Source organism: Humulus lupulus, chromosome 5 (assembly GCF_963169125.1).
Source record: "Humulus lupulus chromosome 5, drHumLupu1.1, whole genome shotgun sequence".
Lineage (NCBI taxonomy): Eukaryota > Viridiplantae > Streptophyta > Magnoliopsida > Rosales > Cannabaceae > Humulus > Humulus lupulus.
Window position 1 is genome coordinate 197,239,129 of NC_084797.1, and position 63,724 is coordinate 197,302,852.

The following is a 63,724-nucleotide window of genomic DNA, read 5'->3' on the forward strand; positions in this document are numbered from 1 at the left end:
GTGGGATTTATCTCATAAAGTTCGTTGAATTACTGATGGCGGGGAAATCAGTTTTTGAAATTGGACCAGATAATGCATTTTCTATGCGGAAGAAAATGGCAATAGAATTGTGGATTCATGGTAACGTCAAGCACATGAATGAAGGATATGAAACTCCCACTAATGATGTATGCATACATTAATTATAGAAATGCACCATTGGTTTTAATTTCAAAGATTATAGATTTTAGAGTTTTTCATTTTGCTAAAACTTAGAGCTTTGTAATTTCAAAATGTAAATAAACAAAACAAAAAATTCTTATAGTAATTCAATGGAAATTTTTGCCTATTTATCTTTCATTGAAAAGTATAATTGCTGTATAATAGTTGTTTCTGAAAAAATATTATTATCTATTATAATTAAAGTATAATGTTTGAAATTTAAACCACTAAGCTTTAAATGTTGAACCACACGGCTAAATGGCATCAAATTTTGAAGCACAAGGCTAAATGACATCAAATTTAATCCAAGATTTATAACTTTTTATCAATTAAGCTCCTTTTGTAATCCAAGTATCTTTTAACCCCAATGTTTTTCATTTAAACCCCTAAGCTTTAAGTTTAAACCACTTTTGCCTAAAAATGTTGAAACACAAGGCTAAATGACTTCAAATTTTGAACCATAATTTATAAAAAAAAAAATTCCATTAAGCTCTAATTATAATTCAAGTCTATATTAAACCACAATGTCTTAAATTTAAACCATTAAGCTTTAAATTGAAACCCTTAAGCTTTAAATTTAAACCACTTGCCTAAATATTTAAACCACAAGCCTTAAATGACTTAAACTATGAACCATTAATCTTAAATAGCAATTAAAATTTAATCCACAAGGTTTAAGTTTTATTCCTTTAGGCTTAAATCATAATAATAATAATCTAATTAACAATTTCATTTAAAGTTTAAATCCTTAGCCTTTAAATTTAAGTAAATAGGCTTAAATTTTAATCCAAGTTTCTTTATTTGTCAAAAATTTAGAGCTCATGTTCTGATTGGCAATGAAAAAAAAAATTATATTAATAGAAGTTATATGCTCTGTGCGCCGCGGCCCTAATAAAATAGTGCCGCGGCGCGCAGAGAAACCAAAATCCAATCTGTCTTTTTTTCCCTGGGCGCCGCGGCTCTGATGTTTCATAGTGTCTGTGCGCCGCGGCGCAACCAAAGCCAGTTTTCCATATACATTTGAATATCTCATTTGTCTATTATTTCAAAACATCTTATTTTAAAATTCTCTTCTTTTCTTCTATACTTTTGATCATTTATCCCTACAAATTTTGAACCGATTTTAAAAAAAATTATCCATTAAGTACTATTTTTAAATTAAGTCTTTTTTAAGTTCAATGTTTTAAATTTAATCCAATAAGCTTCAAATTTTATCCCCTTGCCAAAAAATTTAAACCACAATTAATAAATTTTTATTCATTAAGCTCTATTTTTAATACAAGTCTCTTTAAACCACAATGTTTTAAATTTAAACCCCTAAGCTTTAAATTTAAACCGGTTGCCTAAAAATTTAAACCCCAAGGCTTCATGGCATCAAATTTTGAGCCATAATTTATAAATTTTATCCATTAAGCCCTATTTATAATCCAAGTCTCTTTAAACCCCTAAGTATTAAACTTAAACCGTTAATCTTTAAATTGAAGCCACTTGGTTAAGAATTTAAGCCACAAACCAAATGGAATAAAATTTTGAACCCCTAGGCTAAATGACATCAAATTTTCAACCACATACATAAATGACATAAAATATTGAACCAAAATTTATGAATTTTTATCCATTCACCTCTCATTTATAATCCTACTCTCTTTAAACCACAATATTTTCAATTTAAACCACTAAGTTTTAAATTTAAACCCCTAAGCTTTAAATTTAAACCACTTGCTTAAAATTTTAAACCACAATATAAATGGCATCAAATTTTGAACCCTAATGCTAAAATGCATCACGAATTTTGATCCACAAGGCTAATTGGCATCAAATTTAAACCAAAATTTATAAATTTTTATCCATTAAGATATATTTATAATCCAAGTCTCTTTAAACCACTAAGTATTAAACTTAAACCGTTAATCTTTAAATTGAAGCCACTTGCTTAAGAATTTAAGCCACAAACCAAATGGAATAAAATTTTGAACCCCTAGGCTAAATGACATCAAATTTTCAACCACATAGCTAAATGACATAAACTTTTGAACCAAAATTTATGAATTTTTATCCATTCACCTCTCATTTATAATTCTAGTCTCTTTAAACCACAATATTTTCAATTTAAACCACTAAGTTTTAAATTTAAACCCCTAAGCTTTAAATTTAAACCACTTGCTTAAAATTTTAAACCACAATATAAATGGCATCAAATTTTGATCCCTAATGCTAAATGGCATCACGAATTTTGATCCACAAGGCTAATTGGCATCAAATTTAAACCAAAATTTATAAATTTTAATCCATTAAGTTCTATTTATAATCCAAATCTCTTTAAACCACTAAGTATTAAACTTAAACCGTTAATCTTTAAATTGAAGCCACTTGCTTAAGACTTTATGCCACAAACCAAATGGAATAAAATTTTGAACCCCTAGGCTAAATGACATCAAATTTTCAACCACATACATAAATGACATAAACTTTTGAACCAAAATTTATGAATTTTTATCCATTCACCTCTATTTATATTCCAAGTCTCTTTAAACCACAATATTTTCAATTTAAACCCCTATGCATTAAATTTAAACCCCTAAGCTTTAAATTTAAACCACTTGCTTAAAATTTTAAACCACAATATAAATGGCAGCAAATTTTGATCCCTAATGCTAAATGGCATCACGAATTTTGATCCACAAGGCTAATTGGCATCAAATTTAAACCAAAATTTATAAATTTTAATCCATTAAGTTCTATTTATAATCCAAGTCTCTTTAAACTACTAAGTATTAAACTTAAACCGTTAATCTTTAAATTGAAGCCACTTGCTTAAGAATTTAAGCCACAAACCAAATGGAATAAAATTTTGAACCCCTAGGCTAAATGACATCAAATTTTCAACCACATAGCTAAATGACATAAACTTTTGAACCAAAATTTATGAATTTTTATCCATTCACCTCTCATTAATAATCCTAGTCTCTTTAAACCACAATATTTTCAATTTAAACCACTAAGTTTTAAATTTAAACCCCTAAGCTTTAAATTTAAACCACTTGCTTAAAATTTTAAACCACAATATAAATGGCATCAAATTTTGATCCCTAATGCTAAATGGCATCACGAATTTTGATCCACAAGGCTAATTGGCATCAAATTTAAACCAAAATTTATAAATTTTTATCCATTAAGATATATTTATAATCCAAGTCTCTTTATCCAACAATGTTTTTAATGTAAACCCCTAAGCTTTAAATTTGAACAACTTTTCTAAAAATTTAAACTACAATCCAAATCAAATCAAATATTGAACCCCAACACTAAATGACATCAAATTTAAACCTCAATCTATAAATTGTTATCAAATAAGCTCTTTTTATAATTATATGTGTGTTGATCTAAAATATTGGTTTATGTTATAAAACTGTTTACTTGATCAAACTCCTTTTATATTGTGTGAGCATTGTTAAGTTATTCTCTATAAAGAAAAGAGAGCCGCGGCTCGCTAAAATTGCAATTAGTTTGTTGTCGCTGAGCACCGCGGCGCCAAATTGTAATAAAAGTTTACCTTCGCTGGGAGCCGTGGCACTACATTTGCAATAACTATCCTTGTCTGCGCGCCGCGGCTCAATAATAGAGTGCCGCGGCGCGACCCCGAGCCCTCTACTTTTTATATACTTTTCTAGATCTCATTTATTCATTATTTCAAAACATCAAATTCCGTTTTAGGGTTCAATCATCTTTTCCGGGTTTACAACTTTTGTGTACCATCTTGGAAGAAGATTTTCAAGTATATGTATTATAATTCTTATATTAAATCTTGTATGAAGAAGATTCTTTGTTTACAAAAAATCTATGTTATGATGTTAGTTATTTTAGGGGTGTTTTGTTGTTAGTAGAGGAACTTTTATATTTGTTTAAGTTGTTGTTTGTTTCTTAGTTTTTGTTGATTACTGCATTTTATGTTTAAGTTTTTGGGCATTGCATTGTTGGAAATCAAGTATTGAAGGTTGTTTTATTAGTGTGCCCACCAAGTGTTTGTGAAATTGACTCAATGATGTTCTATGTCATAATTTCATTATTTTTGGTCTCGTAATTATTTTTGGCCTAGATAGAAAAGGTTTAAAATGCAACGTTGTGGCATAAGGAAACGAAAAGAGACAAACATGTATTGAATGAGAAGAAGACATTTGAGTTTTCTAGATTATTTAAACCAAAGAAAAAAAAATTAAAAAAATTGTTTGATTGAATCGTATAAAACAACATATATGATATGAGACTGTGAGTATTATTTGAGGTTGCTATAGAATCTCTGTCACTGATAAATTAAAAATATTTTACATGAATGTATTCTTTAAACCAAAGAAAACATTGCTTCTTTGATTTCTAAGGTTCGAAGCATTGAAACTAATAAAAAAATAAAAAAAATGTTCATATATTATAATGAATAATAATAAACAGTCTTTTAGTGTAGAAGCTAAGAACCCATTTCCTGTATAAAGCTGCAATAGAGAAATTAAAAACATTAGTATTTCAAAGATCAATCATGATACATAAGAATTCGTAATATATGGTCAAATTTTCAAGAATCATTCTAGCAATCTACTTTCTTTACTTCCAAATTACATTTTATGATATTTTCTAAGCAGAAGATGATAATTGTAAATTATATGAAACATAATTATGTTTAGGAGAATTATATGTTGTGAGCTCATTGATTGCTTGTAGAATTATATGTATTGGAGAATTATATGTTCTGAGCATACGATCTGTCTCCACTTTATAATTACACATTAAAGCCCATTGCTTGCTTTTTTATGTCTTGGAGAATTATATGTTGTGAGCTTATTGCTTGCTTTTTTGATCACCCCTAATTTTTTTTAGCCAATTCAATATTATATATATATATGAGTTATTATAAATATAAATATATGCCTATTTGATGATTATACAATGTTTTGACATCATTGTTTTTAGTATTGTATTTTTTAGGTAATTTTGAAGAAATATTTTTTGTGTCTTATCTTGTGAAATGGCTCCTAAAAAGAAATCAAAGGTATCTACTGAAGCTTCTACATCTAGGGATAAAAATCCAAAGTTTAACTCAGATAAGTTTGTTAGTGAAGAAGCTGAGAAGAGATTTGATAGTATGCGAGCAAAGAAAGTATTGGGTGAACGAGGCATGGAATTCGATTCTAGGCTAAAGCATGATCCAATTTACAATAGTATTCTTGTTAATATTGAGCAGAGGGGGTGGAAGACTTTAGTTCAAGTACCTTATGGAGGAATAAAACAATTGGTAATAGAATTTTATGCTAATCTTCCAGAGTGCCGCAAAAATAAATGTTTTGTTCGTGGAAAATGGGTGCCTTTCGATATTAATACTATAAATGGTATTTTCAAGTTGGTTACCTTAGATCCTGAGGAGGATGAGTATGTAAAATTTATAGAAGGACAAATTGATTTTGGTGCAGTGATAAATCGCTTGTGTAAACCAGGCTCTCAATGGGTTATGTCTAATGAGAAACCTCGACATTTGATGAAAGCAGATATGACAAAAGAAGCCACTGCTTGGACTTATTTTGTGTGTGCAAATCTTCTTCCAGTTTCTTATGTATCCTCTATTACTGTTGAGCGTGTACTACTTATTTATGCCATTATGGAGGGGTACACAATTGACATTGGCAAAGTGATCAATAGTAGCCTCAAACGTTTTGGACGGGGAGGCACAACAGGAGGTTTGGGACATGCATCCACTGTTACAACGTTGTGTCAAAAAGCTGACACTCCATCATGGACAGATGACCTCTATGTTAGGGCTCTTCCTACTATTACTGCTGTTATGGTGAATGCATATGGTGAACAAACTTTTAAACGGTTAGCAAGAGCTAATTTAGCAGGTGCCATACCAGAGGAGAATGAGGAAGAAGAGATTGAACCTATGGCAGAGGATGCACATGTTCGTATCACTCCCCCTACAGATCCTTATATGCAGTTCTTAGCTCAACAAAACTCTCATATCATTCAACAAAATGATTTTATATATCGGCAAAATTTGCATTTGATGCATTACTATGCCCAACGTAGTCAATATGATGCGGATCACACTACCCATATCAACTCTTTGCTTGGGCGCTGGGACCAAAATCAACAAGATCCTATCTTCTTTCAGCAGCCACCACTTTTCCCACCATTTGATTCCCAGCCACCATATCCTCAACATCCACCGCAGCCCCCATACTAGTTTATTGGTCAGCTCGTTGATTTGTTTTATTTACTTTTTATAACTAACGTAGGTCTCTCACTTTAGATGCCTAGGAGGGCAGAAGCTAATGTAATGACCTGAATTTAATATTTATGATATGAACAATTTATGCTTGTTCTTAAATATCCTTTTTAACTGTCTAGTAACGGTTGGTCCAAAATTCTCTTTCTATTTTTATCAGTTGCCAAAAACATCAATTCCCAGAGACCCCTGAGATTTTTCCCATTCACATGTTGTGTTATTATTTTACTTCTCTTGTTAGGCCAATTCATTTTCAACTTTCTTTTTCTCTTATCTAGTAGTACTACTATACCCTTTTATTTCAAGATTAATTAGAGTTTTGAGATACCTACATAAACTTAATATGAATCCCAATACCAAGAGTATAGACTTATCGGTACTAATGATCCACTCTGTAATGAATAACAAGTTATATTCAAAACCAAATCCATGGTTAATTTTTTCAAGTCAAGAGTTTTGAGCATGTCTTTACCATGTTTGTTGTGGCTTGAATAATCCCAATCTGTTAAGTGAATAAAAAAGCAATTCCACAAGCCATTAAAAAATATACTAGCATGGGAGTTGAATCTGATTGCCAAAACCTTCACAAGCAAAGATTGAAAGACCAAATGTATCAGTAAACAAGACAAATCCTCTACAACAACCCCAGCAGTTGTGGGACACATTCTTGGCCAGAGTGCAGTGATTATCAGCATCCAAACCTGACCAGATTGGGCCAAAGGCATCATAGGATTATCATGAAGACAAAACCAACATCAAGTATATACCAATATATAGCTCCCAATATGATGTAGTTCACTGCTTTAACAATTATAAAACAAAACAATTAAAGTTATAATTTACCATATTTGATGGAGTTGTCAATACCCAAGATAACCTAATTTGTATAATCATTTGTACAAAGGCAAGTTGATCAGAAACTCTTGCAGCATATGTAGTAGGAGCAGCAAAAATTTTGAGTTGAAATGATTAATTTAAGAAAAAACAAAAACAAATTATACTGAATGTATGGTTTTATCTGATTTCATTTATATATGAAACAGAGAAGAAAGATTAAAAACCCTGACATTCTCAGTGACCAAATTCTCTACAGACCAAAAAGATATAATTGCAATAAAACCATACATTTATGCTTGTTCTTAAATATCCTTATACATTTATGCATGGTTGGAAGCATCATGTCATGGGGTTAGTATTCTTAGCAGATTTTTGAGTAATCTACGAATTGAGCATTTTTAAAGCTGTCAAGTGGCTAATGAGATATTTAAAGAGTTGTTCTACTACAAGTTTAATATTGGTCCCCAAACTGATGCATCAAGTGTGATTGGCTTTGTTGAATCTGACTATGCAGCAGATTTAGACTAAAGAAGAATTTAATCTGGTTTTGTATTTCATTAAATGGTTGCACTATTGGTTAGAAAGCTAATCTTTTCAATCTACTGTTGCTTTATCAGATATTTTTTGGGCCAACTTGGCCTGATGTTCTTAGCTTGGTAGTTTCTGTGTAGAGCAATAAAAGGTTGGATAACTCTTGCTTGATTGGCATGTGTTTGTTGGATGTTTTGGAAAGCTAGAAATGAAGTGTTGTGCGTGGAAAGAAGGATGACAGCAGAGAAGATAATGGCTTCTGCTAGAGCTTATTTTGATTATTGGAATACTGCCCAACACAAGATTGAGATGGATCTGTTTGGTAGTCTCAGTGAATCTCATAAATTGGTGCAATCAATTAAACCAGGACAAGGAAGAATCAAAATCACTGTTGATGCTGATTTGTTTGATTTTGTTGGCTGTTTCGGTATAGGTTGGATAGCAAGGAATGAAGATGGTGAGTTGATTGAGGGTGCTAAAGAAGTGTTCAAAGGAGTTTAATCTCCCCTTATTGCTGAAGTCATTTGGCTAAAGGAAGTTTTTCACATGAAGATGATGAGCTCATCTTCTTCACATGAAGATTCATTTGAAAACGACTTCATTTGAAAACGACAAGCATTAGTTAATTGTATGAATGCAATTGTGGTCATTTTTACATGATTTGTTTTATTTACTTTTTATAACTAACCTAGGCCTCTCACTTTAGATGCCTAGGAGGGCAGAACCTAATGTAATGACCTGAATTTAATATTTATGATATGAACTGGAATAGCCAGAGAAGCTCATTTGTCCAATATGTGTGGTGTTCTCTCATGACAAAACAGCTAAATTCTGCTCCAAGTTAGGTCTGATATGCTGGAGTATGTTGAAAAATGCCATGCCTGCAACCCCAGATTTCAAGTTTCCTAATACAAGTTAGCTGTTAGCATCCCAAAAGCTCAAGTGGTTGTACCAGAAACTAAGTTATATATTTATGTTATGTAGATTTTATTCATCCTCTTGAATCTGCTTTCACTTCAGCTTTATATAAATTCAGAATAAAGGTTTCAAATCAATTTCAGAATAGAAAATTTCTTCACGCTTGATAATTACTAAAAAATGAAAGAAAGAAAGAAAAATAATTTGAAGTGAATTTGAACTGTTTTGTTATTTACCAGCATACAATACCATGCTTCGATTTTAGATTCAAAAAGGTAAAAAAGCAGTTAAACCCTAAAACCACAAACCAAATGGCATAAAATTTTGAACCACAAGGCTAAATGGTATATAATTTTCATTCATTAACCTCTTTTAATAATCCAAGTTTCTTTAAACCACAATGATTTAAGTTTAAACCAGTGAGCTTTAAATTTAAACCGCTAAGATTTAAATTTAAACCACTTGCCTAAAGATTTAAACCATAAACCAATTGGCATCAAATTTTGAACCACAAGGCTGAATGGCATCAAATTTAAATCACAATTTATAAATTTTTATCCATTAAGCTCTATTTATAATCCAAATCTCTTTAAACCACAACCTTTTAAATGTAAACCCCTAAACTTTAAATTTAAACCCCTAACTTTAGATTTAAACCTATTGGTTAAAAATTTTGAACTACAAGGCTAAATGCATCAAATTTTGAATTACAAGGCTAAATGGAATCAAATTTTGAACCATAATTTATAAATTTTTATCCATTAAGCTATATTTACAATCCAAGTCTCTGTAACCAAAATGTTTTAAATTTAAACCCCAAACCAAATGGCATCAAATTTTGAACCCCAAAGCTAAATGGCATCACATTTAAACCACAATTTGATAAATTTTTATCCATTAAGCCTTAATTATAAATTAATACCACTTAATCCACAATATTTTAAATTTAAACAACTAAGATTTAAATGTATACCACAAGGCTTAAAATTTAAACCACTTGCCTGAAAATTTAAACCACAAGACTTGGATGGCTTAAAACATGAGCCTAATGGTTTAAAATTTAGGCAACAATTTACAATTTTTTTATCCTTTTAAGCTTAAATTGTAAACCTTGTATCTTTAAACCCCTAGGTTTGAAATTTAAACAAAAGGCTTGAAATTTGAACTACTTGCCTTAAAATTTAAACCCCTAATCTTAAATGGCATCCAAATTTAATTCTCAAAGTTTAAGTTATAATCATTTAGCCTTATATCATAAACATTGTCTTTTTAACCATTATGTTTAAAATTTAAACCAACACCCTCTAAATTTAAAATTCTACCCTTAAAATTTAAAACATATATTTTTTTTGGTTAAAAATTTAGACCCCAAGTTGTGATTGGCAAAAAAAATTTGAACCACAAGGCTAAATATCATCAAATTTTGATCCACAAAGCTAAATATCATCAATTTTTTATCCATAATTTATGAATTTTTATCCATTCAGCTCTATTCATAATCAAAGCCTCTTTTACCCTCAATGTTATGAATTTTAAACCATTAAGCTTTAAATTTAAACCACTAAGGTTTAAATTTAAACCGCTTGCCTAAATCTTTAAACCACAATCTAAAAGGCATCAAATTTTGATCAACAAGGCTGAATGGTATATAATTTTTATTCATTAACCTTTCTTAATAATCCAAGTTTCTTTAAACCACAATAGTTTAAGTTTAAACCAGTGAGCTTTAAAGTTAAACTCCTAAGCTTTAAATTTAAACCATTTTCCTAGAAATTTAAACCAGAAAGCAATTGGCATCAAATTTTGAACCACAAGGCTAAATGACACCAAATTTAAATCACAATTTATAAATTTTTATCCATTAAGCTCTATTTATAATCCAAGTCTCTTTAAACCACAACCTTTTAAATTTAAACACTAAACTTTAAATTTAAACCCCTATCTTTAGATTTAAACCAATTGCTTAAAAAAATTGAACCACAAGTCTAAATGCATCAAATTTTGATTTACAAGGCTAAATAGTATCAATTTTTGAACCATTATTTATAAATTTTTATCCATTAAGCTCTATTTATAATCCAAGTTTCTTTAAACCAAAATGTTTTAAATTTAAACCCCTAATTTTTAAATTTAAACGACTCCCGTAAAAATTTAAACCACAAACCAAATGGCATCAAATTTTGTATCCCAAGGCTAAATGGCATCACATTTAAACCACAATTTGATAATTTTTTATCCATCAAGCCTTAGTTATAAATTAAGACCACTTAATCCACAATATTTTTAATTTAAACCACTAAGATTTAAATGTATACCACAAGGCTTAAAATTTAAACCACTTGCCTGAAAATTTAAACCACAAGACTTGGATAGCTTAAAACATGAGCCTAATGGTTTAAAATTTAGGCAACAATTTACAATTTTTTTATGCTTTTAAGCTTAAATTATAAACCTTGTATCTTTAAACCCCTAGGTTTGAAATTTAAATCACGAGGCTTGAAATTTGAACCACTTGCCTTAAAATTTAAACCCCTAATCTTAAATGGCATTCAAATTTAATCCTCAAAGTTTAAGTTATAATCATTTAGTCTTATATCATAAACATTGTCTTTTTAACCATTATGTTTAAAATTTAAACCAACACCCTCTAAATTTAAAACATATTGTTTTATTGGTTAAAAATTTAGACCCCAAGTTGTGATTGGAAAAAAAAAAAACTATATATTTTGTTATATGTGTTCACTGTGCGCCGCGGCCCATATATTTTCAAGCCGCGGCGCACAGCTACATAAAATTGCTTTATTTTTAACCCACCGGCGCGCCGCGGCTCTAGCCTTCCTTTTTATGCGCGGCGCGGTGCGATGATTAGATCAAAAACCTGCAGCACATTCTTCACATGCCCAAAGTGTGTTGTATTATAACCCCTTACGTATTTGTATTATTATTATATTTTCAGTGTTTTCACAAACCCAAGTTCAGTGTTTTCCCAAATCATTCTTAGATCTAAACTCATTATCTTCTTCTCCATTTTCAACATTTCATTTATAGCTTTGGTTTGACCCTCCCTTTATGAGGACAACCATTCTTTTTTTTATCGTCCATATACGAAGCTATTAGAGGATTTTGAGTTGAAGTTGAGCTTCTAACAAGGTATTTTCAATGTTTTCTTGCAAATTTATTCTGTGTTTTTTTTTTGCAATCTTAACTGAAAATTAAAATTTAACAATGTTAACAGATGCAAGTAACTGTAAAATATATTATGTTTTCTTTTCGTTGTATATATATATATATGTATTCATTGTTTCACTTAACTTATCCATGCATCCAATAATGATTATTTTAATGCTTTGATTTTAGTTCATTATCATGCATTGTATCTGTTTGACAAAATACTTCAACTGAAATCCAATTGTATAGTATTAAGAATAAGGATTTTATTACTCTTTTGTTGAATTGATTTTCATGCCTTGTAAGTGTTTGACAAAATGTCTTAACTAAATTGCAGTTTGTATAATCCTGAGAATATGCGATTTTGATTAAATATTATTATATTTATAGGACATTAAATTCCATGATTAAATGTATGAAAATTTCTTCAATATTATGTGTTTTGTTTGTTCTTTTTTTATATATATATATATATATATATATTTTAAAGCTGGAAGTGTTATTTTAAAAACATGTTGTTTATATCTTTTGCTTGTTTTTTATGTAAGATATGGCAAAGAAAGCCCGTATCACGAAGAAGAATAGGAAATCAGGTTATTATCATAAAAAATTGAATGTTTTCAAGGTAATTTTACATTGTTTATATATGTTTCTTTTTTTGCTTTAAAAAATAAAAGAAGATAATGTTTTCGATTTAATTATTTGTTTTCTATTTTTTTTTATTTTTATGTGCAGAATTTAAGTCCAAATAAGCTGATTTTTGCTAAGAATCAAATGAAAGTTAATTTTCAAGATCATCAACTCAATTTCCGTTGTATCGAGAATTCTCTAACTGATGCTCAATTTGAAAAGTTAAAGGATTCATGCTTGGGATTTCTCTTAGATATTAATAGTAACCTAAAAGTTTTTTCCATGATTGTTCATTCTCTAATTCTTCATGAGGAGGGTAGCTCTAGTAGACAAGACATCCGAATGAACTTTGGAGGGAAAAGAGCAAAGTTTGGAATTGAAGAATTTTCTCTAATAACTGGTCTAAATTGTTCCCAGCTTCCTACTGATGTTGATCATAGTGTTCAACCCAATAGATTAATAGAAAGTACTTCTCTGGGAAATCATCAATCTCAAGAAATGACTTGAAAAACCTTCTCATGTCTTCAAAAATAGATGACGAAGATGCCGTTAAGATAGCTAAAGTACATATTGTGCAAAACATTTTATAAAGTAAAAGAGGTGACAGGTTTGTTGATGATTTTGTTTTGAAATTGGTTGATGATGAACAAAAGTTTGAGAATTATCCATGGGGTCGTCGTTCGTTCAATGAAACTATTGGGAGTATTTCAAGTGTTTTGGATTTGCAAAAAAACAATTATGAGTTGTGTGGCTTCCCTATGGCTTTCCAAGTGTGGGGTTATGAGGTTATTCCATCATTGGGATCTTTGTTTGGCGCTCGTGTAAGTTCAAAAATCCCTAGAATCTTAAATTGGAAGTCAACTAAAGTGAACAATCTCCGATCAATTTGGTCTAAAGTTTTCCAAAAATCAAAAGTACGTATTCATATATATATTTATATTTTTAGTATTGTTCTTCAATTAATTTCAATTGTTGTACTGTTAACAATTTTGTTTTGTTCATTGATTTTCTTATTTTTATGTATATAGGTTGATTATGTTTGTTTGTCTCCATCAAGTGCGGAAAAAGAGTCATTACACCTTAATGGTATGTGTACTGACACAGTAATTCTTGAAAGAGGAATATACATGGATGCAAACAATCCCCCCTCAATGATGAGTAACAAGACAAAAAGTAGCTCAATTGATGAAGAAATTATTTCAATATTGAAGGTATATTTATATTATCTACTATTTTTTCATAATTTAATAATGTATGTTCTTTTTTTTTCATTTTTGTTTAGGACTTGCGGTTTATATTTTAGTATATTTTGTTATCTTTTTTTTCTTTTCTAATTTGTTCTATCACCTATGATTTTTTTCCTAGGAGCTCAAAGAGGAGATCATTGAAATAAAAAAAGATATTGTTGAAATTAAAAGTGGAATTGGTCAGATTAATATATGCATGGCACAAATTGATGAGAGAACGAAAGATACAGATGCCATGAAGAAACAAATAGAAGATTATGAACAACTAATTAAGAAATTTGTGAAACAAAATGATTTAAAGAAATGCATACATGAAGAAGGAGAACAAGTGAGAGAGAAGCAAAAAACGTTTGAAATATGTGCAAGATTCCAAAGTTTCAGAGAAAACTAGAAAGTTATCTGCTCAAGAGGATTTGCAAGCATGCATAAATGATTTGTTAAGTGGTAAAATACTTCTAAGTAGTCATGAATGTGTTCCTCAACCAAAGGTACAAATTTAAAATATTATCTATTTTTCAATAAATTTTTGTGTTAATTATCATGTTCTTAACTTTCATCTTTTATTATTTGTAGGAATGCATGAATTTTGCAAGCAATGCCCCTATTGAACAAAGAGAAAATTATAATAAGAGGAGCATACATGGCAAGCAACCACCAAATATTTCTAAAATTTTAGAGAAAATAAAAAAACCTTCTACACTGTTGAGATCAACTGGCGAGATTGTTCCTAGCAATCCAAAATGCATTCCTCCTTCTTTGTCAATTGTAAAAAGTGCCCCACAAGTATAAACTTTGAATTTGATGATACTTGCATAAACATGTATTAATTTTTTTTTTTTTAATTGTAGTTGCTGATTTTTTTTATATGTAGGTTGTCAATGAAAAATTCTATCAAAAGGAAGAAAATATTGCAAAGAACTTTAGAGGAACAGAAGAACAAAAAGAAGTAAAAGAAGTGAAGCAAATGAAAAGTGATCATGATGATTCAAGTGCAATCATGGCTTTCCCACCATCCATGACAACTATTGTGGAACTAAGTGAATTGCTTTGTTCTTCTGTGAACTCTACAGAAGCAAAGAATACTTGTCGTTTCTTAGGCAGATTTCCATTTGAGAGTGAATATGAAGTTATGCCTGTTCCAGAAGCAATTTCGTTCTTCTTGGAGTGGTACACTCATGGTATGAATAAGAAAAGGTAAATGAATTGTGTTTGTGTTTTCTTTTCAATTTTTTTTATTATTTTATATATATATATATTTTTATAAATGTTTGTTGATTTTGTAGAAGTAAATCATCTCCATATGCTGCATTTCATGCCAAATTAAAATCACATTTATCATTGGGAGGAATAGAAATTGACAACAAAAAGTGGTTCTTTGATTTGTGTGGTGCAGAAGGTCTCATCAATAACGATGTAAGATTTTATACTATCTAGCATTTATTATTATATTGTGCATACTTTAGATTGTTTTCATTTTCAATTTTGTTATGTTATAATTGGATTATATATTTTATGTTTTTTTTATATATATTTTTTTTGCAGCATATTGATATATCTTTTTACTATTTGCGAAAGAAGGCATTGTCTCATACTTGTTATCCTTCATTTCGGAAATGTACTACAACAAGTTGTGTTTTTTATCACTACATGACCCTAATTAGTTGTGATGAAGCTCATTTAAGGAAGATGATTTCAGATGTAAAAAAAAATGATCAACATAAAAGGATAAAGCATCCATGTCCCAAAATGAAGGCTATTATTGATTTCATTCTGGGAAAAATATTGAAATTTGGAAAGTCATGGTTTGAAGTTGACTTTGTTTTCATGCCATTTCTTATTCCACAAGGAAGGGGGATTTATTTAGATCATTGGAGCTTAGGAGTTTTACATATAGATAAAAATATTATCTATATCTATGACTCATTTAATAGTCCCAATAACGAAGATGTTGAAACACACGTGAAGAAATATTGCAGAATTCTTCCATTCATTTTGGACTATTTGGGCTTCCATGAAAAACGTAAACATTATGCACCTATGTGCGAGGATTTTAGGTTCTCATGGGTTGAAACTCATTTTCAGAATAACACGTGAGTTTGTTAAGATTCAATTACTTTGTATGCTGAGTTTTTCTTTTCTCCTCAATTTTTTCTGTTGAATTTTGTTTTTACCAATTTGCAGGTTTGATTGTGGTATTTACGTGATAAAAATGGCTGAGCTGTTAATGATGGGGATGTCTCCATTCAAAATTGGTCCAAACAATGTTGTAGATATGAGAAGGAAGATGGCCTTAGAATTTTGGGATCATGGGTACAAGAGAAAGCACGGTCATGGAACTCCAGCAGAGAACTTGTGTCATGTATGATCACAACAACAAAATATGATTCTCAATACTTTTTGTTTTAAGAATGTTTTTATTGCTCACTGACCCTCGAAATCAAGAGTTGTGGAACTATGAGTTTTTGTGCTTGATATCATAAATTTACCATATGAGTTTAGCAATGAGAATTACTTCCCAAGTGGTACTAATCTTTACCATATGAGTTATAATTCAAGTCTCTTTAAACCACGATGTTTTAAATTTAAACTACTAAGTTTTATAATTAAACCCCTAACCTTTAAATGTAAACCGTTTGTCTAAAAATTTAAATAGCAATTATTTTTCTTGGACAAGAAACATTGTAAACTCCTAACCTTTAAATTTAAACCACTTTCCTATAATTTTAAACAACAATCTAGATGGCATCAAACTTTGAACCACAAGACTAAATGGCATCAAATTTTGAACCACAATGCTAAATGGCATCAAGTTTTGAAAAATAAAATATAAATTTTTATCTGTTAAGCTTTACTTATAAATCAAGTCTCTTTAAACCACAATGTTTTAAATTTTGAACCACAATGCTAAATGGATTCAAATTTTGATTCATAATTTATAAAGTTATATCCATTAAGATATATTTATAATCGAAGTATCTTTAAACCACAACGTTTTAAATTTAATCCAATAAGCTTTAACTTTAAACCCCTAAACTTTAAAATTAAACCTCTTATTTAAAAATTTAAACCCCAGACCATATGGCATCAAATTTTGAACCACATGGCTAAATGGAATCAAATTTTGAACCATAATTTATAAATTTTTATCCATTAAGCTATATTTATATTCTCAGTCTCTTTAAACCACTAAGCTTTAAATTTAAAACACTAAACTTTAAAATTAAACATCTTTAATCGCGATTTTAAAAAATTTATCCATTAAGCTCTATTTATAATACAAGTCTATTTAAATCACTAAGCTTTAATTTTAAACCATTTTGCTTTAAAGTTAAACCACTTACCTAAGAATGTAAACCTCAAACCAAATGGCATCAAATATTGAACAACTAGGGTAAATGGTATCTAATTTTGATCTCAAAATTAAAAGTTTTATCCATTAAGCTATTTTTATAATCCAAGTGTCTTTAAACAACTGAGTTTTAAATTTAAACCGTTAAGCTTTAAATTTAAACCCCTTACCAAAAAATTTAAACCACTAAGCTTTAAATTTAAACCACTAAGGTTTAAATGTAAACCACTTTCATAAAACTTTAAACCACAATGCAAATGGCTTCAAATTTTGAACCACATGGCTAAATGGAATTAAATTTTGAACCACAAGGCTAAATTGTATCAAATTTTTATCCATTAAGCTCTATATATAATCCAAATCTATTTAACAAACTATATTTTAAATTTAAACCCCTAAGCTAAAAATTTAAACCACTAAACTTTAAATTTAAACCACTAAGGATTAAATGTAAGCCACTTTCATAAAACTTTAAACCACAATGCAAATGGCTTCAAATTTTGAACCACATGGCTAAATGGAATCAAATTTTGAACCACAACTCTAAATGGAATCAAATTTTGAACCACAATTTATAAATTTTGAACCCCTAAGCTAAATGACATCAAATTTTGAACCCCAAGGATAAATATTATAATATTTTGATCCAAAATTTAAGTATTTTTATCCATTCAGCTCTATTTATAATCCAAGTCTCTTTTACCCTCAATGTTTTAAATTTAAACCACTAACCTTTAAATTTAAACCACTAAAGTTTAAATTTAAACCACTTGCCTTAAACTTTAAACCCCAAGGCTAAATGGTGTCAAATTTTTATCTATTAAGCTCTTCTTATAATCAAACTCTATTTAACCAATTATTTTTAAATTTAAACCTAATTTCTTTTTTCGTCAAGAATTTTAGACCAGAAATTGTTAGTGGCCAAAAAAAAAAAATTATACATTATATTTTTTGGTGTGACTGTACGCCGCGACCCATATCAATTAGAACCGCGGCGCCCAGTTACAAATAATTGATATTTTTTGTTTCATTCTGAGCGCCGCGGCTCTAATGTTTAAAGGTTTTGTGCGCCGCGGCGAGGAAAATGTCACCAAATTATAACCGTGATTTTAAAAAATTTATCTATTAAGCTCTATTTATAATCCAAGTCTATTTAAACCACTAAGCTTTAATTTTAAAACGTTTTTCTTTAAAGTTAAACCACTTACCTAAGAATGTAAACCTCAAACCAAATGGCATCAAATATTAAACAACTAGGGTAAATGGTATCTAATTTTGATCTCAAAATTAAAAGATTTATCCATTAAGCTATTTTTATAATCCATGCGTCTTTAAACAACTAAGTTTTAAATTTAAACCGTTAAGCTTTAAATTTAAACCCCTTACCTAAGAATTTAAACCACTAAGCTTTAAATTAAAACCACTAAGGTTTAAATGTAAACCACTTTCATAAAACTTTAAACCACAATGCAAATGGCTTCAAATTTTGAACCACATGGATAAATGGAATCAAATTTTGAACCACAAGGCTAAATGGTATCAAATTTTTATCCATTAAGCTCTATTTATAATCCAACTCTATTTAACAAACTATGTTTTAAATTTAAACCCCTAAGCTATAAAATTTAAACCACTAAGCTTTAAATTTAAACCACTAAGGTTGAAATGTAAACCACTTTCATAAAACTTTAAACCACAATGCAAATGGCTTCAAATTTTGAACCACATGGCTAAATGGAATCAAATTTTGAACCACAACTCTAAATGGAATCAAATTTTGAACCACAATTTATAAATTTTGAACCCCTGAGCTAAATGACATCAAATTTTGAACCCCAAGGATAAATATTATAATATTTTGATCCAAAATTTTATGTATTTTTATCCATTCAGCTCTATTTATAATCCAAGTCTCTTTTACCCTCAATGTTTTAAATTTAAACCACAAAGCTTTAAATTTAAACCACTTGCCTTAAACTTTAAACCCCAAGGCTAAATGGTGTCAAATTTTTATCTATTAAGCTCTTCTTATAATCAAACTCTATTTAACCAATTATTTTTACATTTAAACCTAATTTCTTTTTTCGTCAAAAATTTTAGACCAGAAGTTGTTAGTGGCAAAAAAAAAAATTATATATTATATTTTTTGGTGTGACTGTGCGCCGCGGCCCATATCAATTAGAGCCGCGGCGCCCAGTGACAAATAATTGCTATTTTTTGTTTCATTCTGAGCGCCGCGGCTCTAATGTCTAAAGGTTCTGTGCGCCGCGGCAGGGAAAATGGCACCAAATTTTAATCGCGATTTTAAAAAATTTATCTATTAAGCTCTATTTATAATACAAGTCTATTTAAACCACTAAGCTTTAATTTTAAAGCGTTTTGCTTTAAAGTTAAACCACTTACCTAAGAATGTAAACCTCAAACCAAATGGCATCAAATATTGAACAACTAGGGTAAATGGTATCTAATTTTGATCTCAAAATTAAAAGTTTTATCCATTAAGCTATTTTTATAATCCAAGTGTCTTTAAACAACTAAGTTTTAAATTTAAACCGTTAAGCTTTAAATTTAAACCCCTTACCTAAGAATTTAAACCACTGAGGTTTAAATGTAAACCACTTTCATAAAACTTTAAACCACAATGCAAATGGCTTCAAATTTTGAACCACATGGCTTAATGGAATTAAATTTTGAACCACAAGGCTAAATGGTATCAAATTTTTATCCATTAAGCTCTATTTATAATCCAACTCTATTTAACAAACTATGTTTTAAATTTAAACCCCTAAGCTAAAAATTTAAACCACTAAGCTTTAAATTTAAACCACTAAGGTTGAAATGTAAACCACTTTCAAAAAACATTAAACCACAATGCAAATGGCTTCAAATTTTGAACCACATGGCTAAATGGAATCAAATTTTGAACCACAACTCTAAATGGAATCAAATTTTGAACCACAATTTATAAATTTTGAACCCCTAAGCTAAATGACATCAAATTTTGAACCCCAAGGATAAATATTATAATATTTTGATCCAAAATTTATGTATTTTTATCCATTCAGCTCTATTTATAATCCAAGTCTCTTTTACCCTCAATGTTTTAAATTTAAACTACTAAGCTTTAAATTTAAACCACTTGCCTTAAACTTTAAACTCCAAGGCTAAATGGTGTCAAATTTTTATCTATTAAGCTCTTCTTATAATCAAACTCTATTTAACCAATTATTTTTAAATTTAAACCTAATTTCTTTTTTCGTCAAAAATTTTAGACCAGAAGTTGTTAGTGGCAAAAAAAAAAAATTATACATTATATTTTTTGGTGTGACTGTACGCCGCGACCCATATCAATTAGAACCGCGGCGCCCAGTTACAAATAATTGATATTTTTTGTTTCATTCTGAGCGCCGCGGCTCTAATGTTTAAAGGTTCTGTGCGCCGCGGCGAGGAAAATGTCACCAAATTATAACCGTGATTTTAAAAAATTTATCTATTAAGCTCTATTTATAATCCAAGTCTATTTAAACCACTAAGCTTTAATTTTAAAACGTTTTGCTTTAAAGTTAAACCACTTACCTAAGAATGTAAACCTCAAACCAAATGGCATCAAATATTGAACAACTAGGGTAAATGGTATCTAATTTTGATCTCAAAATTAAAAGTTTTATCCATTAAGCTATTTTTATAATCCAAGTGTCTTTAAACAACTAAGTTTTAAATTTAAACCGTTAAGCTTTAAATTTAAACCCCTTACCTAAGAATTTAAACCACTAAGCTTTAAATTTAAACCACTAAGGTTTAAATGTAAACCACTTTCATAAAACTTTAAACCACAATGCAAATGGCTTCAAATTTTGAACCACATGGCTAAATGGAATCAAATTTTGAACCACAAGGCTAAATGGTATCAAATTTTTATCCATTAAGCTCTATTTATAATCCAACTCTATTTAACAAACTATGTTTTAAATTTAAAACCCTAAGCTAAAAATTTAAATCACTAAGCTTTAAATTTAAACCACTAAGGTTGAAATGTAAACCACTTTCATAAAACTTTAAACCACAATGCAAATGGCTTCAAATTTTGAACCACATAGATAAATGGAATCAAATTTTGAACCACAACTCTAAATGGAATCAAATTTTGAACCACAATTTATAAATTTTGAACCCCTAAGCTAAATGACATCAAATTTTGAACCCCAAGGATAAATATTATAATATTTTGATCCAAAATTTATGTATTTTTATCCATTCAGCTCTATTTATAATCCAAGTCTCTTTTACCCTCAATGTTTTAAATTTAAACCACTAAGCTTTAAATTTAAACCACTTGCCTTAAACTTTAAACTCCAAGGCTAAATGGTGTCAAATTTTTATCTATTAAGCTCTTCTTATAATCAAACTCTATTTAACCAATTATTTTTAAATTTAAACCTAATTTCTTTTTTCGTCAAAAATTTTAGACCAGAAGTTGTTAGTGGCAAAAAAAAAAAATTATACATTATATTTTTTGGTGTGACTGTACGCCGCGACCCATATCAATTAGAACCGCGGCGCCCAGTTACAAATAATTGATATTTTTTGTTTCATTCTGAGCGCCGCGGCTCTAATGTTTAAAGGTTCTCTGCGCCGCGGCGAGGAAAATGTCACCAAATTATAACCGTGATTTTAAAAAATTTATCTATTAAGCTCTATTTATAATCCAAGTCTATTTAAACCACTAAGCTTTAATTTTAAAACGTTTTGCTTTAAAGTTAAACCACTTACCTAAGAATGTAAACCTCAAACCAAATGGCATCAAATATTGAACAACTAGGGTAAATGGTATCTAATTTTGATCTCAAAATTAAAAGTTTTATCCATTAAGCTATTTTTATAATCCAAGTGTCTTTAAACAACTAAGTTTTAAATTTAAACCGTTAAGCTTTAAATTTAAACCCCTTACCTAAGAATTTAAACCACTAAGCTTTAAATTTAAACCACTAAGGTTTAAATGTAAACCACTTTCATAAAACTTTAAACCACAATGCAAATGGCTTCAAATTTTGAACCACATGGCTAAATGGAATCAAATTTTGAACCACAAGGCTAAATGGTATCAAATTTTTATCCATTAAGCTCTATTTATAATCCAACTCTATTTAACAAACTATGTTTTAAATTTAAAACCCTAAGCTAAAAATTTAAATCACTAAGCTTTAAATTTAAACCACTAAGGTTGAAATGTAAACCACTTTCATAAAACTTTAAACCACAATGCAAATGGCTTCAAATTTTGAACCACATAGATAAATGGAATCAAATTTTGAACCACAACTCTAAATGGAATCAAATTTTGAACCACAATTTATAAATTTTGAACCCCTAAGCTAAATGACATCAAATTTTGAACCCCAAGGATAAATATTATAATATTTTGATCCAAAATTTATGTATTTTTATCCATTCAGCTCTATTTATAATCCAAGTCTCTTTTACCCTCAATGTTTTAAATTTAAACCACTAAGCTTTAAATTTAAACCACTTGCCTTAAACTTTAAACCCCAAGGCTAAATGGTATCAAATTTTTATCTATTAAGCTCTTCTTATAATCAAACTCTATTTAACCAATTATTTTTAAATTTAAACCTAATTTCTTTATTCGTCAAAAATTTTAGACCAGAAGTTGTTAGTGGCAAAAAAAAATATATATATATTATATTTTTTGGTGTGACTGTGCGCCGCGGCCCATATCAATTAGAGCCGCGGCGCCGAGTGACAAATAATTGCTATTTTTTGTTTCATTCTGAGCGCCGCGGCGGGGAAAATGGCACCAAATTTTAATCGCGATTTTAAAAAATTTATCTATTAAACTCTATTTATAATCCAAGTCTATTTAAACCACTAGGTTTTAATTTTAAACCGTTTTGCTTTAAAGTTAAGCCACTTACCTAAGAATGTAAACCTCAAACCAAATGGCATCAAATATTGAACAACTAGGGTAAATGGTATCTAATTTTGATCTCAAAATTAAAAGTTTTATCCATTAAACTATTTTTATAATCCTAGTGTCTTTAAACAACTATGTTTTAAATTTAAACCGTTAAGCTTTAAATTTAAATCCCTTACCTAAGAATTTAAACCACTAAGGTTTAAATGTAAACCACTTTCATAAAACTTTAAACCGCAATGCAAATGGCTTCAAATTTTGAACCACATGGCTAAATGGAATCAAATTTTGAACCACAACTCTAAATGGAATCAAATTTTGAACCACAATTTATAAATTTTGAACCCCTAAGCTAAATGACATCAAATGTTGTACCTCAAGGATAAATATTATAATATTTTGATCCAAAATTTATGTATTTTTATCCATTCGGCTCTATTTATAATCCAAGTCTCTTTTACCTTCAATGTTTTAAATTTAAACCACTAAGCTTTAAATTTAAACCACTTGCCTTAAACTTTAAACCCCAAGGCTAAATGGTGTCAAATTTTTATCTATTAAGCTCTTCTTATAATCAAACTCTATTTAACCAATTATTTTTAAATTTAAACCTAATTTCTTTATTCGTCAAAAATTTTAGACCAGAAGTTGTTAGTGGCCAAAAAAAAAAAATTATATATTATATTTTTTGGTGTGACTATGCGTCGCGGCCCATATCAATTAGAGCCGCGGCGCCCAGTGACAAATAATTTCTATTTTTTGTTTCATTCTGAGCGCCGCGGCTCTAATGTCTAAACGTTTTGTGCGCCGCGGCGGGGAAAATGGCACCAAATTTTAATCGCGATTTTAAAAAATTTATCTATTAAGCTCTATTTATAATCCAAGTCTATTTAAACCACTAAGCTTTAATTTTAAACTGTTTTTCTTTAAAGTTAAACCACTTACCTAAGAATGTAAACCTCAAACCAAATGGCATCAAATATTGAACAACTAGGGTAAATGGTATCTAATTTTGATCTCAAAATTAAAAGTTTTATCCATTAAGCTATTTTTATAATCCAAGTGTCTTTAAACAACTAAGTTTTAAATTTAAACCGTTATGCTTTAAATTTAAACCCCTTACCTAAGAATTTAAACCACTAAGCTTTAAATTTAAACCACTAAGGTTTAAATGTAAACCACTTTAATAAAACTTTAAACCACAATTCAAATGGCTTCAAATTTTGAACCACATGGCTAAATGGAATCAAATTTTGAACCACAAGGCTAAATGGTATCAAATTTTTATCCATTAAGCTCTATTTATAATCCAACTCTATTTAACAAACTATGTTTTAAATTTAAACCCCTAAGCTTAAAATTTAAACCCCTATGTTTTAAATTTAAACACCTTGCCTAGAAATTTAAACCGCAAGCCTTAAATAAATAAGATTAACTGATAAGTTTGTCATAATTTAAAGATGATAATCTATCATCTTTTATAACCTTTTTCAGTCAAATTCATCTCTCACTAATATCAATTCCTATTTTTCATAAATTAAATAGATAATAATATAATAAAAAACAAATGTACTTTAATAAATGTATAAACATTCTTATCCACAAGTCCACAACGCAACAAATATGTACAACATTGCATCTTTATAGTCTTTAGACTGTAACAGATAGCAACAGTTCATGCTTTCATGCATAATGCACTCTACTCAAGGATAATAATCAATCTCAATGATCATGATATGTATGGAATTCACAACTCAATGTTATCCTTCTTTTAGAATTGGTTGGCTTTTACAATTCTTTCTATTATGCCCCAATATTCCGCAATTTCCACTCTTGATTGTTCGAACATGCATGGGAAATTCTCCTGTTGATGGAATTCTTTTTTTCTTGGGACGTCCTTGTTTTACTGTGAATTTTGGAGCTTTCATGCTATCTCCTATAATTTCATCTGGGACACTCCAATCATCTTTATCTAGAAGATGATTAATTGATCCTGCATATGTCTCTTTCAAAACAGAATTTTTATACCAATTTGAGCAAGTTTTGTACTTGTCCAAGTACTTGCTTTCAATTGTTGCAATAGCATGTGCACATGGAATTCCCTCTAGTTGAAATTCATTACATGTGCACATATGTTGTTCCAAGTCGACAACAAACACTCGATCACCATATGTGACACTAGATTTCATTGCATCAATTGCATCTACCTGTGAAACAATACAATTATTAAGCAATAAATTTAAAATCTGAACAAAAAGAAAATAAATGTAACTTTAATAACATACCTTCATTCGAAATGCCACATCAAGTTTGATCTCCATTTCATCATTTGCCCATTTTGTCACCTCAACAAATTGGTTGATTGCTGCTTCTTTTCTTGTTGAAAACCATCTTTGACGCATCTCTCTTATAGCTTCTATTAACAACGTTATAGGCAATTCTCTCGCATGCACAATTGCTGCATTTATAGATTCGGCAATATTACTTGTAAGAATGTTATACCTTTTCGTTGGAAAGAATGGCCGAGCCCATTTTTCTGGTTTTGCTTCCAAGAGATAAGTGGTCATTTCAGGGCTAATTTTCTATAATTCAGCCATGGAAAAATAATATTCTTGAGCTGAGTACGCTCTTGAAGCAGTTTCAAATATGGCATGCACATGTAATCCCCTAAACTTAGTCCTTAGATTTTGCTTCAAATGATAAAGACAAACTCCATGATATACATCAGGATACACTTGTTCAACTGCATTTTTGATGCTTTTATGCCTGTCAGATACTATGCACAAGTTTTCTCGATCTCCTATTGCTTCTTTTAGTCTTGTAAAGAACCATATCCATGCATTGTCATTTTCTGAATCCCCAATTCCAAAGGCGAGCGGAAAAATTTGATTGTTTCCATCTTTAACACAAGTTGCATACAGTGTACCTCCACATTTCATCTTTAAAAATGTTCCATCTACCACTATAACTGGTCTACATTGCTTCCATCCATCTAATGAAGCCCCAAAAGCAATAAACATGTATTTAAACCTGTAAAATTTAAATAAAAAAACAACCAATTCCTAGAGATGTAAGATATGGATTGTAATCAGTAAAGCCTTTAATATAGGAATGCAAATCATAAATATTATTCATACCTGTTTTCTTCATCTTTACATACTCTTGTGATAGTTCCTGGGTTGGCCAACTGTAGCATATACAAATATGAAGGCAACAATGCATAACTTTCCTCATTTGACCCTCTAACATCATCAGCTGCAAGTGTTTTTGCTCTCCAGGCTTTATTGTATGTTACACCTACCCCATGTTCATCTCTCATGTCTCTTATTATTTGCCTTGGTCGATAGGTTGATCCTGGGTCACGAAACTTCTCTTTGAAGTAACTACTGATGACTTTTGCACTTGCTTGTCTATTTTCAAAATTTCTGTGATTTATGGAGCATGTGTGGTGTTTATGGTATTTGATAACTCGAAAGTAGTCTGATACTTTTGAGCTTCTTGCACGTACATACCAGCCACAATTATCATCTATGCATTTTGCCCAAAATGCTTCTGAACATGATTTTTGAATTCTGTACTGAAAGTGTTTCTTGATGGCTATATTCGCAAGTGTATGTTTTAGATCAGTCTTATTCTTGAAAACATAATTGAGTCTTATGTCTTCAATCTCCATATTCGGCAACACATGCAGAGGTGATTGAGCTTCTTGCCCGTGTTCTGTAATTTTGTTGGATTCTTGTGTTGAGGCACTCTTCATCTTGCTAGTGCTTGCAGTATTCGTATTGGGGTCTGTGAGAGTCAAACTGTGACTTGTTGCATTGCTTGCTAAAGCAGATGGAATGCTAGCTTCTCTTGGCAAAGAAATGGTTTGATTTCTCTGTTCTACTTCAACGATGAGAGGACATTTTTTCAACTCTTCCACAGTCTTGTTCAAGTTTAGATAAACTTGTAAATTCTCATCACTTTCTATCTTCATTCCTTTGCTTGTATCCATATTTGCATCAAAAATCAAGTTTGTTGAAATCAATCTTTCATTCAATCTGAGCTCTTTGTATATCTTGTTTACCAATTCCACATACTTGATATCCTTTTCCACCATCAATATTTTCACTTCATGATCAATGTATTTGTTGTTTGCATTCCATCTTCCGTTAAAAACTACAAATAACATTATCTTATCCATTTCCTGCAATAAAAAATAACACAACCATGAGAGCTTATTGCTTTATCTTGGATAGAAATTAAAAAAAAAAATCAATTCAATATACTTTTTGCCTTAACTTCACTCATCTCAAGGCAAACACAATTTTTGCAAAACTAAGTGTCAATAATATTTGTGACTCAATAAGAAGAATCAAAGTAATGCAAAAGATGTTTTATCGTGAAGATGAAGATAATAATGTTATTTTACAACAAAATTTAAACCTCAAACATTCAATTGTTAAAAATTTAAACTAATACCTTCATAATTTACAACATTGTTCTTAAAATTAGGATTCAATGTGCTGAACAACAAAGACATATTTTTGAGGATGCTGGAAATAATTTTGGCAAGAGAAATGGATCTCAAAAAGAAAATGACAGAAATAAGACAAGTTGAAGAAGTGCTAAAGCAAAGGCTGGTCTCATCAGAAGAACAAGTATACTGCATGGGAGATGAAACAGAAGATGTTCGTGAAAAATTGTTTGTGGTGGATAATATGGCTGTGGTTTCAATGGGAATTTCAAAAGAGTTGTTGGGTCAATTGCAGACACTCCAGGTAAGTTTAAAAAGTTCAGCTACTCGGCTGAGATCAAAGCTGGAAAGCAGCAATGCAAAATTTAATGACTTGCTTGTTACATAGACAAACAAACTAAAATCCAATTTGAGAGATGCTGAAGATAAAATAATTCTTGCCAATTCAAAAGCCTTTACTTTGGGGTGATAAGGTCAGATTTATTGATAAAGAGCTGAAAGAATCTGAGTTTCTGCTGCTGAATGCAAAGTATTCTGCAGATTGGAGTCAGGAAGAGCTTAATGCTCTATGTTGCATAATCAATGAAGTACCATCTTGCACTTCTATAAGACCAAGAAAATGAATAGCAAAAAGTATATATATTGTGTAGTTGGGAAACAAAGAAAATCGCTAAAACTCACTTACTCATGACATATCCATAAAAGGAATTAAGAATGCACTTTTGAGAGAGTTGTAAAGAATCATATTATAGTTTTTAGTTACCATTTTTATTACATATAATAAAAATAGTTCATGATCTTCCAAAAGTAAATAGATGTTATTCTTTGCATAAGATTTTTTGTAATGTGATAGATCTTTCTTAGGTAATAACAATTATATCTTAGTTTCCAAATCCAATAATGAAATTTCTCAAGAACAACTTTATTAATAACAATGAAAGATTTACAAATGAGCATATGAGAGGCTCAAACTATCGTACCACAGCCTTTCAAGAGGGCTGATATCTCCACCAAAGTTTAAATTATAAATCAAGTATATTTAAACCCTTAGTTTTGAAATTTAAACCATTAAGCTTTACATTTAAACCACAATACTTAAAATTTAAACTACTTGCCTTAAAATTTAATCCGCAAGTCTTAAATTTCTTAAAATATGAACAACTAAACTTAAATGGCATCAAAATTTAATCCACAAGGTTTAAGTTTTATTCATTTAGGCTTAAATTATAAACATACTCTATTTTAATCTATATAATGTAATGTATGAATCTAATATAAAAATTTTATAATTTTAAACCAAATGTCTTAAAACTTAAACCACTATTTATAAATCTGAACCAAAAAGCTTAAATGACATCATATTTAAACCACAATTTATAAATTTTTATTCATTTAAGCTTAAATTATAAACCAAGTATCTTTAAACCCCTAGGTTTGAAATTTAATATACTAAGCTTTAAATTTAAACCACAATGCTTAAAATTTAAACCACTTGCGTTAAAATTTAAACCGCAAGCCTTAAATGGCTTAGATCAAATGTTTCATGGCATTTGTTTGGTAAATTGCAGACACCCCAGCTAAGTTTGAAAAGTTCAGCTACTTGGCTAAAATCAAAGCTTGAAGGTTCCAAGGAAGAATTGAAGGCTAAAGAAAATTATTTGAGCAAGCTGGAAAGGAGCAATGCAAAATTTAATGACTTTCTTGTTGCATAGACAAACATACTAAAATCAAAATTGAGAAATGCTGAAGATAAAATAATTCTTGCCAATTCAAAACCCTTTACTTTGGGTGATAAGGTTAGATTGCTTGTTCAGCTACAATGTGCAATAACATATGCCAAAGCTAGTCAAGACAAACAAATCCTTCTGTATTCTACAATAGCTGAGCAGTGAGGGCAGAGAAGCCAGACAAAGGAGTTTTCATTGGAGGGGCGGGAGATTCTACCACTGGAGCATTTCTGTGAGAAGTGTCGGAAGGCATTGAAGAATCAAGAAAGTAAAAGAATCAAGGGAAAGCTGAAGAAGAGGATTAATGTTTTTGGCTAATAGCATTTAAAGAATAGAAAGTGTTTGATAAAAGCTCTAATCAAGTAATGGATTGAGCTACTGAGCTTTGTATTTATAGAGTTTCATTAATACACCAAAACAATTTTTTAACAGCTTTATCCAAACCCAGTTGTTCATTTAGGTAAACAGTTATATAAAAACAAACTCTAAATTAATTTAACAGAACCTTAGTATAATATCTAACATATTCATGACAATCAACGAAAGCTTTCATTGAGTTCAAGCTACATACCTTCAACTTTAATGTCAGGTTAAAATCTAATTCTTTGTTCAAGTTGGCAGCAGGTGTTTGTATTCTTAGATCAAGGCTTGCTCTATCAAGTACAAACCTACAGAAAATATAAAATCAATTAAACCAACAATTTGGACAAATAGGTACAACAATAATGATCCCAGAAATGGCCAGCACACATGTCAAACATCAGACAAGTTTAAGAATTTATTCCAGTATATTTAATTACAAATCAAAGAGCCAAATGTAGCATTAAAATAAAAACATATAAATCCGAAAATCATATAAACAAAGATCAACAAACTCTTTTTTATACCAGAAATTTATAGTTTACATAGAGGCATTTTATCAACAAACTCCTAGCACTATAAATTTGTGAAAATGAAGAAAAACTCTCCATGATAATGATAATGATCCCAATGGCAGATTTTTTGCAATATCATAGTCACAGTTTTATTGAGTAATTTTAACAAACATTTAGAAGGCATTTTAACTTATGTATAATATGGAATATTCAATTTCATTTAACTTCACTAAATTTTTATAAACACATGAATGTTAATTTATATGTATGATTGTACAGTTCAAAAAAATTTTAAAAAAATAAAAATTGTGAAAGGAGGAAGAGAGAAATTTAGTCTCAAGCAAGGAGGAAGAACTCACCAAGCAGTTTTGAGTGGTTGTGGCAGAGGAACAGAAGAGGAAATTTGATGAACAACAGTGCAGTGAAGAGGAAATCGCTGGTGGTGGAATATCTATGGGAGAAGGAGAAATCGTTCGATCGAAGAGGAAGCTATAACTATAAAACCGGTATGAGTAAGGGTAATATAGGAATCACAGCTTTAAAAGTGGGTATATTTAGTTATAATATTGATGCTGGATATATCTAGTTAAGTAGGTCTAAAAATGGGTAATTATGAAAAAGACCCAATTTAAATCCCAACTGGGCCTAAATTCAAAACCTTTTATTTATTTATTTTTAATTAATTAATTAAATCCTTATTCAAATTAACTAATTATAATTTGAAACTTGATTTAATATTATTTATTTATATTGATACCAATTTATCAATATTAATAAATTTACCCAAAGATTCTCTTTTATTCTCTAAATCTCATATCTCTGTAAATTTTCCAAAATTGACCTAGCCAACTTTAAAAAATCATAATTGATAATTAAATCAATTAATTGAGACATTCTAGATGATTTACTCAAAGGTGATGCGGGGACCATGGATCCATGAAATCAAGCTCTAATAAGTTACCGTGAATTTATTTACGAATAATTTCACTACCTTATTAATTCCTCGTGACTCCACTATAGACTCGGAATTGAACTCTTGAATTCATAGAACGTATTTTCAAAACCATAAATACATTATCCATTGTTATAACCATTACAATCAGTCAATCATCTATCGATGACTTACTAACGAGCTGGGTGCAAATTACCGTTTTACCCCTCATCAGTATTTTATCCTTAACTCCCACTAAGTTCCTTATAAATGATATTTCCATGAACTTAATCACAGAAATGAGATCTCAATTATTTAACATTTTGAACAAAGCAATTAAGGAAATCATCTTTTCACTTCTCATACAGAAGTTATATATTTCGTATCTATTAATAATACTCCCACTCAATTACACTAATAAATCTCCAAGATGTAAGTATGGGCTAGACCGTAGGGTAAGCTGGTAACGAACAAGTCAAAAGATTTAAATAATATAATTAGCAGAATATTATCACTCAGAATTAAGATCGAATTAACATATGGTCAACGTTGTGACATTGATTAGATTTGATAACAACGATACTTATTTATCAATCAATAATCAATATCGGTCCTAGTCCGATGTAACTAAATACATCCGATCTTATCTACTTGGTCGATGCCTTGGACAAGACATCACACCCTAAATGTGTAAGTAGATCATATCGTAGATTGCCTAATCAGTGAAAATCCAATGCACTGATCTAATCTTAGGATTCGTTCTTTTGAACATATAATTACAACTACAATCCACCGTGACCTAGTCACTATAATTGTAACTATCCATATGTTTGAGATTTTATAAATGTTTGTATTATTTCAATAATCATGTAATAAAACAAGAAAGCAACACGGTTGTCAAACTAAATGATTTCTACTACTTTTATTGATAATATGAAATCATGCTACATGTCCGACATGGTTTTATAAGGGCATAAAACCCAACAGATCATATTGTTGCAGGTATTTTATTTCTTTAAAATCATGGCCCTGACATGTTAGATCCTTTAATAGAGCGTCCTTTTTTTTCTTGTGGGGTGGCTCGCAACCTATGTTATGAGTTTGTTGTTGTTATGATTGGTTAAATACATGATGAAATTGATTAGGCCCGAAGAGGTGCAAAAACCATAACGATTTCACAAAAGTCAACATGTGAGGGTTGACTTTCGGTATAGGCATTTATAAATCATCTTTTCGAGTCTAAAGTATTTCTTTGGAGTATATGAGAGTACCCAAAAAGTTTGGGAGCATTTGGGGATATTTTGAGACAAATTTTGGAGCGCCAAGTCAATGGCATCGACGATGCTTCGCCTCTAGGAAGCGCAGTGTCGCTCATTTGTGAACTAAGCACCCAAGCAACACGTCGCCTGGGTCGTCCGTACAATTCCATACAATGACGTATTTTTGGCTACAAAATTCAAATTAAAATGCTCCAATCTCATTGGTTGAGTTTAATGAGGTTCCTATACTATTTAAAGAGTTCATTTGAGTTAATTGGTAACTTGATCACTCACCTCTCTCTCTCTCTAGATTTATAGATTACTAGTTTTCTCCAAGATCTTCGTCAAGAAAGCTTGACTTGTATGAAGATTCAAGGCTTGTGAATCTCAATCTCATTTCATTGTTTTAGCTTCAAGCAATTCTAAGGAGGAAGCTAGGAATAGAGATTTTTGTACAACAAATCTTCATTTGTGTCAAGCCTTGTAACATTTTGTGGTTTACATAAAATCATAGTCTTGTGATTTTATGTTTGAATGTTCTTCTTCAAGAAAGGTCTACCTTACACTTTATGTTTTGTGTTTATGTACTTTACTATTATCTTCCATTAGAGTTTAGATTACTTGTGATTATTGCTTTGAGTTGTAATACAAAACCAAGGTTATAAGCTTCTAACCCCCAACAATAAAAAATCTCTATCTCTAAACCTTTGTTTTATATCAAAGTTGTCTATTTCTAAGGTTTATCTACTAATGAAAGCTATAGAAGAAAGCTCATCATTCTTAGCCCTCAAGTTCATGTCTCAAGATTTAATGAGACTAGATAGATTTGATGGATCAAATTTTGTTCGTTGGCAAGACAAGATCAAGCTTCTTCTTAAAATATTCAAGGTGCACTACATTCTTGACAAAGATTTGAAGACTTTGGAGCCTCCAAAAGATGATGATTCTAAGGAAGAGATTAAAGAAAGGAAGAAAAGGGAAGAATATGAACTCATTTGTAGAGGCCACATACTCAATACTTTATCAGATCATCTCTATGATCTCTACACAAACACTACATCGGCAAAGCAGATTTTTGAAGCTCTTAAGAAGAAGAAGAAGAACAAAACCAAAGAAGAAGGAACCAAGAAATTCCTCATAACTCAATGTATGGAATTTAAATTCTTTGATGGTAAACTCTTACTCCCCCAAGTACGTTAACTTCAAGTTATTGTGAATAAGTTCTTTGAGAATTTTGCGTGTAGTGACAATAAGCCTCAAGAACCAATCTCATTAGAAGGAACTCAAGAGGAGTTACCTTCAAGGGTTGTAGAGCAACTGATATTTCCTAGAAGAAGCCGAAGGCTTAAAGATGGTGGATCACAAAATAAAAACTCTTAAGTGAGACTCTTTACCTAGTAGAGGGAAACAACAAGGGAGACACTTGGAAGTATCCTATGTACTTCAAGTGGAGGATGATCCTAAAACTTTCCAAGAAACAATGTCCTCGAGGGACTCTAACTTTTGGAGAAAGGCAATAAATGATGAGATTGATTCAATTAGTTATAACCACACTTGAAAGATTGTTGATATACCACAATGATCAAAGCCAATAGGTTGTAGGTGGGTATTTGGAAGAAAATACAACACTAATGGGAGCATTCAAGCCTATAAGGCAAGATTAATGGCCAAATGGTTTATAAAAAAGGAGGGCATGGATTATTTTGATACCTATGCACTAGTAGCAAGGACAACATCTATAAGATTGTTGTTTGCTTAATCTGTAACGCCCCAATTTCCTGAGGTGGTACTTATAAAAGTCTGTTTTAAATCAATAAACATTTAAAATAGAAAAACTTAACTATTGAAATAAAACTAGGCATGAGATCTCATTACTTAAAATAAATTGTGTCACTTAATTAACGAAAAAAGGCCATTAATAACCATTTCAAGTCCAAAACCAAACTAAAACATTCCAAACCAAAAACATTTGAAAACTCTAAAACTCCGCCCATCGCTAACATGTAAGATCCATGCCTCGAGCACGCACCACACTGCTTTGCCTTTCTTTTACCTGCACACAGAGTACCCGTGAGCTAACACCCAGTAAGAAGAGCTATGTAGGACATAACATTCACACCAGATAACATAAGCATAAATAGAAGCTTCACAATTAACCACATGCGATATAAACACCATACCACAGTAAACATCCAATGTGTGATGTACTCACACACATATTTCAGAGTCTTATATCGCACATTGTACTCACATAAAATAATCAACTCACATCCATGTTGATCAGACATGAAATGTAATTTGTCGTGCCTTGTGCTATGCTCACACTTGGCATTCCCACGGGGCATCTCATTACCATGAATTGTACTCACCCATGATAATACCTGCAAGTGTTGTGCCAACACAAGCAACAGTTACATAGAACACGTCTATATTCTATCATTCAAGCATGTCAACTATCTAGTCATTCTAGCACTATTCACATGCTAACATTACTATCATAAAATAACCAATCACATAACATAAGTACATAAAATAACAAACCATATAACAAGGTTGTATGCTTAAACATACACCATGTGCGCAAATGTCCACTCTTCTTACCTCAATTGATGTGAACCCCCTTGTTCTCCTTAGAACTCCTTGTTGAGTTTCCTTGGTAAGGACAAGACCCTAGACACTCAACAATACAATGACAACTCAAAAAATACTCAAACAAGATAGCTAGAGTTTCTAATTAACATAGAAACTCTAATATAAAAACCCTAATTCAAAACATACACCAATTTAGCAGCTAACATGCTTCCTATTTATTTATACAGAAAAGAAAACACCATAAACACTCCAAACTCATGTACAATTTACCCTTATTATTTATGCATAAAATCATACTTTTTAATACATAGAATATCAAGAAATTATCATATTTTCACACAACAACCAAGCATTCTTTTAAATATGTACATTAAATCCTAATATCATATCTAAATCGTATAAACAGTGGCAAAATAGTAAGATACACTCAGTTACCACTTTAACATAATTAAATTAATTTTATACCCCATTTATGTAATAAATTACCAAAAATAAATTTAAAAATCATAACCAAGTCCAAACAGAAACTTCCAGTTCCAAATTAATATAACATCGGTAAAAAAGATCACTAAAAACAAAAACTGTGACAAAAATATTATTTATGTAATTTCCATAATTAATCTTAGATTTACATGAAATGATTATAAAAATTACAAAAAATATTCAAACACTTAATCTAAACTTCCAGAACCAATTCTCATCAATCAATAAATAACTCATTTAAAATTTTCTCTAGCATTTTACAGTAACCTAGGTATTTTTCATAATTATCTTAAGAAATAACTCAATAAATTCAAGAAAATAACAAAAACTATTAAAAATTTAATCTAATCTTTCCATAACAGTTTAATATCATTAAAAAATTATTTAAAATTATTCCTAGATTTTTTTGCAATAATTAAATATTTTTCAAAATTATTTTCTAACAAAACAGAATTGATAACAAATAATTCAAATAAAAGACCAAAAATTCTCAAACCAAGTTCAGAAATCCTAGACATGAATATACAATCGAAAAATAACAAAAAAATTCAAAGAAAAACTTCGGAATGGCCAGATCGGAGACCTCACCGAAGTGCTCTTCTTGTCCGGCTCCGGCGAGGTGGAATATCTTGATTCTGGCTACTCCAACGTCCAAACCACATGGAAACTTCTCCCACGCGTTCCAACAGTCCAACATGATCCTAAGCCACCAAAGATATAGGTCCTAGCTGCCTGGTCGAGGTTGTTTTCCTCAGAGTCGACGATCAGCATTTATGGAGTTTCAAAAACTCCAATTTTCGACTCTGACTGTAATGCCCTCCTAATCAAAGATTGTTACACTGTGTATTTTAAATAGTGCTAGATTTGCTAAATGAGTCATTTGGCCATAACCGTGTAACTAAACATGATTAATGGTTTAGGGTTAAAAATTTTGGTCAAAAGGTATAACCGTTTTACTAAAAAAGTTTACTTCCATACATGGGATCCCAAACTAACATTTAAAAATGTTAATTACAATTAAAAAGTTACAACTAGCCGACCTAAGCAGAAAAATAGGGTTTGACCATAGTTCGTATGAAAAACCCTAGCCATGGTGGTCGAGCAGTCGCATATGTACACATCGTCACCGAAGCTCTCCAGCTCAAGGATGGTTCAGCTTTCTTTTCCCCTTACCTCCACCATATAGCACCTGTGAGCCAAGGCTCAGCAAGAAAACTTAAACATGCTCATAATAAGAATGCCTAGCAATAATAACCCTACTCATGCGTGCATACCACTCATATAAATGACTATAGCGTCAAATGGGGCTAGTTTCCCTAGATAAATGATCAATGAATCATATCGGGGCTCATTGCCCAAAATACATGATTAATGAATCATACTGGGGCTCAGAGCCCTAATACATTATTAATGAATCATATTGGAGCTCAACGCTCTAAGATATGGGACTAATGAATCACCTTGGGGCTCTTTGTCCTATCCTCTATATAACAAACCTTGGAGCTGGCCCAGCGTACCTGACGCTTTAGTTTTCCATGACCAATAGGTCGGTCAAGCGTATGTCACGCTCCTTATTAGGCATAACCATACCGACCAGTGCTCTATTGCCGCCCTTGACTTATAAGTCAATGCTTTTGACCAACACTCAGCGTGCTAATGCCGTTCTTGACCCATAAGTCAAGTCCAGGGCCCAACCCTAGGATATGGGACTAATAAGTCTCCCCGGAGCCCATTGCCCTATCCTCTATATAACCATCCTTGGAGCCGGCCCAGCGCACCTGGCGCTGAGCTTTTCCACCACCATTAGGGTGGACAAGTGTATGATGCACTCCTAGTTAGCCTAACCAAAATGACCAGCACTCAACGCGCTATTGCCGCCCTTGATTTATAAGTCAATGCTTTTCTCAATCAGATAATGTAGAGAAGCATATATCATATATCAAATATCCAAATACAGAGCATTCAACATGCTTAATAAATGGTCACAAGCATAATCATAATCGTAATCATAATCATGCACATTCTCAGAGGCCCAAGCTCTGATAAAATCTATATTCAACATTCAAGCCAAGCCCTAATCATGTACATCACGTATTGGGTGCAGTTTTCTTACCTTTGGCCCAAGCACAAGTTTAGAATGAACGACCCTCGAGCACTATCTTGGTTCCGAGCCCCTAGCGATAACCTAGTCATAGCCAAGTATAGAATCTCGTAAAAAATGAGTAAATAAAGGCTTCCGGATCGAGTCATAGCCTCCGGGATGTCGAATCCTACTAAACCAGATAGTAGGATCGATCTCGAGCCTCTAGGTTTGAGTTCCCGCACTCAAAACCCTTCAAAGGCTCAAAAACCCCTTAAGCGTCACGGCCCTAACCATTTGAGCCGCGGCCCACCCAAGTCAGAGAGCCCAAGGCTCATCCCTGACTACACCCGCGCCGCAGCTCAAATAGCCCAGAGGCACCTGATTCTCCCTGCGTCCAATTTGAGTCGCGACGCAACAAGAACAGGGTCGCGGGTCGACATGAAAACTCTATTTTTTCTCCATTTTTCTCAAGCCAAATCCCTCCAAAAGCCAATCCAAACATAGACAAATCTCAAAAACAAAGTCCCCAATCAACTCAGCAGCTCAAAACCATCAAAACCCATGTTATAAGTGAATCAAAAACTCATCAAAACCATAAAATCCAATCAAAGCTTAAGAACTCAAAACTCAGAACTTAAATCTTAGATTACCTCTGATTGAGATGTTTCCCAGCTAAATCCTCTATCTATAAAATTTCTAATCTTCCCTAGAATCGTTATGACTCTAACCTCGCTTGAATCCAAGCTCTAAAACTCGAGTTTCCTTCGAAAATGATATCAAGCGTCAAAAAGGAGAACGGGAGAGAGAGAGAGAGAGAGAGTTTTTGAGTTTTATAGTTATGAGAGGTTACTTCGAGTTCAAGTAACCTTAAGCAAATCTCTAGGCTCGAGGTACCCAAAAATGCCCATGAGGATAAAATAGTCAAAATTCCCAGAACTCCCTCCTGATCTCACTAACTCCAAATATATCCTCAAATATTCATTCTCATTACCCAATATCCCGGTAATGTACTAAATACCCAAAACACCCATTGAATCACCTTGAGTCAAGTATTGGTCTTGTTGTGACTTTCCCGCTAGCTTGCTCCCTAGGATGGTCTTGTGCCGAGTAACCCAAATGTATCCACTTAATGATGTGGTCTCACACATATATCACATATATGCCAAGGTAAATCTCTATCTGGTGCCTTACCCTTGCATTTCCCACGTTCAACACGTTTATTTTCACCCCTAGAATGATTCTAGAACATTCAATACCACCTAGAATTTCTCAAGTGCAAGAACTAGAAAATTTCACTATCTTTTCTGAAAAAATGATAATCCTCTTTCTCTCTCTTTCTTTGACCCTCTGTTTCCACAATTTGGTTGCCTCAGATAATCATGGTAACTCTACTTAAGAAAAGCATTAAATGTTGAGGGAATATAGCTTCAAGATCCCACTATCAAGGAGTTCTTTAATTTTTTTTTAAACATTCTAACGTGGAACCATTCCACATATCAGTTATTATTACCAAAAAATTGACCAATTTCATGTTATTATTATTAGAAAAGTAAGTCTCCAAAATACCCGTTGAACTACTCTTAATCTTGAGGGCATTATGGTACTTTCACAAATTTACAAGTTATTATTATTTAATTAAATTAAATAATAATATTATGCCAAACCATATAATAAATGGGGAAGATTACATATCATATGATAAAACAATTTCATGCATATTATTATTACTATTACGACCATAATAATAATAATAATAATCAATTAAATAAATAACAACTTAACCCGAGCCGTTATATATTCACTAGGAATTATACTCATGTCGTGATTCCATAAAAATTCAAACATAAATTTAATTGCCATTGGAAACCTTACATGTCTGATCATTACAAGAAAGAAGAGTTTTTCCGGCGCAATTCGGAATTGCGTCGGCAAAAAAAACCTATGCCGACGCATTTAGTGAAACACGCTGGCAAAAATAAGGACTTTTGCCGGCGCAAAGTTGCGCCGGCAAAGGTTACCTTTGCCGGAACATTTCGGGGTTGCGCCAGCAAAGGTCTATCACATTTTTAAAAAAAAAAGATGATACAATTTTGCCGGCGCATTTCACCTAACGCGTCGACAAAAGTCAAACGTGTATTTTAACAAAATGCACATTTTCAAGAAGGTTGGTGTGGGGACTTTTGCAAGCACGTTTCGTTGCGCCAGCAAAAGTCTAATTTTGCGTCGGCAAAATGTGGACTTATTAAAAAAATGTCGTTTTGACCTAGGGTTTAATACTGACTTTTGCCAGTGCATTTTTAGACTTTTGCCAGCGCAACGAAACGCGCTGGCAAAAGTCATAGCGATATCAGCCAGCCGCCGAGCCCTTCTTCCCCATTTTTTTTGTTCCTTTTCTTTTTTCTCTCCTTCTTCTTCTCTTCTCGCTTTCTTCAATCCTCCACCACCCCCCAGTCGCACCACCACCACCCCCACCAACCGCACCCAGACGGCACCCCACCCCGACAGCCACCCACCCCACCCGAGCCCACCCACCCCGACGGCCACCCCACTTGAGCCCCCACCTCACCCCACCCGAGCCTCACGCCGACGCCACCGTGAGCCACCACTACCGCCCCCTCCTTCTCCAAGCTGCCCACTGTAAGTTTTATAATATACTTTTGTATTTTATTTTATTTATGTATTAAAATTTTTTTTTTTTTGTTTCTATTGAGTCCCCAAGCCACTGCCGGAGCGGAGCCACTGCCAGAGCAGTCAGAGCGGAACCACTGCTGGAGCGGAGCCACTTCACCCACTGTAATATTTTTATTTTTGCTTGTTAATATTTATTATATTGTATTTTGTGATATATATTTGAGTTAAAGTGTGAACTTAAAAAAAATCAGATTAATAATGTATGTTTATATTTTTTAATTATTTTATATTAAATGTGATATGTTTGTAAATATGTATTTAATAAATTTTTTTTGTATTAATAAAAAAATTAGTTTTGGTATATGTTTTTTTGTGGTTAAATATTTGTATATATGTAAATTGTGTATTTGTTAATGTATATATATATTTTGTATGATCTGGAAATATTCTGGTTATATATGTGTTTAATTTGTAGGTTTTTAAATTTTTGGGATAGTTTGAAATATAGTCGTTATGCTGCCCAAATTTTGTTAGAGTTAGTAAAATTAATAAAAGTTTAATAATTAATTAAATAAATAAAAATTTAAGTATAATTAAAAAATACATCAAAAAAATAATTTTTAACTATAATTTAAATAAAGTAAAATTACCAATCATAATAATTAATAATCAACTTTAACATTAATATTAGATGTTTTGTAATTGAAAAAAGTTAAAAATATAAATGATTTAATAAAATACAATTAAGTAAAATATCAATATAATAAAATTGTTATTAATTAGGTAAATAATCCAATAAAAATTGAAGAATTTAATAAAAAATTACAAAATGCAATTAATGTATAATTAATTTAATTTTAAAATAAAAGTAATAAATATGTAAATTATTTAAAAAATTGTAATAATAAATAATTAGCTACATTTTTTTTTTGTAAATATAAATAATTATTTTTGCCAGAGATATGATATTATTATCACTTAGTGATAATTAAGGAGACAAACAGTCATGAAATATTTTGACTATCATTTCCCTCATTTTAAGACAATTATTAATATTTTATGAATTATTTCCCTTAAACATGGCGAGCGACAGAAGCTGGATGAGTGCAAGGAATCGTTGGTCTCTGGAGTATAGAATTGGTGTTAAGGAGTTCTTCGAGATCGCTAAAAATCAAGTGAACGATCGGGGTTTGGTTCGCTGTCCGTGCAAGAAATGTGGGAATGTTAAGTTCCAGCCTATAAATGCAATTTCAATGCATTTATTCAACAATGACATCATATAGTCCTACAAAGTATGGCATTACCATGGAGAGGCGCTGCCACTGCCACCAGATATGATACAAGATCAGGATAGAGATGAGATAGCGGATATCCTGGAGGATGTTTACGCTGAAGATGACGTTCCCGCTGGAAACTATAATGATCCTCCCCAAGATGATGTTCAACATCGCGACAAGTATGACAATTTATTTAAGGAGATGTCAAGTGAACTGTACCTGGGTTGCTGAAAGTATTCCGCGTTGAACTTCTTGGTGAAGCTGATGCATCTGAAAGTTATTAACAAGTGCAGCAATCATTACTTTGATGGTTTGCTAGAATTGTTAGTCGACGCTATGCCTGACGGAACAATTTTACCTAAGTCTAACTATGAGGCAAAGGCAATGTTGCGGAGTATTGGATTGGGATATGAGTCCATCGATGCTTGCAAGCATGACTATGCACTATTTTGGAAGGAGAATGCGAACTTCGAATTCTGTCCATTTTGTGGTGAGTGTCGCTGGCAAGATAATCGTGGGAATGGGAAGAAAGTGGCTCATAAGGTCATGCGGTACTTTTCATTGATGCCGAGATTGAAAAGGTTGTACAGTTCGAGATATACTGCAGAGGATATGAGATGGCACTATTCTAAAAGGCCAAAGGAAGATGATGTGATGAGGCACCCCACTGACAGTAAGGCGTGGAAGCACCTTGATGAGTTGTACCCATCTTTCACAGCCGAACCTCGAAATGTTAGGCTTGGGTTGGCTACAAATGGTTTCAATCCTTTTGGGAACATGAGCAACTCTTACAGCATGTGGCTTGTGATACTTGTCCCTTACAACTTGCCGCCATGGAAGTGCATGAAACCACAGTCATTAATATTGTCTATTCTAATTCTAGGTCCTTCTTCACCTGGAAAAGATATCGATGTCTATATGAGATCTTTGCTTGACGAGTTGAAGGAGTTATGGGTGAATGGTGTCGAGACACGAGATGCATACAATAGTACCTTGTTCAATATGCGTGCAGTAATCTTGTGGACCATTAACAACTACCCAGCTTATGCTATGATGTCTAGGTGGAGCACAAAAGGGTACAAGGCATGCCCCACATGCAATGAAGAAACTCCCTCTGTAGGGATTAGAGGTAAAATTGCATACATTGGCCATAGAAGGTTTCTTGATATGGATCATGAATGGAGGAGCAAACGAGCACTATTCAACGGTAACAAGGAACTTAGGCCACCACCGAAAGATTACTCCGGTGATGATGTGTTGAAGCAATTAGAGAATTTGCAGATTAGACATCCTGGGAAACATAGAGAATTGGGTGGTGTGAAATGCAAAAGGGCTCCGATTGAACTTAATTGGTCGAAGAAGAGCATATTTTTCGAGCTTGATTATTTGAAGGAATTATTGCTGAGGCATAACTTGGACGTAATGCACATTGAGAAGAATGTTTACGACAGTGTCTTGGGAACTTTGTTGAACTTAGAGGGAAAATCTAAAGACACTGACAAGGCAAGACTTGATCTAGCATACATGAAAATTAGGGAAAAACTCCACCTCTACAAATAGGGAAACAAGTGAAAGAAATCGTACGCCAGTTACACCCTCAGTGTCTCGGAGCGTCGAGTTTTCTGTGAATTTGTGAAGTCAGTTGAATTCCCGGACGGTTTTGCTGCAAACCTTTCGAAGAATGTCAATGTCAATGATGGCAAGATAACTAGGCTGAAATCACACGATTGCCACGTGTTGTTTCAGCAGTGTTGCCCGCCGCAATTAGGTCGTTTTTGGTTCCTGAAGTTCAGAAGCCAATTATTGAGTTGTGTGGTTTTTTCAAAAAACTTTGTTTGCGGACTTTGAATGTGAAAGACCTTGAGAAGATGGAGACAGACATTATCACCATTTTATGCAAGTTGGAAATGATATTTACTCCAGCATTTTTCGACATTATGGTGCATTTGGTTTTGCATCTTCCGAAAGAGGCAATTCTTGGCGGTCCCATGCACTTTAGGTGGATGTATCCCATTGAACGTTCGATGGCAGTTTATAAACAGTATGTAAGAAATCGTGCACGTCCGGAAAGTTCAATCGCAGAAGCTTACGTGGTCAACGAGGCCTTAACCTTTTGCTCAATGTACCTCCGGGGGGTTGAGACTCGATTCAATCGACCTGAGAGGAATGACGATCGTGTTGAATCCCAACCAAATCAGGAATATTCTATTTATAAGACTGTTGGTCATCCATTTGGTAAGAAATCAAGTATGCTCCTCAATCCACAGTTAAAGCAAAAGGCTGAGTGGTATATCTTGAACCATTGTGTCGAAATTAAGGAGTACCTTAGGTGTGTTTTCTAGTCTTTTTTCAATAAAATTTTTTGGTTTATATACCGAGTAAAGGCAAAAATCATAACATTATTGTCCGTTTGTAGTGAGCATATGGATGAATTAAGAAGACCCGGGGGGGGCTCGAATCTTGAAGTTCAACAAGAAGCTAATTTTCCTCAGTGGTTCAAAGAAAGAGTATGTATATTAGTCAATTCTTTTCTGAAACCCCACTTAATCAATCCAAAACTAACTTTCAATGTTAATTTTGATAGGTGAACAGTTTGCATGAGTCAACACCTACTGAAGTGAATAATGAATTGTATGCTCTCGCAAACAAATCAAGTGACACCGTGTTCTCATATCCAGGGATGATAGTGAATGGTGTGAAATTTGTAATTCATGGTCGTGATATGAAGCTCAAAACACAAAATTGCGGTGTAGTGGTGCCAAGTGAGGAAGGAGTGAACTACTATGGAGTTCTGGAAGAAGTAATTGAATTGTCCTACTTGATGGGTTACAGTGTTGTCCTATTCAAGTGTAGATGGTTCAATACAAGTAGAATTAAAGTGGAATCCAATTTTACGAGCATATATGTGAAGGAAGAATGTTATAAAGATGATCCTTTCGTTCTCGCATCTCAAGCGAAGTTGGTGTATTATCTTCGAGATGTGAAAAATGGGGATGATTGGAGGCTTGTTAATGAATACATTCTGAGGAATGTATGGGATTTCTCAAATTCCGATGTTGATGATACTGAGACCACAAATGATATACCAATATTGCAAGAAGTTAATTCTTCTTCATTTTAGTTGTGGGTAGAACTTCCAACTTTTGATAATCTTCAGTATGATCGGGTTGATGTCAATCCCACTGAAGTGTACAACGTCGATGATTTTGCTGGCGAAGGTTCAGATGAGTTTGTTGTCGATGATGAAGTTGAATTTGAAGACGAAATGTTGACCGAGTATGAAGACGATGAGGATGGCGACAATGTTCTAGTCGATAGTTATAGTGATAGTGGTGTTCGTAATGATGTTGTAGTTAGTGATGACGAGGACAGTGATATGTAATTTAAACAAGTATATGTAACTTTTTATTTAATTCAATGAAAACTTTATTTATTATCATTAATTAATGATAGTATTAGATATAGGTACACATGCACCTATTGGATGCCTTGGGGATAATCAATGTATTCATGTACTGGTTCTCATTTTTTCAAGATATTTGATGAAATATCTTGAAGAAATGATAATTAGTACATGATTGCTTACTATCTCCAAGAGATCCACTAGGTCGGAATAGGGTAGGTTGGGAAAGACCATAAGTAATAAAATGTTAATTTTATAACAAAAAATAATAGACATGCACCTAGTGGATGCCTTGGGGATAGCCAATGTATTCATGTACTGCTCCTCATTTTTTCAAGATGTTTGAGAAACATTTTGAAAAAATGTGGAGAACTACATGACTGCTTACTATCTCCAAGGGATCCACTAGGTCGGAATAGGGTAGGTTTGGAAATATCACAAGTAATAAAATGTTAATTTTATATATATATATATAAAGTAATAGACATGCACCTAGTGGATGCCTTGGGGATAGCCAATGTATTCATGTACTATTCCTCGTTTTTTCAAGATGTTTGAGAAACATCTTGAAAAAATGTGGAAAAGTACATCACTGCTTACTATCTCCAAGGGATCCACTAGGTTGGAATAGGGTAGATTGGGAAAGACCATAAGGAATAAAATGTTAATTTTATAACAAAAAACAACGACATACATAATTTGAATTAGTTAATTAATGAATATTTTGATGTAGAATGGCCAATCAAGTAATGACACAGGTGGTGGCTCCAAGAGGGGCAGGGGAGCTTATTACGGTGCCAATATCGAGAGAGAGCTAGCCACCAAAAAAGTTAGCCATCTGAAAGTAGAGTTTGATGCACAAACTGGAAAAGTTATTCAAACGTACGGCAAGTGGTTCAACAATTCCATGGCTCGTTATTTGCGTAACACCATACCCCCAACTACACTAGCTTGGGAACAAGTAAAACCAGTTGATATCCAAGTTATTCGACAGAGGCTATCTGTAAGCATTTTTTAAATCTTTAATAACTCACTATTAATGATTTTGTCTATCTTCATAATATTTTAACAAATTCTAAATTTAATTGTGATTTTAGGACAAATTCATTTATCCACAATACAATCCAGTAATCAACGATGCCATGGTAAGAAAAATGCAAAAGCATCTGACTGATTGGAGCCACACGATGAAGAAACACTGGGTAGAGGTTGGAGGAGAGGTGGACAACGAGAGAGCGAAGTCAAAACCTTTTGGGTCGATTACTTCTTCTGATTGGGCAATTCTACGATTTTTGGGCTTCTGATTCTCAGCAGGTATGTCGTAGATTTTATATTAATGTTTAATTATAAAATTACAATCTAGATTAATGAGTACTATTTTCTGTTTGAAGCGTATATCGAAGAGAAATAAAGAAGCTCGAGCAAAAATGACCATACCAAGAGGACACGGTTCCAAATCCATCGTTGTCCATGTTTATGATCACGTAAATTATAATAACATATATCCTTACATTTACAAAAATACTATAAAGGTAACAATGTTTAAATAATTTTCTTTTTTAGATGGATCCGTCTACTGGCGAGCTTTCGAGCATGATCGACACATTCGACCACCTCCACAAGAAGAAGGATAAGTGGATTGGTTATGTAGCGGCGACAAAACATGTAAGTTGCATAACCTTAACTAATTTATGATCATTTAACTTTAAAAAAGTTTAGTAAATAATTAATAAATATTAATTATTAATTGGTTGGTGTCAATTAGTAATTATTTATTAATTATTAATTAAATTTTTAACAATTAAATCTTTATAATCTATGTGCCAATATTTTTATGATTAATGATTGTGGACTAAGATAAAAAAAAGAATATAACTAATGTTGTCCCCGTATCAGGGAGCTTGTGGGCTAAAGTAAATTTGGTCATGAAAATTCATATCTAAATCAAAAACATGCAAATATAGTTGATGCATATGTTTAGAGACGTAAATTCCCCATTAATGGAATTAACTGCACTTACTGTATATATCAACAACATCTTCATAATTTTGATTTAGATATAGATTTTCATGACCAAATTTACTTTAGCCCACCTGCTCCCTGATACTGGAACAAAATTAATTACATTCTATTTCAATCACTGGTCTGCAGTCATTAATGATAGGATGTTGGCAGATAGATAATAAAGTTATATTTTATATGTTGTTATATTAAAAATTTATAAGTTAGGTTTTCAAATAATGTTATATTGGAATTCGAGATACGTGCTTTTTATTGTGCAGACTGAGATGACCGAGCGTCGAGCATCGCAGAGTACGGCCCCTGTATCATCTGCTGCTTCTTGTGTCGGCGATAATGTCGACAGTCAGTTCCCGCCTAATATATATATTGTCACGGATGTCCTTGGACCTCGCTCATGTTATAAGAAAGGGTTTGGGGGGTTGCCTAGGTTGAAGGCAATTGGCGCAAAGAGGGCAGCATCTTCGTCAACTTCTCAAATGTCCGGGAAATTGCCACCTGAAGTGGACACCATTTTGCAGCAAACTCAGGACATTATGCTAGAAAATCATAACCTAAAGAAGTATACGACTAAACTTCAGAGTCGTCAACGGCGTCAAGATGTCCTGCTCAGTACTTTGTTGAAGCAGGTTGGTGAATTGGCTCCTGGTTTTACTGTCGACTTACTAGAACAGGATCCGGACGAGGACGATGATGCTGACGGGGGCGGGGATGATGAGGCAGGCAGTACTCATTTGTAGAACTTTTTTTTTATTAATTTAAAATTTAATTTATTAGACATTTAATTTACTAAATTACTTTTATATTTTCATATTTAGTGGAGACAATAAATATTAATAGTTGTAATTTTTTTTTTTATTTATAAAATTTTAATTTTAATTTTATTTCTAATTAAATAATATTACTAAAAAATTAAATAATTATGAATATATTAAAATCAAAATTTATTAATTAATATTAATATATTGAAAATAAAATTAGTAATATTATCAAAAAATTTATTTAAAAAAAACTTTTACCGGCGCAAAATTACGTCGGCAAAAGTCTCAATCTTCACTACATATATCCACCTTTCCCGGGGCAAAAACGTGCCACTAAAGGACACATCTTTTACCGGCACAATTTTGCGCCACTAAAAGAGTCATCTTTTGCCGGCGCATTTTTGTGCCGCTAAAAGTGTTTTCCACAACGTGACAAATTTTTTTCCCTGCGCATTTTTTCATCGCCAAAAGATACCATTGCCGGCGCATTATGTTTTGCGTCGGCAAGAGTGCCATTATCGACGGGGGTACGACGTGGACCTTTTCCAACGCAAAATTGCGTCGGTAAAACCCACAGGGCTTTTGCCGGGGCAAATTTGCGCCGGCAAAAGTAAGGTTTTTTTGTAGTGAATACATCAAATGGAAAGAAAAATGACAAAAATGCATTCAGTGGCAAAATTACAAAATTTCCCTTCAGTGAAAACGAATATTACATTATCATCAAATGGATGTCAAAACGACATTCCTAAATGGTAACCTTGATGGCGAGGTGTACATGGAACAACCAGAAGGGTTTGTTCCAAGGGGAAATGAACATAAGGTGTGTACACTTGTTAAATCATTATATGGTTTAAAACAAGCTCCAAAACAATGACATGATAAGTTTGATGAGGCCATTGTTTCAGATGGGTTTAGCACAATAGTGCAGACAAGTGCTTATACTCTAATACTTGTGATGACTATGTCATCTTAGTGTGTTTATGCGTTGACGATATATTGATATTAAGTAATGACATGAAAGACATAATAGAAACAAAGATGTTTCTATCTTCTAACTTCATGCTGAAGGACCTTGGAGAGTTTAATACCATACTAGGTATCAAAGTTAGAAGAAATGTGGATGGTTATGCCTTAGTTCAAGCTCATTATGTTGAGAAACGTTGGTATTAAAAGTGTAAATCAGAGTTACGCAGCGGAATGGATATTTTTTTAAAAAGTTATTAATACCAGTCAGTGTTAATTCCATTTTTGGCATATTTAATTTGACAAAAATATTTTGTATTTTCTTATTATATTCGGCTGTATCTAAATATATATTATTGATATATGTTTTATTTGTTTTAAATAATAAAGGTATAATTAATGACAAACTTTTCTATATTATGAAAGTTTGCCAAAAATAGTGTGGCTTTATTATTATAAAAATAAATCTTTTTGAGCTGTCTTTATCCAGCAGATTACCTCATTATATCTGACCATATAATTGAGTTTTATTGCATGATCAGGTTATAAAAGGGAAGTCTTGATTCCTTCATCAAAGGATGGATTGTTACCATATATAGCTCACGATTCTGTAGCTACAAAATCAGGAAATCTTGTCTAATTGAAGAATTCTTTTAGGAAAGTTTCCTTGTGGGCTTAGGTCGGTTTCGACCGTGTATTAGTTGCCCAATATGAGTATAATGACTATAAATACTCATATTGGCTGCTAGGTTTTAGTTACCTCTTTTTGTATTTCATTCTTATTTTAAAAGAGAGTCTTTGTTATGTAGAGGTGAGTGAGTTCAACTCTACCTCTGTTTATCAGTGTCCTTGTAGTTGTTTTGAGTCTTCAAACAGTTCTGCAAAGGAGGAGAACAAAGTGCAAACCTTCGGGAGAAGGTGGTTCAAGTCTTACTTCGGGAGGAAGCAAGCACACTTCAAGCAGATCAAAGGGAGTTCGTATTCTTGAAGGGTCAACAAGGTTCATTTGTCAAGGTGGAATACATTAAGCTTGCGGCATATAATAAGAGGTAGTCTATTTATTCATAAGTCAAAAACTTTGTATTTTTGAGATCTTACTAATGAATCTTATCTTTGGGTGTGGCCCCGTGGACTAGTAGCAATCTGCAAGGATTGCTGATACTACGTAAAAAATCCTTGTGTGTTTTTATTTTCTGCACTTTAGTTCTTTTCTGGTTTTCTAGTATGTAGTTACAGCACCCTGGTCTGTAGCTGCAAAATATCTGTTTCAGTACCAACTTAATTATTTCGCATTTAATTAATTGATTAATTAAATAATAAGTTGGTAATTATAAAATACATAATTTCAGTCAGGACATAAATATATAGATATATTAAATCACATACAAATAGATTAGAGATAACCTCTTAAAGCCAATCAAGAATCCACGAACCTTTTTGTATAAATCAACTGTTGTTTAACGCCCAAACGTGACTTCCACTTAGCAGTAGTCGTAGTATAGATGGGCGGTTGATTTGACAAGGAGGTAAAGAAACAAAGAACAAATAAAACGGTTAGAAGGTAAGTAATGTGAAAGTAGTAAAAGAATTTCTATTTTTGTGGTTTTGAAGAATTAAAATGAAAGGAAAATAAATGATAAAAGGGGTTTGGTGAGGCATCGGAGTTCCACAATATATTTTGGTCACCTATTTACTTTGATAATTTACAAATGTATTTGAGTAATAAAATCTCTTAATTGAAGTACATGCATATGTTATTGTTATGAGAAACCTAGAATCGACATAATACCATTGGCAAAATTTTTAGTAAAAGACTACTCACAAAATAACAAACTAATATCTAATGCTAATACTATTGCTATGAGAAATCTAGAAGCGACACTATACCATCTTGGCGGTAAAGCAGTAAAAGACTACCCACAAAATAATAAAATTAATATAAATTATTTTAGTAAAATTACATAGAAAAAGCTTGAATGAATCTATATAAAATTAATAATAAATATTAATTGCATAAATATTGATAGAAATAATAAAACTCAAACATTTGAACATTAAAATACTTTTATAAAATCAAAATGAAAAGATTACAAAATATAAATCTTCACTCCTATCCTCACCAAAAGAAAACTCTAGCCTAAGTTAAAAGTCATTCTCACATTTTCCATTGAAAATGTGAGAAGACTAGGCTTAGAGATAAAATGGAGAAGAGGAAATAGAGAGAAAAGATGGTAGGGAGAGAAGTGTGTAAAAAATGTGTGTTTTTCAAATGAAACTCCATCCTATTTATAGGTGTAGAATACTAATAAACTATGGTGGAAATCACATGTGGAAAGCTGCCATTGGTTGAGAGGGAAACACATGGATTGCTAATTTTTGTTGAAAAGAAGACACTTCTATTGGTTGAAAATGAAGCACATGGATTGTCAATATTTGTTGGAATGAGTTGTTATTGACATCTCTTATTGGTGGAGAAGAAATTGCATGGATTGGTGACATGGCATCTCCATGAATTGGATTGGGCTTTTTCAATTTGGGCTTGACTTCTTCAAAATACCAACTTTCTTCATTTTCTTCCACTTTTACTTCTTTTTCTTTTTGCTTTATTTTATTCAACCAAAATTGTATCATTTTCCTACAAAATAAAAACAAATTAAATATTTTCATTTATAAAATATATCACATTAATTCCATGAAAATATTAATTAAAACTTAATTTATTTTGACAATTAAAATCAATAAATGTGCATTTTTTACCCTTAATCAACTGTAACGACCCAAATTTACTAATAAGGCTTAAGGGTCTTGATTAGTGTGTCGGGAGGGCATAACTAGATTATATGTGATTTAAATGACTAAAAGCATGTTTATATGATTTTTTGGATATCTGTGATGCATGACTAAGTGTATTAGTATGCATGTAGGCCCTGATTAGGTTAGAAGGGCATATTCATAATTTTGGCCCGTTGAAGGCATAAATGTAAATATCTGTGATAAATTGTTGAGACCACATTATTATGTGGATATATTTGTAGCTTGTGACTCGAGGCGATCCTAGTGAGCGGTTTAGCGAAAAAGTCACGGCGGGGATTTATACTCAGCTCAGGGCGAGCCTGGGGGTATTTCTGGGAATTTAGGAAATATATTGGAGATTATTTGATATTGAGGAATATAGTTGGTGATTAACTAAGTGTCGGGAAGTAAGCGGTAAATATTAGCGACATTCGAGGAATTAGCGAGAATTGGGTGTAATGACCAAAATGCTCTTAGAATGATTTAATGGCTTAGGATTTATGAGAGGGCAAATTGTTCATTTGAGTTAAAAGCAGAGATAAGCATTATTTTGCTTTATTGCCTTAGTGGAAAGTGTAGAAAGCAGTAGAAGTCTGAAAGAAGGATTGAGACAAAGGAAAAGAAAAAAAAAAAGAAGGAAAAAGCAGGAGTCTTCTTCACTCTCTATCGATTTGTTTTTCTCTCATCCTTTCTGCTAGAAATTGAGGCTGAAATTAAGAGGAATTTAGGCTAAGACTTCATAATTGGCCCCTCGATTTGGCTTGAGGAGTTAGCAAGAGTAATTCAGTCCATTTGAGGTAAGTCTCAAGGTTGTTTTTCAGTTCCTGGTTTTTGGTGTTGAATTGGTTTTCTAAGCTGAGTTTCTGTGGGAATTCTAGGGAATTAAGCCTAAGGATTTGAGGAGGTGAAACATAAGGAAGTGTGGAAGATAACCTAGGTCGAATTCATCCATCAAAGGTAAGAAATTATGGCTTTAAGTTATGAGATTCTTGTTGTTCGACTGAGTTTTGAGCTTTAAGCTCAACTATGGTGATTTCTTTATTTTGGGGTGCATGTGATTGAGTTTTGTATGGTTGGGTCATATGGGGTGAGATATAGATGTTGGTAGGCTTATTTTGGAGTTTGGTTGAGGTTTGGAAGGATTTTGGAGGGTTTTGGCTCGAGGAAGTTCGAAGAGGTGAAAACAGGGTGTTGTCTGACTGTGACTAGCGTTGTAGTGCTAGCCTTAGGGCACTACAGCACTAGGCTTTGATGCTTGGGGCGTTTTTGGCTCTGTTTGTAGCGTTGTAGCGCCCACTTTAGGGCACTGTAGCGCTACCCTGTTCCCAGAAAGGGATTTTTGGGTTATTTCCTAGGGTTTTTGCCCAGGGGGCTCGGGGTTTGATTCCACCACCCCGTTTGGTGGAATTAGGGCTTCCCGAGGGCTTGGGATTGGTCCTGAGGTTAGGTTTTTGGGAGTGAAGTTTGGTGATGATTCTGATCTATGGCTGTGACTAGGTGTACACTAGGGCTCGGAAGGGATCGTTCTTGAGGGTTGTCATCATTGATCAAAACTACCGGAATCCAAAGGTAAGAAAATTGCACCCGGTTATGTGATTATGTTGGGACTAAGAGCTCCCTATATCTTTATGATGTCATAGATGGTATTATGCCATGGGACATGTGAGAAATGGCCGACGAGTGCCGGAAATCAATATTTGCGCGCAGAGCGCGGCTCGGCCACTAGTAGCTGAGGACAGCTTAATATTCACTGAGCTCGGTTTAAGCGGGCCGGAGTCAGTGGGATAAATAGGGGGTGTGACCTAAGGGCGTTGACCCTGATTGTTATATGTAAATTGGTTGTTAATGATAATTGATAAGCTTGGTATGCTGAATGCCTAATTGTATGCATGTCTTGGACTGTTGAGTGTATGGTTACACTGTATGAATTATCTGATTGTTTGACTGATGATTATGCTCTGTTGTTGTGTTTTCTTGCTGGGCCTTGGCTCACGGGTGCTCCATGGTGCAGGTAAAGGCAAGGGCAAAGTGGACCAATCCTGAGATGGAGAGCTTTGGGGCTAAATGTACATAGCCAGTTGATCGGCTGCCACGGCCGAGGAGTAGTACAGGACGGGATTAGCCTAAATTTCTGTTTTGCCCTTAGAGTGGCTGGTAGCTGTACTTTTATCCTGAAATTTTGTAAACTGTCTTTTAACGTTATTACTTTTGGGATCCCATGTAAAAATGTTTGATTATAAGAAATGTAGCTTTTGTGGCCAAAATCTTTTAACCCTAATTCAACTACAGTTTTAGTAACACATTTCTAACTAAATGACTTGATTAGTAAGTCTTGCACCTTTATAAACACACAGTGTAACGGTCTTGGCTATCTAGGACGTTACTTCAACGATCTTCCAATCCAAATTCTGAAAGCTCACATATTGATCTTCCAGACCAAGTCTCAAACACACGATGTGTGTGGGCACGTATGATTCAAAAGGTTGATTTAGAACTCTCTAGATGTACTCAACACATGAGATCTAGAGATGTTTGATTGAGAGAAGATGTATTGAATAGTTTTTTTAAGGTTTAGAAAAAACTATCACTTTCTTTTCAAAGAGAGTCTAACAATCTAAAAATTTTAATCGCTTAAAAAACTTATTCCTAAAAGCATCGCTCTTTCAGTTTTATAAAGATAATTAACTTAATTAATTAATTTTTATTTTATTAAAATAAAACTAATCAATTATAACCTATTTGATTATTTAATTTAAATCATATTTAAAAATAATAATTAAATAAAAAAATTATTTTAAATTCAAATCCCAGTGATATTTAATATCCTTGTGTGGCGCCACACACTCATTATGCAGTGAGTGTGTCGCCCCACACAATTAGGGTTATCCCTAATTTTCTCATTTGTTTGTTTAATTAATATATACGACAATATATTTATTCCAAAATAAATAAGAGTTAATTTAAACTTAACTTTATCTTAATATAACATTTTTAAAGAAATAAAGAAATATCTTATTATAAATAAGATAATTATTAATCTCTCTCTTTATATTAATCCAAACATGATTAATATTTATTAAACATATAGTTTTTCAAATTAAAAACTATATATCTAAATAATTCATTCATTCATAATTAATCAATTGCCCATAATATTCACATAATTATTTCCTTGTCCTAGAAAATTAATTATTTTGCAATTAAAACATTTTCTCTACAAATCTTTCTTTTGACATCCTTACCATTGACAATGTTAGACAGAGGTGATCTGGGGACCATGGACCTATAATGCGAAGCTCCAATAAACCAGATTATTGATTAAACTCTTTAATCTAATAATCCAATTTATTAATTCCATGATTACTCCACTATAAATATGGAATTGCACTGTAAGTATTTATAGAATTATATTTACAGAGTTTTCTCTTGTAGTCCATTGATATAATCAATAAATGTAGTTTTGTCCTCCATTTATTGGTTTGTTAATTAGAGTTGGTCAAGATTATCATTTTACCCTTAATTCACTAGCAAATAATTAATCTATAATCAACTTATAGATTTGAGCTCAATAACTATTCAGTTTCAGAATTAACCCTTAAGGGAACCAATATTCAATCCGTTAGGAAAGTATGAATTCCATTATTGTAAATCATGTTCCCAGCCATTCATGATATTGAATCTCCAAAAAAAAAGTCATTAGCCTCATTATACGAAGAAACCTTAATAAGTGAATCAAAAAATCCAATAAACACACACATGAGTTCATGAATACTCAGGATTTAGACTGATCTACAAATGATCATCTATTATGATAAGAATTAAATCTTTATGTCAAACGACAAGTTTATAAAGATAATTAATTCTCACCGACCATGTCATATATAATCTCTACTATATACAACACATTTACTAAGATGTCTATCCACATCAGTAATCCGAATCTTGATCACTTGCATCTCGTATGGTTAGTAAACCACACTAGTAACCATTCATTAAAGACTCCTTACTTTAATATGTTATTGACTATTTATATATGATCTTAATTCTCTCGTACTAATACAAGATCATATTCTTATGAATGAATAAGAATTTTTTTTGATATTATTATATAATTAATTCAAATAATAACTATAGCATTCAAATATAATAAAATTGTACTTTACATGTTATTAGAGCATTAATCCTAACAAGAAAATGCTTGACAAGTTTGGTCATCTTAATATCAAAGAGGCAAACACACCCTTCGATTCAAGTGTAAAGCTTGAAAAGAATAAAGGGAGAGTGGTGGCTCAACTAGAGTATGCAAGTGCAATTTGCAGTTTGTTGTATGCAGCTCATTGTACTAGAGCGAACCTTACATTTGTGGTTAGTAAACTAAGTAGGTTTCTAGCAACCCAAGTATCTTACATTGGAAAGTCGTGGAAATAGTATTTTGATACATTAATAGGACCAAAGAGTTATGCCTCCAATATTCTAAGTTTCCTAAGATACTTGAGGGATATTCTGACGCAAGTTGGATATCCGATATAGGAGATAATCACTCCAAAACCGGTTGGGTGTTCACTCTTGGAGAGGGTGCAATTTATTGGGAATCTAAGAAACAAACATGTATATGTCACTCAACCATGGAGTTGGAGTTTGTAGCTCTAGCGGCAACCGGAAATGAGGCCGAGTGACTAAGAGATCTCATGTTGGAGATACTAAAAACCACAATTGATGTATCGACGATTTCGATACATTGTGATAATCAAGTCACTTTGATTGGAGCATACAACAAAATATATAATGGGAAATCTAGACATATAAGTCTAAGACATGACTATGTGAGGGAATTGATTGATAAGAGTATCATATCAATTTCTAAAATCTTGTGAGCTCTTAGCGGATCCATTTACCAAACCTCTTGGGAGAGATTTGATTAGTTGTATGAATAAATGGATGAGACTAAAACTCATTGACAAATAGATTCCCCAATGATGGCAACCCAACTCAAAACTTGTATACATTGATCGTAAATTTCAATGGGTAAAACAAGTCATTGATAAGGGAATAATTTCAACATTAACAACTTAAAGGTCTCATCAAGGGTGAGATAATGTTGGTTGCTACCGAGCATGAGGGCTAAGCCATAAGCTCTTAATGAAATTCAGGTTAAGAGCAACAAACATCTCTAAAGGTAACAAAGATGCTGTAAGAATTTCACCTATGTGAACCTAGAGGTGGGCTGCCTCTCAAGAGAGTTGGAGTTTTCTCTTCGGATGGTTCATGAATGCATCAAGCACAAGGCCATTAAAAGTGCTAAGAACGAACAATGGGAAATACATAAGTAATCAGATAGAGGCGTGTGAGACATTACCGGTTTTTATCACTAGGAATGTTGGGTTCAATCTTTTAAGAATATCTTAGTATTTCAATTTAAGCTTTCTAGTGTTTTCACTAAGGTAAAGTTCAAAACCAAAGGTATTTTACTCTATGCACTAATATCGTTTGGCTAGAAAGTTGATGTAACGCCCTACTACCTTAGAGCCGTTACTAAGTGAGTTTAAAATGTGCAATTAACTCGCTAAACGAGGTTTTAAGAACAAAAGTGTGATTAAACAAAAAGTTAAGGCTGTAATCTTTGAAAGTACCCTATTTCATTGAAAATTCCAAGTGTCTAACGTTTGGGATCCCAAAACAAGATTTATAAAATATTTACAACTCAAAATGGGTTTACAGATAACTAACTATCAAAATCACAGTTTAATACATCCATTTCTCAAAATGCCCCAACCAAAGCAGTCGGGCAGGCCAAACATGTACATGCCGCCTCACGCTCTCCGTACTCATGGCTGGTTGACTTTTTCCTTGCCCTTACCTGCAACACAGAGCACCCGTGAGCCGAAGCCCAGCAAGAAAACTCACACAACACACAACATATGCATATTATAAATCCATTTATATCAGATAATCCACAGAGAAACAGATAGTCCATCGGACTAAACATATACGGCCATGCCGTCCCAGAAGCATTACCAAGGCCTGGGATCTCGGTCCTCGCCGTAAGGATATCCCATGTATCCATTGGGGTCTCACCCTGGTGGTATGCACTCCGCGTGCCAAATGTTACTCTTGGCCCCACTGCCGTTCTCGGCCTTCGCCGTTCTCGGCCCTTTGCCGTTCACGGCTCCTTTGCTGTTCATTCAATTATAACCACATATAGCTTAACTTAAACAACATTCAAGCATATAACAGTTCAATCAAGGCTATGACCTAGCATATAGTACAATCTGGGGCCATGCCCTGCAACAACACTATGGGCCCATGCCCTGCTCTACGGGTACTACAGTTTTCTTACCTGTATCCCGAGCTTTACAGTGCACCAAAGTCACGAGCACGGTCCTCTATCCCGAGCCTCTCCGAAAACCTAGTCACAACACATATAAAACACCCTTTAATACTAACCAATCTAAAACCACTTCCCGGAACCTATCTCGTACTCTCGGGACCTCCAATTTCCTAAAACAATACAACGGAAACATCCCCCGAGCCCCTGGGAAAAATGCCCAAAAATGCAAAATTTCCCTGTCCTGAAAATAACCTAGCGCCGCGGCGCTACCATTGAGGGCCGCGGTGCTCAGAAAGTCATAAAGTCCCCCAGCCCCTGATGCAGCCTCACGCTGCGGCGCCAAAGAACAAGGCCGCGGCGCCCTATCGCGAACCCAGAAATCTGGGTTTTCCCCGAGCCAAAACACTCCCAATTCAACCCCAATGCATACCTAAACTTCAAAATCAATCCAAAACCTCAAATAAACCATCTAACAACCTATAAACACCAACAACAAGCATAAACACATAAGCACTCCCATAAATCACACTTTGGTTTCAAATCTCAGAAGTTTAAACCAGTGAACCAGAAACTTAAACCAAAGCTTATAAAACTTAAACCATGCTTCAAATTCCTTAAACCACAACAGAAATAAACCTCAAAATTACATAGAATCCTTACCTCAAGTGGAGAATTCAACCTTAAGCTTCCTTGATTCCAGCTTCAAGCTAAACCCTCTGGTTTCTCAAACAAACCAGCCACAAACCATCTTTCAATTTCCAACCTAAATTCTATAAGAACTTGCAAAAAAACACAGAGATTCAGAGATGAAACTTACCTCTGACCAATCTTAAGTTCTGTTTGGCTTCAATTGCCTCAAACCACCTTGATTTTTCTCCTAAGTCTCAAAATTCCCAACTCCCTTCCTTTCTTCCTTTTTGCCCTTAGTTCTCCTTTACTTTCAGCAAAAACTGAATTGCCTAAGTGAAAGAAATGTAAATGATCTTTCCCTCAGCTGAAGTTATCTAAATCCCTGCCAAAAGACCATTTTGCCCTTCCATCTAATTCCCCTTCTAACTAAACCTCAAGGACATCCTAGACATTTCACATTCCTTGCAAATCTACCATTTTCTTCACCTAAAATTGTTACTATCACCAGTTACCAATGGTCACTCAAGTTACTCAGTTACCATTAACCATTAACTCACAAACTCAAAGGACAAAATTCCCAAAATACCCCTAGGCTCCTCCCGAGCTGGGTATTCAATCCCGTTGTGACTTTTAAACTAATTAGCTCCCAATGACTGTCTCGGCACGTGCATCACAATAACGTCACCACTCACACGTGGTACTAATCATATAATACAATTATCACATTTATGCCCTCAGCGGCTAAAATTACCATTGTACCCTTAACAGACAAACGGGGCCCACATGCATATTTATATCACCTAAACATGCATTCTAATCACATGTTCATTTAAATTCATATATTAACATGTTAATTCACTTATTGCCCTCCAGGCACGCTAATCAAGGTCCTAAACCTTATTAGCAAATTGGGGTGTTACAGTTGAGGATGTATTTAACCAAGTGGATGAATGTTATGATTGGTTAAATACATGGTGAAATTGGTTAGGCACGAAGAGGTGCAAAACCATAACGATTTCACAAAAGTCAACATGTGAGAGTTGACTTCGGTATAGGCATTTATAAATCTATTTGGGTCCAAAGTGTTCCTTTGGAGTATATAAGAGTACCCAAAAAGTTTGGGAGAATTTGGGAAGGTTTTAAGGAAAGTTTTGGAGAGTCAAAATAGAGGCATTGGCGACACGTTGCCTGGTGCCAGGCGACGCATCGCTTGGGTTGTCAGTACAATTTCGTACAGTGACGTGTTTTGGCTACAAAATTAAAATTAAAATGCTATAATCTCATTGGTTGAGTCTAATAAGGTTTTTATACTATTTAAAAGGTTCATATGAGTTAATTGGTGACTTGATCACTCACCTCTCTCTCTCTCTCTCTCTCTAAAAAAGAACTCTCTCTCTCTCTCTCTAGCATTCAAGATTACTAGTTTTCTCCAAGATCTTCATCAAGAAAGCTTGACTTGTATGAATGATCAAGGCTTGTGAATTCCAATCTCATTCCATTGTAGTAGTTTCAAGCAACTCCAAGGTGAAGGCTAGGAATAGACATTTTTGGACAACAAATCTACAATTGTGTCAAGCCTTGTCATTTTTGTGTTTCGCATAAAATCGTAACTTTGTGATTTTGTGTCTGAAGGTTGGTCTTCGAAAAAGGTCCATTCTATTATGATTGGTTAAATACAAAGGATAAGTATTAAAATACAAGCTAGGTATAAACACTTAGTGAATTTCACATAGTGTAGATGTGGAATGTGAGTTTCAATTATAGGTATTTTAAAAATGTGTTTTTGGGTCCAAAGTGATATGTAGAGGTATCTAAGGATCCCCAAAATTTTTGATAGCATTTGGAACAATTTTAGGACCATTGAATGGGTCAAAAGTCAGAGGGGGTGGCGATGTGTCGCCCCTTGAGTGGCGTAGCATCGCCGCGAAGGGCTTCAAAAGCCTCAGCAGGCAATGCATCGCCTACTAGTAGGCGACGTATCACCTGGCAGGCGATACATTGCATGCATGCATTCATGTGATACATCGCTTGTCGTGTCCGTACGAGCTACGTAAATATGCTCCAAATGACTTGTTAATCATCTCTAACCATATTGGTTAGACTTAATGACGATGCCTACACTATAAAATGGTCATCATAGAGTTTTGGAAGACTTTATCACTCTCTCCAATCTCTCTCTAACCTCTCTCTCTAGTTTCCAAGAATCTCTAGTTTTCTCCAAGAAACTCATTAAGAAAAGGCTTGACTTTGTGAGTTTAAGGCTTGTTCAATCCAAATCATCATTTCTTCTTAGGAAATGCCTCAAGCATCAATGGTGACTAGGAAATAGAGTATTAGGACAGTGGTACGAATCGTATGTAAGCCTTGGTTTTGTGGTTTCACATTTGTTAAGGAAAGACTTAAAGTAGTGGTTCAACAAGGGTTTTGAAGGTTCATTAAGGTTGAAGAAGATCATTCTACAACTAGAGTATGCATCATTTTTCTCGATCTTTATTTAGTCTCTGTCAACCATTATTTTTTGTATATTATTAATTTTGTGGTGGTGTTATCACACTCTCCCCTAACACATTCTACAATCTGTTTCCTTTCTGTTTAAGTAATTTGTGATCCTTTGTGCCTGGGTCGTCCATAAGATTTCATACAGTGACGTGTTTTGGCTACAAAATTCAAATTAAAATGTTCTAATCTCATTGGTTGATTCTAAAGAGGTTCCTATACTACTTAAATGATTCATTTGAATTAATTGATGACTTGATCACTCACCTATCTCTCTCTCTCTCTCTCTCTCTCTCTCTCTAAAAGACTCTCGCTCTCTCTCCCTAGCTTTCAAGATTACTAGTTTTCTCCAAGATCTTCATCAAGAAAGCTTGACTTGTATGAAGATTCAAGACTTGTGAATCCCGATCTCATTCCATTGTTGTTGCTTCAAGCAATTCTAAGAAAGAGGCTAGGAATAGAGATTTTTGGACAACATATATTCATTTGTGTCAAACCTTGTAACATTTTGTGGTTCACATAAAATCATAGTCTTGTGATTTTATGTTTGAAGGTTTTCCTTCAAGAAATGTCTACTCTACACTTTGTATTTCGTGTTTATGTACTTTACTATACAAAACTTAGTTTTAAGCCTCTAACCCCCAACAATTGTTTAATGTGAGACACTTCTCATGGTTGAACAGGGCGAATGCGAAGCCTTTTGTCAACAAGTTAAGCTGGATTGTATCATCAAAGATGCTTGTCGGCATCTTTGTGTTTACTTCTATGCTCATTCTATGTGCTCTTTAGTTGTACTTCATCTCGTGCTTCTATTTATGAGCAACATTTTTTTTGTCTACATCTATCGTTAAGGACTTTTCAATTTTTCATAATTAATCCATGTCTATTATATAATTAATTAATTAATGAGATTAGTCAATTTATCTCATCTCTTAATTCCAAAATTTACCTTTGTATAAAAAGTTTTGGTGAATTTAGAGAAGGGTGTTTGAATTGATGAATTTATGTTATGCAATTATGCATGGTCCCCCATCCCTCATTTATTATTATTATTATTATTATTGTTGTTGTTGTTTTATGGAACCCTCATCATTTATTTATGAGAAATTATAGGAAATGACCCAAAATAAAGACATCAAGAAGCTAATGTCCTCATTTTTAAAATTGTAGATAAATGACCATTTTACATTGTTGATTACCTAAATTGCCCTTTTTTATAATTTATTTATTTATTTAGGACTGTATGACTTTAATATAGTGGTATATGTATATTAGTTTTGTTTAATTAATTTTTATTTTAAAGTTATATTGATTTTTTAAGTTTTTTATAGGTTGTTGGTATATTATTTTCCAATTAGTGTATATGTTTTTTGTGGTATGGTATATAATTTTTTTTTTTTGTGATATTTAATTTCTATTTTATTATACATAGTGGTAGTATATAATTTTGTATCATGGTATATACATTTTAATGGTAGTATATAATTTTGTTAGCATAGTATATACATTTTTTAGTAATAATTTTGTAAGTTTTGATGGTATATTATTTTTCAACTCAGTATATATATTTTGTGGTATGGTATATCATTCAACAACCCATAAAAAACACAAAACATCAAAATAACTTTAAAATAAAAACTAATTAAACAAAACTAATATACATATACCATAATATTAAAATATTTAGAATAAAATAGTAATTTGTTAAAGAGTGTATTTGGTAATATGTGATATTAAATAGATGATTAGGCTATTTTACTACAAAATTAAAAATATGGACATTTACTTACTTTCACACAATATTAAGGGTCATTTTGTACCATGCCCCTTTATTTATATGTAGATGATTCCACTAATTCAGCGTCACACATTTTATAAGGGAATATGCATTTTTTTTTTTTGGTAGTATTAATTGACTGATGTATTGAAACCCATTTCGAATAATTTGAGTACAACAAGAACTAATTATCACATACTAGTCTTTGCCCATGATCTACTGTCTAAGTGTCTAGTGCCAACCTTTTGTCGCCAAAGATGGGGGACAATTTGGCATTTGCCAACTGTTCTCATACATGTATGTATCCCCAAAATTGAAAATCATATATACTTATAAATATCAAGAACAGAAATCATTAACCCAAAATTACATTAATCTCTTTTTTTTACACTTTAAAAGCATGTCAGATAAAGTTAATTAAGAAAACGACTCCACTTTCTGGAAAAAGTGGTCTCATTAAAAATAATAATAATAATAATAAAAAGATAAAAAGGAGATTGTCATTTCAATGCTCAATTATTTCATATCAACTCATGACTAGAAAAAGAAAGACTAAACTGTCTTTACCTTTCAACCCCTTTTATATTTATTTATTTATGAAGAAAAAAATATTGGGTAAAATAAAAATTATGGCAACTTGCAAAATCTCCTCTTAATCTTAGACATAATTGATTCCATGTGATCTCAAAGCTCTCATATTCCTTTTTTAGTTATTTATTTATTTATTTAAAGATTTGGTCTTTTTTATTTAGAAGGAACCACTTGATTGTGACAAAATCTGACCCAACCAACAAACCCCACCTGATCGAATCCAACCCATGTTCCTTTCATTGTTTATTGCTTAATTATTAAATAAATGGAATTAAATATTAATTACTATGCAAATACGTTGCTTTGTTGAATAATAATAATACTAATAAGTGTCTATGTGACTTGAACAATTCGATGTTGGAGATGTATTTATGGATTGTTGAATTCTTCATTTACACGAAAGCTATAATGTGCCGGATAAGAAAATATTAAGAGAATAAAATGTGGGAGTTATATCTATATACAAAATATTATTAAAATATTAAAAATTTAAGTTGTGTTTGGTGAAAATTTTTGTAAATCCTATAATCGGCATTTTTATAGAAATATATTCTTTTTAAAAGAT

General features: G+C 32.5%; 2 protein-coding genes across 2 annotated transcripts; both read right to left on the reverse strand.

Annotated features, from left to right (window-relative positions):
• Positions 1-24,679: 24,679 nt before the first annotated feature.
• On the reverse strand, positions 24,680-25,651 carry LOC133779831 (uncharacterized). Its single transcript, XM_062219734.1, has 3 exons — positions 25,370-25,651; positions 24,992-25,291; positions 24,680-24,739 (listed from the first exon to the last, which is right to left on the reverse strand). The coding sequence occupies exons 1-3, from the start codon at positions 25,649-25,651 to the stop codon at positions 24,680-24,682; spliced, it is 642 nt and encodes a 213-aa protein (XP_062075718.1).
• A 15-nt stretch (positions 25,652-25,666) lies between these two features.
• LOC133779832 (uncharacterized) lies at positions 25,667-27,551 on the reverse strand. Its single transcript, XM_062219735.1, has 3 exons — positions 27,546-27,551; positions 26,222-27,270; positions 25,667-26,114 (listed from the first exon to the last, which is right to left on the reverse strand). Exons 1-3 carry the CDS (start codon positions 27,549-27,551, stop codon positions 25,667-25,669), a joined length of 1,503 nt encoding a protein of 500 aa, XP_062075719.1.
• Between the last annotated feature and the right edge of the window lie 36,173 nt (positions 27,552-63,724).

Excerpts from the sequence above, each read along its gene's own strand:
- LOC133779831 (XM_062219734.1), bottom strand. The coding sequence starts at position 25,651 with ATGACCACTTATCTCTTGGAAGCAAAACCAGAAAAATGGGCTCGGCCA. Across the intron at positions 25,292-25,369 it reads ATGTGGCATTTCGAATGAAG|GTAGATGCAATTGATGCAAT; the intron begins GTATGTTATTAA and ends ATTGTTTCACAG. Across the intron at positions 24,740-24,991 it reads TGAAAGCTCCAAAATTCACA|TCTAAAGACTATAAAGATGC; the intron begins GTAAAACAAGGA and ends TATCTGTTACAG.
- LOC133779832 (XM_062219735.1), bottom strand. Across the intron at positions 26,115-26,221 it reads TGTAAAGATGAAGAAAACAG|GTTTAAATACATGTTTATTG; the intron begins GTATGAATAATA and ends TAAATTTTACAG.